Source organism: Puma concolor, chromosome C2, assembly GCF_028749965.1.
Source record: "Puma concolor isolate L17-30 chromosome C2, mPumCon1.1.hap2, whole genome shotgun sequence".
Lineage (NCBI taxonomy): Eukaryota > Metazoa > Chordata > Mammalia > Carnivora > Felidae > Puma > Puma concolor.
The window spans coordinates 16,316,566-16,388,654 of NC_141675.1; the positions used below are offsets into that span (position 1 = coordinate 16,316,566).

The 72,089-nt window shown below is 40.2% G+C and overlaps 1 long non-coding RNA gene across 1 annotated transcript; it reads right to left on the reverse strand.

Annotated features, from left to right (window-relative positions):
- Positions 1 to 8,915: 8,915 nt before the first annotated feature.
- Positions 8,916 to 48,322, reverse strand: LOC147577114 (uncharacterized). Its single transcript, XR_015255749.1, has 4 exons — positions 48,237 to 48,322; positions 45,455 to 45,653; positions 9,192 to 9,297; positions 8,916 to 9,099 (listed from the first exon to the last, which is right to left on the reverse strand). It is a non-coding gene; the product is annotated as an uncharacterized LOC147577114 (long non-coding RNA).
- Positions 48,323 to 72,089: the final 23,767 nt, after the last annotated feature.

The window sequence follows — 72,089 nt, forward strand, 5'->3', positions numbered from 1 at the left end:
TTAATGTTCTTGAAGCTATCTTAAAAATGTCTTCTTGTTTTTCCTTAAATTAATTCTTACCTCTGCCTCACCTTTCTTCCTATTCCCTAACCACAGTTCTACCCAATCCCTCTCAAATCAACTGGAAAAAAAAAATCAGAAATTTCCTCTTCAGGGAAATCTACTCCACAAGAAACGATAAAATTTTGTGCCATTTGGAGTTTACGATTAATTATTTTGTTCTCTGAAAACAGATTGGAGCTGTCTAAAGAGTCTATCTAGGAAAGAAAATTTCCTTTTCTTTGAACTTCTTTTTAGATGTGAACATGAGAAAGGTTACCTTTAATGCAATTTATAAGCAGTCATTTCACTGAAGGTGCGGGAGTACATTTCTAAATTGGTTTAGGATCATTGCATCTTATATCTGCTCTAATTCCCTGAGAGACACAATTTCCAATTAACATTGGAAAGCTTGACAAATAGAAAAGGAACATTCTTTCCCGTGGTGAGCAACACCTTTCCAATGCTATTCCTTGGCCTTAAGTGACCTCTCTGCCCTAGTCCGTCTTTCTGTGTGAGCTTTAGTTGATCTACCCTTCTAGAGTCAGGCTTCCTGGGGAACCTCCCCAGACCCATTCATGCAGGGTTAATGACCCTCTCTTTTGTGTTGTTGGTGGACTTGATGCACATCTGTGTGAGTTGCCCTTACCACTTGCAGTGTCATTATTACTTTGCATATTGAAACCCCCCACTATACCATGAGGACCCTGAGAACAGGGATTGTCTTTTACTTCTTTTCATAGTCTCATTGCACACAGCAGGTGTTTAACAAATATCTGATGAATGAATGATTCTCCCCTCTGTTAAAAACTATGTGATCCTGGATGAGTTATGCAGTCAGTCCCTCTGTGCCTCAGTTTCCTCATATGTGGCTAATGACATAAATCTTTTTGAATTGTGGACAGGATTAGAGACACTGCAAAATGCTTATCAGCATGCCAGGCCCTTTCGAGGAGCTTGTGGCAGAATGCGGATTACCTCCTCCCAAACCATGCCTCTTGCTAATAAATGCTAGATGTTACTTTGGTAGGGGGCAGCAGTATGCTTTGAGAAGGTGAACCCATCCCTCAAACTCAGATAGGGAACTGTTTTGACAATGACAGGTTTAGGGGAGGGCCTAACACTTGGTCCTACTTCATACAACTGAAAGGGATTCTCTCGGGGGGGTTTTGGATTTTCCTCTTTGATAAAAACAGAGTCAGAAGGAAAATGACTATCCCCTTTCCCTTCCATGGACCTTGTTCTATGAGGTGTGACCTCCATCTTATTACCATAAGGGGAAATTTAAGAGAATTACAGAGAAGCCAACTCAAGGAACTTGACATATTTGAGTTGCTATATTAACAACCCTGAAATCACCTCTCTGTAGACATTTTAGCATGTGAGAAAATAAATGTCCCACTGTCAAGCCACTTTAATTGACTATTCTGTCACTTGAAGGGAAAAAAAATCCTAAATAATAGGATGCTTAACAAATGCTAGCTATTCATTATTATTATTATTAATCACTTCAGCCAGTACTAATGCTCTCTGAACAATTTCTGTTACAACAAGGAAGTAGGTCCTTGATGGAAATTACACCATACTTTCCCTACTGTTATTCACAAAATAGGAATTCCATAAGCTAACACTTTCTTGTCTATTTGGAAAATAAGTTAAAGGTACCAGGTACTCACTGCCCCACTCACTTCCTTACTATCTCTCTAAAACCCCATGGAAACATAGTGCAAATAAAGATTGGTATGGCTTGCAAAATCTTTCAATATTTCATTGACTTTATAGGACCTGGTAGAAAACAGGTAGGTTATGCTTGTGTCAAGCCTCACTCAGAGAACTGAACTCTGACTGAATCAACTCAGTCAACAAATTCTACTTTATACTCCCAAGTAAGCTGTACCCTGTCTACCTACCCTATATCTCAGCAACTTACAGCCCACAGTAAACAGTAGATTAGCAATACAAACAGGGTGGGTTGATGTCTGCTTTGGGGGAGGCTGTCTTAAGTTCTCATATTCTTCTTTATTTTATTTTTTTTTTAATTTTTAATGTTTATTTATTTTTGACAGAGAAAGAGAGACAGAGCATGAGTGGGGGAGGGGCAGAGAGAGAGGGAGACCCAGAATTCGAAGCAGGCTCCAGGCTCTGAGCTGTCAGCACAGAGCCCGACGCGGGGCCTGAACTCACAGACTGCGAGATCATTACCTGAGCCGAAGTCGGACACTCAACCGACTGAGCCACCCAGGTGCCCCTCATATTCTTCTTTAAATATATTGGCATCTCTTGTTCTAGAACACTCTAAATAGGTTGTCAATGTTATCTACAATGTTACTTCACTTCCTTTTCACTACAACACCCACACCAGTACATCAAAGACCTCCAACAGAAATACACATACATATATAATTGGTATATATTATGTACATTATATATATAATTGCTGTACATGTTGGATGTCTTTATCTTGACAGATAAAAAAAATAAAGATTTTTGAGAGGGGAATGGTATTCTCTACCACACACATACCTTAGAGATTAGTCATCCCAACAGAAAATAAATGGCACACTCAGAACTAGACATAAGATGTGATACTTTGTGGGGGATTCATAAGAGGCTATGACAAAGGTGTAAGAGTAGGGTAATACCAAGGAATACTGCAGCAAGTGGAATCAGTAACAGCCAAATCGTTACCATCCAAAGACAGATGGAAATGGGGGAAGAGTTCAATACTCTTCAGTACAGTAGAGAAAGCCGCCCTTGGAGTGACCTTCAGTGGATGGACACAGCCAGTTCAAAGAAATTTTTTGTGGAAGGATTTGATACCTGAACTTCTCTTTCTCTTCACTAATCTTGGGCTAAGCCTCCCCACTGACTAGATCCAACTGGAATCCAGAGGACCTGGGGACCCGGTGATGAAATCTATACCTATCAGCCTGTGGGACAGAGAAAGAGGGAGAAGAGTGGATAACAGACCTGAAGAGGCATAGCCCAGGTCCAAAGCAGGGTTACCGTGAAAAGAAAAGGATTGGCTCAGAGCTGCTGAACCTTGGGAAATATATTTCATTGTGCAAATCCTGGCAAGGTCTAAGGGCAGTGAGCGAAAAGGAAAACAAAATCAAAACCCTCTCACCTTTCACTCATATTTGCTTGAATATCAGGTCTCCAGATTTTTAAACATTAAAAGAAATCTGGATTTGAGTGAAAGATGCTGAGCAAAACACAATCAGAGATAGAAAATTTGAAGGACAATTAGACGCCAATTTCTTTCGCTCTCTTTCTGCGGCAGCTGCAGTAACTTTGAAAAAGATATTCCTTGATCTAAGCTGTGGAGACATTTTAAACCACTCTATCTTAACTTATCCTCCACTAGATATTGACCTGGCTGTTCGCAGAGCAATGCCATCACGTTATAGAAAATCCACTTCTATGTATGTGAAGAGGGCATTATTCATTTCTGCCTCTGCTTATTTATCTACCTATCGAAGTTTTTTAGTAACTTCTCACAGAGAAAGTTGTTAATTTAGTTTTCCCCAGCATATGCCACTGAATATCAGTGAGCTTTAGCACTTAAATTGTTCAATTATATTTTGCATATTCTTAATTAATTTGTACTTAGTCAAGTAAAAACAAATTTTCTTTTCTAAAAAAATTGGGACATGACATATGTCATGAAAAAGCTACAATCCTTCTCCTGTCACCAAATATCCCAGTCTGTGGCATACCTCTTTCCAGACCATTTGCCCATGGTTTTGAATATACATCTATAAGTACGGAAATTATGTAGTATTACATAGAGTTGTACTATATATATAATTTTGCAACTTCTTTTTTTTCTTTCAATAATGTATACTGGCTACATATTGATGCTACTTTACATAGATTTAGTACATTCCTTTTAGTATTAACAAATTTACCACAGTTAATTTATGCATACAACCATTGATGAGTATTTAAATTAATTTGGGGGAGGGTATACAAACAAACTACAATGGCTATTTTTATACATGTCTTCTTGAGTATAAGTGCATTCATTTTTTTTTTTTTAACGTTTATTTATTTTTGAGATAGAGAGAGACAGAGCATGAACAGGGGAGGGGCAGAGAGAGGGAGACACAGAATCTGAAACGGGCTCCAGGCTCTGAGCTGTCAGCACAGAGCCCGACGCGGGGCTCGAACTCACGGACCACGAGATCGTGACCTGGCTGAAGTCGGACGCTTAACCGACTGCGCCACCCAGGCGCCCCAAGTGCATTCATTTTTATAAGGCAATTAGAAAGGCATAAGATTGCCCATCCACAGATAGGAGGGGTAAATATTCTCTGAAGAGGGCTACACCAATTCCTTGCACCTCCAAATAAACTTACGTAGCTCCTCACAAAGGGTGGAGTCTAATTTCCCATCTCCTTGAAAATGAGCAGATCTTACTTATTTACTTGAAAGTAGTAGAAAGAAGAAAGTTCAAGTAGAAGTTCTTGAACTTCTGAGGCCAGGTCATAAGAAGCCTTGCAGTTTCTTCCTGAGGGAAGCCAGTCACTATGTCAGAAAGTATGACTACCCTGAAACTACCATGCTGTGAGGAAGCTCAAGTTAATCATTTGGAAATGTCCTATGGAGAGAGAGAGAGAGAGAGAGAGAGAGAGAGAGAGGGAGAGGGATCAGTCAACTCACAACCATTCCAGATATTTAACCTGAGACACCATACATGCTATGAGTGAAAGAGCCAACTTGAATGTCCAGCCCAGGTGAGTTTTTGTGTAACTATAACCCTAGCTGTCATCTGACCATAACCACGTGAAAGACCTCAATGAAAATGACCCAGCTGAGCCCACTCCATCCATTGAGCCATAAGAAATAATGGCAATTTTGGGGGCACCTGGGTGGCTCAGTTGGTTATGTCTCCGACTTCAGCTCAGGTCATAATCTTGCAGTTCGTGGGTTCAAGCCCTGCATCGGGCTGTGTGCTGACAGCTCAGAGCCTGGAGCCTGCTTCAGATTCTATGTCTCCCTCTCTCTCTGCCCCTCCCCTGCTCATGTTCTGTCTCTCTCAAAAATAAATAAAAACATTAAAAAAAACTTAAAAAAAAGAAATAATGGCAATTTTTAACCACTAAATTCTGAGGTTTTTAAAATGTCGCCATAAATAACTGGAATAAAAGGTATGCTAATTTTCATTGTTAATCAGTGCTTCCCAATTGAGCTCCAAGATGGCTACACCTCTCCTACCACTAGTATCTGAAAATTCCTAAGTACCTACAAACCATTGTTTTACACTAAGAAAACTTAAAGGGCATGTTTTTCGGCTGACCTTTTTACTTTAACTCTGAAGCGAATAAAACCCTTTCATGTTTTCCATTTGTAATAAGGAGATTTTGCTGTCCTCATGCTCCACACTGACAGACAGGGTCAGACAGACTCTTCTTCCTTTTCTTAAATAAACTAGTTAGAGATGTTTTTTATACTCAAAACTGTGAAAATAGCTCAAATGGTAATTGCAATGTCTGGTTATCACATGTTTGCAGACCATGATATTTAAAAGCAATGTTTGAAAATGACTCTGGATTGTTTCCTAGTGGTCAGTCCGAGGCTAACCCCAGGTCCACATATTCCTGGAGGGAGCTCATCTCAATGCAGACATGGTTCTAACTATGTAACTCCACTCCTTTCATCTCTCCAATCCAATTAAATACTAGCAACCTGTCCACTGTCAGAAAATGACTGTGGAGAATTGGGTCAATGCACCTCTGTGAGAATTTCTTCTGGGCCAATCAGAGGGTCAGTCCAATTATTTTCAGTGATTTGGAGGGTGACAGAAAGTCTATCCTTCAATCCTATCATTTAACTACCGGCAGCTAGACGGTCTCAGGGCTAAGCCTATAGCATAGGGTGTTCCCAGCATGGGCAGAGTATGTATCTATGCCCGGAGAACCTGTCCTTTCTATGTCATCTTCCTTTATGCACCCAGAGAAATCCACCACTCAGCCTCTCCAATCTTTTCTATAAAATAATCCCCCAAATGGCAGTATTTTATTACAAACGTAATGCATGATTGTTTTATAAAGACATACAATGCCGAATTACGTATTTCTCAAATCCTTCCCTGTTGGTCCCCCTTCCTTAATTATAGCACTTTTTTTTCATTTAAATTTTAATTAGTTAACATACAGTACAATATTGGTTTCAGGCGTAGAATTCAGTGATTTATCATTCACATACAACACTCGGTGCTCAACAGCCAAACAATGGAGCCAGCCCAAAAGTCCATACACCAGATGAATGGATAAAGAAGACGGGGTATATACATACAATAGCACTTTTGACAGCAGGATGTTTTTCTCCCAGAAACACTCCTATGCCTTGTTGCATTACTATTCCTTTGTATTATTGTTGTACAAAATGGGATCATAATACTATTTTGCAACCATCATCGTTTACTTAAATCATGTATAATGGACTCTTGCTATAGGTACAACAGTTTCCACCCTCTTTGTCCTTTCTAAACAGCCACACGGGATTCCACTGTCTCCTTTCTTTCTGGTGGGAACTGTGAAGGTTTACTGGAGAAAAGTGGATTCCCACCTTTCTATACCAATATCTTATCTCAAAATAGAATCAGTAAGGGCTAGACAGCAGAGTAGAACAACAAATAATTTGGAAATGGAAAAAAAGAAGCAAAGGCAAAGCAACTGGGGGCATGGACTCTGTGTGCATCCTGCGGTTTTTGACTCAGGTTAGGAAGGAAAAAGAAAGAATGACACTGTCAATGCTGATAATTTCACGTTGGCACCAGCGTGTCTTAGCTGGAACTTGAGAATGCTGATAAAAAATTCTTTTCTTTTAGACCATGGCAGGCTGTTATTTATAGGAATATGATGGAATCCCATTAAAACACAGGAATTATTACATGTTCTCTTTCTGATACACACTCTACATTGAATTAAGTTCTCCAAAACTGAACTAAAAGAATACAAGCAAATCCTTGTTATTAGAAGACCTGCCAGTAAGACATCTATGAGGCTTCACCGACATCACGACTATTAAAAAATACTGACAGGTAAATTCACCATTCATCTTATTAAGTCATCAAAAAAGCCTTTATTCACTTTCTGAAAGACATTTACTTAATACAGCTGGTATTAATAACAGAACGACAAGATGCCATCATGGTTTTGGGCTTGAGAGTCTTTGGACCAGTGAGGAAAGATAGATTCCTAATGGTTGGAATTTTTTAGTTATCATGAGAGAAGCAATAAATTATAAACACAGATTATCTAAGAAGCATCCCATGAGTAAATTTGGCAGCTATTCGGGAATTAGCTTGACTACTTCAGTAAACCAAAAATAATTCAATGACTCTGAAAATATATCTGGCTCCGCAAGTCAAATTAATCCCAACCAAAGCAAAGCAGAAGGATAATAGGAGCTGCAATGTCCCTCAATGTGCATTTCCAACAAAAAGCAACACAGTGAAAGCTGACTCAGTCCCTCCAGCACCCATCTAGCAACCTCAACTGTCCAAAAGACAGACAAGAGCCAGAAAAAAAGAAACTGAAAAAAAAAAAAAAAAAAAAAACCCAACTCTGAGCATCCAAAAGAGCTGCCATAAAATCAAAACATTAAATTCTGTTCAATTTATTCAGGGGGCACCAAAGCCTTCAGGCAAAATTGTGCAATTTGGAGCCAATTTTTAAGAGCTTGCTTATCTGGCTTCTCAATTCCTACTAGATTAGAAATGGCAATTAAGAGGCAGTGGAAAAGACTGGCTGCTAATGATAGACAAGCTGACATTAACAAGAAGTATGAGAAAAACAACGACAACAACAAAAATCCATGAAGGAAGACACATTAATTCTAAATCCTATCAGCTTAGGGTTGTTTAGTGCAGGCACAAACAACCTCAGAGATCTCATAGCATGGAAAAAAGTGTGCTCATATTTCTCGTCACTAGAGTCTGTGTAAGAAGGCTGAAACTTGTAGAACTCATTTTCAAAAGACTTTCACTTAAATATCATACACACACACATATACATATACACACACGCTTGGTGCTAAAGTTTGATTAGGATACAACTTCATGTGAAATCTCATGGGGTGCTAACTTTCTATAGCTCATGTATTTGAAAACAGAATGAAGGAGATTTTCATATATTTATAAATTTATTTCACAAATAGACAAGGACCTGGAAATTTAATGAATGAGCACAGCTCAGTCCACTACGTATGAAATTTAATTCTGTCTTATGTGGCCTTTCCAGTGTAATAAGTGAAAGTACTCAAAGAACTGTAGGGCTGGGAGAGCTCTCAGCTTGTCTATTTGTGAAATAAGTTTACACAAAGCAGTTTGGAGATGGGGTAGAATGACAGCAGTCCATAATTGAGTCTATGGGGAAAATACAGGTATTCAGGGTATGCTTTAATGGGTAGTTCTGGAACGCATAAACAGTAAACTCTTGGATTGTCCATGTGGTGATGACACAGACCATAGCTAATTATCATTGTATTCCCAGAACTGAGAACAGTGACTAAAACATAGTAGATGCTCAAAAAATGTCCAAATCATTTATGAGTCATAAAACAGTACACGGCACTCTGTTCAGGAGAATGAGAGGTGAAAATGATTGCAATGATTGCCATGAAAATAATTGGCTCCACCAATTAATCTGGCAAAGACAGGACTAATTAGGTTTGAGCAGAAAAGATACCACTGGGATACACTGTACTTTTGGAGGAAGAGAACACTTGGAATGCCTTTCTGGCTCTTTGGAAGAGTGCTGGGTAGGAATGCAAAAATACAGAAACAGGAATAAGTATGTGGTGTCAGGAGGATAAGACATCAAGCTAAAATGATGCAGAAGGGTGATGCTGGAGCCTAGTGGAAGTCCTATTGAAAAAAAAAAATCTAGGGCTGTGCATGCATGCGCATGCATGTACACTCACCCAGGTGGAAGTGGGCAGGGCTTGACTGACAGTCGAGAGAGTTCAGCTTGGGCCATAAGGCCCAAGTATGTGTGAGAGGTTTCCAAGCAGGCAAATGACAGATGCAAACAAGGTTTAAGCAAAATTAACCTAGTAGAATGACAAATGGAATGGATTCAGAAGAGGCTGGAGAAAAAGGAGTACAGGGCTCGGGACATAATAAGAATGTCTTGGGTACTTACTCAATTGATGCACGAAGCCAAGGAGATCAATGTTGAGCAATGTTGATTGGCCAGGGAATATACACCGGTTCTTTGAATCAGGTGCTTTTATTTCAAGGGGTATATCCTATGGAAAAAAAAGTAAAGAGGTGAGCAAACATTGACCTACCTGCCTGTGAATTTCAGTATTCTTTGGACAATGATTAACGAAATTATGGCAAATTATACAGACTCATAAAATGATACATACCTACAATAACAAACTGGAGTTAAAATTATTTTTACAAAGAATAACCAGGCTATAAAATTCTAAAGTTGAGGACTAGGATAAGTAAAAAGCCAGGATGTCAGGCAGGTGCCCCATAATCTCTTCTGTGTTCACTTTTTTCCCCCATGGATGTGGGAGGTAATCATCAGGGGGAAAAAAAATGGTGCTGGACCTTGGGAGCTCAAGTCCAATTCTGAGAGATATGTGCACTGATGTCAGAGACTGTGCTATAAAAATTATTCTTCTTCAAGGGAAAGGTTTAAAAATCAAAAAGAAAACACATAGAGAACTAAAGACTGAGATCTTGGGAAGAGATCAAAGTTGGATAAAAGAAAAGAAAGCTGAATGTATGGAGAAAAAAATCTTTAAAAAAGGGATGGTGGAAGGGTGCTGAGAGCACAAGAATTTAAAGAAACAAGAGTAGACAATGGAACCAATACTGTAGAAAGAAGTATGCAAATTGAGGAAAAGCCTCTAGATTTGAAGTCATCAGTCTTTTATGAAGTCCAAGGATCTTAAAAAGTATAATTTTCATGAAGCTGGAAGACCAAAATTTCAAAATTTTCAGCAAAGGTCAATGGTTAAAAAAAAAAAAAATCTATATGCTGCCTACAAGAAACTCACTCCAGATCTTAAAACACACGGCAAGTGAAAGTAAAAAGATGGGAAAAGATACTCCATACAAAGGGAAATGAAAAGAAAGCTGGTATAGCAACACTCATACCAAACAAAATAGACTTTAAAACAAAGGCTGTGACAAAAGACAAAGAAAGACATTATACAATTATAAAGAAGTTAGTCCAAGAAGATTATACAACATTCCTAAATAATAATGCACCCAGCATGGGAGAACCTAAATACATAAAGCAAATGTTACAGACATAAAGGGAGAAGTTGACAATCCAATAAATTCAAGAAGACTGAAATTAAATTCAGCATCTTTTCTGACCACCCTGGCATGAAACTAGAAATCAATTACAAGAAGAAAACTGGAAAAAAGCCACAAACACATGAGGACTAAGTAATATGTTCCCAAACAATTAACAGTTTAACAAAGAAATCAAAGAGAAAATTTAATAAAATACCTTAAGAAAATGAAAATGGAAACACAAAATCTCTGGTACACAGCAAAAGCAGTTCTAACAGGGAAGTTCATAGCAATACAGGCCTATCTCAGGAAATAAGAAAAAACCCAAATAAACAATCTAACACTATACTTCAATAAAACTAGAAAAAGAACAAAGGCTAATGTCGGTAGAAGGAAGGAAAAAATATAGAGCAGAGCAGAAATAAATGAAATGGAGACTCAAAACACAATAGAAAAGATCAATGAAACGAAAAGCTCGTTCTGTGAAAAGATAAACAAAATTGATAAACTTCTAGAAAGACTAATCAAGAAAAAAAGAGAGAGGGCCCAAATCAAAAAATTTGAGAAAAGAAAAGGAAATGGTACAACTGACACTCCAGAAATGCAAGGATCATAAGAGATTACTACAGTTATACACTAACTGAAAAATCTAGACGAAATGGATAGATTCTAGAAACACACATTCTAAAACTGAATCACAAAAAAATAGAAAATCTAAATAGACTGATCACAAGTAATGAAATTGAATTAGTAATTTAAAAACTCCCAAAAATCAAAACTCAAGCTTTAAGAGATGAGCTCTACCGGGGCGCCTGGGTGGCGCAGTTGGTTAAGTGTCCGACTTCAGCCAGGTCATGATCTCGCGGTCTGTGAGTTCGAGCCCCGCGTCGGGCTCTGGGCTGATGGCTCGGAGCCTGGAGCCTGTTTCCGATTCTGTGTCTCCCTCTCTCTCTGCCCCTCCCCCGTTCATGCTCTGTCTCTCTCTGTCCCAAAAATAAATAAAAAACGTTGAAAATAAAAATTAAAAAAAAAAAAAGAGAGATGAGCTCTACCAAACATTACAAGAGTTAGTACCTATCCTTCTCCAACTAATTCAAAAAAACTGAATAGGAAGGAAAGCTTCCAAACTCGTTTTATGAAACAGGATTATACTGATACCAATACCAGACAAAGACACCACACACACACACACACACACACACACACACACACACACATATTATAGGCCAGTATCCTGGATGAGCATAGATGCAAAAGTCTTCAACCAAAGATTAGTAAGTCAAATTTACTGATTTGTGATTTATTCCAGGGATAAAAAGATGTTTCAGCATCCACAGATTAATCAGTGTGATACACATTAACAAAAAGGAGGATAAAAATCATATTATCATCTCAACAGATGCAGAAAAAGCATTTGACAAAATTCAACATTCATTTATGATAAAAACTCTCAACAAAGTGGGTATGGAAGGAACATACATCAACACAATAAAGGCTATAGATGATAATCCCACAGCTAACATAGTACTCAATGGTCAAAAGCTAAAAGCTTATCCCCTAAGATCAGGAACAAACACAAGGATGCCAATTCTCACCACTTTTATGCAACATAGTATTGGAAGTCCTAGCCACAGAAATTAGGCAAGAAAAAGAAACAGGCATCCATATTTGTAAGGAAGAAGTAAAACTGTCATTCTTTGAAGATGACATGATACTATATATATAGAAAGCCCTAAAGACTCCACAGAGAAACTATTAGAACTAATAAATGAACTCAGGAAAGTCACAATATATAAAATTAATAGACAGAAATCAGTTGTGTGTCTATATACAAACAATGAGCTATCAGGATGAGAAATTAAGGCAACAATCCCATTTACAACTGCATAAAAATGAATAAAATACCTAGGAATAAAGGATATGAAAGATCCAAGGATATGAAAGAATTGTACTCTGGAAACTATAAGAACATTATGAAAGAAATTGAAGGTGACACAAATACAAGCATACCTCGGAGATATTACAAATCTGTTTCCAGACACCACAATAAAGCAAACACCATAATTAAACTAGTCAAATGAATTTTTGGTTTCCCAATGTATATAAAAGTTATGTTTACACTTTAATGTACTCTATTAAGTGTGCAATAGTATTATGCCTAAAGAAAGCAATGTACATACTTTATAAAATACTTTATCACTAAAAAATGCTAACCATCATAAGAGCTTTCAGCAAGTGGTAATTACTGATCACAAACCACCATAACAAATATAAGAAGAAGAAAAGTCTGAAATGTTGCAGGAATTACAAAAATGTGACACAGAGACATGCTATTGGAAAAAGTGGTGCTGACAGACTCACTCGATGTAGGATTTGCCACAAGCCTTCAACTTAAAAAAAAAAAAAAAAACACAATTACATGTGAAGTGCAATATGGTGACATACAATAAAGTGAGGTATGCATATAAATGGAAAAAATATTCCATGTACGTGAATTAGAAAAATTAATATTGTTAAAATGTCCACACTACCCAAAGCAATCTACAGATTCAATGCAATCCCCATCAAAATACCAATGGCATTTTTTCACAGAACTAAAAAAAAGAATCCTAAAATTTGTATGGAACCACAAAAGGCCCCTAATAGCTAAAGCAATCTTGAGAAAGAACAGAGCTAGAGGTATCATGCTCCTGGGTTTCAAACTATTCTATAAACATATAATAATCAAAATGGTATGATATTGGCACAAAAACAGATACATAGATCACTGGAATAGAATAAAGAGCTCAGAAATAAACCTATACGTATACGGTCAATTAATCTATGACAAAGGAGGCAAGAGTATACAATGGGGAAAAGACAGTCTCTTCAGTAAATAGTGTAGGGAAATCTGAACAGCTACATGCCAAATAATGAAACTGGACCACTCTCTTACACCATATACAAAACACATTCAAAATGGATTAAAAATTTGAATGTAGGACCTGAAAGCATAAAAGTTCTCCAAGAAAACATAGGCAACAAGTACTTGGACATCAATCTTAGCAATATTTTTGGGATCAGTCTCCTCAGGCAAGTGCAACAAAAGCTAAAAAAAAAAAAAATGGCATTACATCAACCTACAGCTTTTACGCAGGGAAGAAAAAACGAAGAACATGGGGGATCAACAAAACAAAAAGGCAAACTAGTGAATGGGAGAAGATATTTGCACCTCATACATCCAATAAAGAGTCAGTATCCAAAATATATCACTTAACATCAAACAACCTGATTAAAAAACGGGCAGAGGACTTGAATTATTTTTCTAAAGAAGACATACAGATGGCCAACAGGCACATTAAAAGATGTTCAACATCACCAATCATCAGGGAATTGCAAATTAAAACTACAATGAGATATCACCTCACACCTTTCAGAAGGGCTAAAATCAAAAAGACAAGAAATCACAAGTGTTGGCAAGGACGTGGAGAAAAGGGAACCCTTGTACACTGCTGGTGGGAATGTAAATTGGTAAAGCCTCTATGGGAAACAGTATGCAGGTTCCTCATAAAGTTAAAAATAGAACTATAATACAATCCAGCAATTCCATTTCTGGGCATTTATACAAAGAAAACAAAAATACCAATTTGAAGAAATACATGCACCCCTATGTTTATTTCGCGATTATTTACAAAAGCCAGAATATGGAAGTAACCTACGTGTCCATCAATAGATGATTGGATAGTGTGTGTGTGTGTGTGTGTGTGTGTGTGTGTGTGTGTGTGTGTGTGTGTGATAAAGCTGAATATTACTCAGCTTTAAAAAAAAGTGAAATCTTGCCATTTGCAACACTTGGATGGACTAGAGGTTACTATGCTAAGTGAAATCGAGTGAAAGACAAACACTGTATGATTTCCCTTGTATGTGGAATCTAAAAAAATGGACAACAGAACAAAACAACCTCACAGATACAGAAAACTGTTGGTTAGCAGAGTGGGGAGGTGGTGGGGTCCAGGCAAAATAGGTGGAAGGGATTAAGAGCCACAAACTTCCATTTATAAAATAAACGAGTTAAGGAGCTATAATGTATAGCATGGGGAATATAGTCAATAATACTGTAATAAGTTTGTATGGTGACTACACTTACAAAGATCATTTGAAATGTATAAGAGATCCAGTCAGTATGGTGTATACCTTAAACTAGTCAACTGTACTTCAATTTAAAAAGAAAAGAAAAGAAATAGATGCAGAAGAAGAGAGAACCAGATTTGAGCTGCTGGAGGCAGGAGGATGTCAGGAGGTAATGATGATTGTAAAAGCTCACAGCCCTGCTGCTGAGGGACACCCTGCAGTTGTCCTGAAGGTACCGTCACGTCATCCTACCGGACCTTAACAGCAGAAAATATAAAGGCAGTCGTATTAGACCAGACGAACTGAGGATTACTTAGGTGTCTTACAAATGAGGAAACTGAAGCTCTGTTAAAATTAAGTCATTAGTTAAAAAACTCTGCCCGATGAGGGATCCTTGATCAGATAGGTAAAGGGTTTTAGCTATAAAAACCCTTAATTTTCTGTGTGACTTGCAAGAGAAGTCATAGAATATCTCACAGCAGTGGTTCTCAACCGGGGTATGAGTTTGTCTCTCAGGGGACATTTGGCACTCTGCAGATTTTTGGCTGTCACAACTGGCAGCTAGGGTGCTATTGACCTCTGGTGAATATAGCCTAGGATGCTGCTAGACTTCCTATGATGCACAGGATAGTTCCCCACAGGAAAAAAAATTACCCAACCTAAAATACCCATAGTAACAAGATTAAGAAACTGTTCTGGAATATTATGTGAGCATCCATAATAAAATCTGATTTCTAATTTTAATAAAACTTAATTGTGAGGCTAATCTGCAGCAAGTTTGACTTTGACATTAGTCCATCATTTTAGTATATTTACTTTTCTGAAATCTCATTTTGTCTATTTTTGGAATCTCAAATGTCTAGAGTGAAGTCCTATGGAGAAAGACAAACTCCCCGATAAAGTATGTATTAATTGAAGAAAGGCCCCCGGGAGTTGGGCTTATACTTACAAAATTGCACACCATTGAAAACTGAGATTTACCAAGGACAAAAGTCACTGCACAAATCAATAATCTCCTAGGGTAAAAAATGCTCAGCTCTGCATGGATGTTCTGTTTTCACCTTAAGATTCATAATTGTTTGCCATGTTGATCACCTCCGTAGGGAAGGAGGAGGGGGGAAAATCTATTGTGTCAAAAGGAGTCATAGAGTTTTCTAGCTGACTTGAACAACACTGACGTGGAAGCAGTAGTAAAAGTGTATTTCGCTGGTAGAGATGGAGGACAGAAGATTACAAAGGACGTGCCATCCTTAACCAAAGTCTGGGTTTGTTCGACTTCACGCAGCTTTCTTCATAATGTCTCCCTGTTCTTCTTAATACCCCGTTATTAATCTCAGCGTGCTAAGGAGAATTTTCTTTTTCCTCTTTTCATTTTGCTCTCATTTTTAGTTGCAGGAAAAGACATTGTTTATCGTATTAATTCTGACAGGAGTATACATTTAAATGCCACATTGGGGCTTATGTACATTTATATTCACACTGCATATACGCACAGGGGTGAATATCCTAAAACTATGTTAGTGGCAACATATCATTCTTCTCTATTAATAATTTCAGAAGAAATCTTAGATCTATTAAATACTCTGGTTTGGACTTCATAGACACTTAACAGAAAATTTAGTTATAATCATTGATAAATGCTTGTTTAAGATGCATACTTTGTTCTTATAGGTTCCCAGAGATTTTTCGAGTCTCCTCCCTTTATTAAACTAGACCATCGGCCATCCCTAAAATATTCTTACTGAGGTAACATTTAATGATGTCACCTATGTTTTCGTAAGATCACTAGAACAACCAGGTGTTTGAACAATTTATAAGTCGAGGCATCATTCCCTATGTCACCCAACATCCTTCCTTTATACTGATGTCTGATAAACCTATCTTTATGTTATAGGTGACTACTATGCAACATTGGCCCAGGTTATGAAATGCTAGTTTTTCAAATTCAATTTTAATAAACCTACATGTGATTGTAAAATACCTATGTAAATAGGTGAACAGAAAGAGGACAAGGAAAATAAACAGAACAGGCAGGGAAGGAAAGGGGCTTTTAAGGATGAATTAGGAGAGCATGGCTTGTTACCAAAAGATCTCTAACTGCTTGAAACTTAAGACAACTCTGAAAGCTCATTTGTTTTCTAAATAAGGACAATTGTGTAAAATAAAACAAAAATGGGAATTTAGACCTGTGAAGAAAGTCACAACAAAAGTTAGTTCGCTAAAGTTATGTCCACAGTACAAAGATGCAAAGAAAGCATGTCTAGCTCACGCTACCCATGAGAAAAACTTAATTGGTTTAAGGGAGAAATGAAACACTGGAAACTTCTCTAATCCTGACCCAAAAAAGGCGGGTAGGGTAGGCAGTAGAGCTCATTAACAGAACTGCAAGGAGCCTGAGTGAATGTTGAGACGATTTTAGAGAAAAATTTTAATATTAATGAAGTAGGAAACAATTTTAGTTTTTTTTAATGTTTTTCATTCCCTCATATTTTTATATCAGTTTATTATTTATTAATCATTATATAAAGATGCATTTTGGAATCATAAGTACACGATGCAATTTTGTACATAACTGGACAATATCTTAATCATTACCTTGAATTATTTCCAAGAACTGATTTCACCTTAATTATTCAAGCATCTATGTTGCAGTCACAGCTCAGAATCCTGTCACCATGGTCACTTGGTAGTGTTCCTCGTTGAATTTTCATAATCAGGCCATATCAAGTTTCTTAACATATAAATTATGATCGCTTGCAAGGTGTCTTACTCAAAGCTCTAAATCAGGGATTCACAACTGATGAAAACGTGACCATGTAATCCAAGATGACTTCTTTAATTTCTTTAGCCACTTTTTATTTACAGTCAAACTCTGCCTAATTGAGTGCAAATTCATGCACTGCTTAAATTATTTTGCAGAACAATGGATTTTTAAAATGTATTTGCAAGTTTCTACATGTTTACATGTACTAGAATTTCACAAACTCAACCACATTATCTCAATTATTAGATGTGCCTAATATCATCTACTCCTGCTTCCTTGAGCCTTCTTGGATCTAATTTTTTTTTTTATGTGTATTTATTTTTGAGAGAGAGAGAGCATACATGACTGGGTGAGGGGCAGAAAGAGAGCAGAACAGGAGACTGGAAGCGGGCTCTGCACTGACAAAAGAGAGCCTGATGTGGGGCTTGATTTGAGGAACAGTGAGATCATGACTTGAGCCGAAGTCGGAGTCTTAACCATCCATCCAGGCGGCGCCTTCTTGGATTTACTTTTAATTGTTATATCTAAGTGTATAAACCGCCTCCTGTAGGGGGAACTGGCGGAAGATGGCGGCGTAGGAGGACGCTGGGCTCACCGCGCGTCCTGCTGATCACTTAGATTCCACCTACACCTGCCTAAATAACCCAGAAAACCACCAGAGGATTAGCAGAACGGAGTCGCCGGAGCCAAGCGCAGACGAGAGGCCCACGGAAGAGGGTAGGAAGGGCGGCGAGGCGGTGCGCGCTCCACGGACTGGCGGGAGGGAGCCGGGGCAGAGGGGCGGCTCGCCGGCCAAGCAGAGCCCCCGAGTCTGGCTTGCAAAAAGCGGAGGGGCCTGACGGACTGTGTTCCGACAGCAAGCGCGACTTAGCGTCTGGGAAGTCATAAGTTAACAGCTCTGTTCAGAAAGCGGGAAGGCTGGAGGACAAAGGGAAGGAGAGCTGCTGAGCCCCCGGACGACAGAGCTCAGTTTGGTGGGGAACAAAGGCGCTCACCAGCGCCATCTTCCCCGCCCATCCCCCAGCCAAAATCCCAAAGAGAACCAGTTCCTGCCAGGGAACTTGCTGGCTCCGCGCGCAAACACCCAACTCTGCGCTTCTGCGGAGCCAAACCTCCGGCAGCAGATCTGACTCCCTCCTGCTGCCACAGGGCCCCTCCTGAAGTGGATCACCTAAGGAGAAGCAAGCTAAGCCTGCCCCTCCTGCCCCTGTGCACCTTGCCTACCCACCCCAGCTAAGACGCCAGATCCTCAGCATCACAAGCCTGGCAGTGTGCAAGTAGCCCAGACAGACCACCCCACCCCACAGTGAATCCCGCCCCTAGGAGAGGGGAAGAGAAGGCACGCACCAGTCTGACTGTGGCCCCAGCGGTGGGCTGGGGGCAGACATCAGGTCTGACTGCGGCTCCGCCCACCAACTCCAGTTATACACCACAGCACAGGGGAAGTGCCCTGCAGGTCCTCACCACGCCAGGGACTATCCAAAATGACCAAGCGGAAGAATTCCCCTCAGAAGAATCTCCAGGAAATAACAACAGCTAATGAGCTGATCAAAAAGGATTTAAATAATATAACAGAAAGTGAATTTAGAATAATAGTCATAAAATTAATCGCTGGGCTTGAAAACAGTATAGCTGACAGCAGAGAATCTCTTGCTACAGAGATCAAGGGACTAAGGAACAGTCACGAGGAGCTGAAAAACGCTTTAAACGAAATGCATAACAAAATGGAAACCACCACGGCTCGGATTGAAGAGGCAGAGGAGAGAATAGGTGAACTAGAAGATAAAGTTATGGAAAAAGAGGAAGCTGAGAAAAAGAGGGATAAAAAAATCCAGGAATATGAGGGGAAAATTAGAGAACTAAGTGATACACTAAAAAGAAATAATATACGCATCATTGGTATCCCAGAGGAGGAAGAGAGAGGGAAAGGTGCTGAAGGGGTACTTGAAGAAATAATAGCTGAGAACTTCCCTGAACTGGGGAAGGAAAAAGGCATTGAAATCCAAGAGGCACAGAGAACTCCCTTCAGACGGAACTTGAATCGATCTTCTGCACGACATATCATAGTGAAACTGGCAAAATACAAGGATAAGGAGAAAATTCTGAAAGCAGCAAGGGGTAAACGTGCCCTCACATATAAAGGGAGACCTATAAGACTCGTGACTGATCTCTCTTTTGAAACTTGGCAGGCCAGAAAGAATTGGCACGAGATTTTCAGTGTGCTAGACAGAAAAAATATGCAGCCGAGAATCCTTTATCCAGCAAGTCTGTCATTTAGAATAGAAGGAGAGATAAAGGTCTTCCCAAACAAACAAAAACTGAAGGAATTTGTCACCACTAAACCAGCCCTACAAGAGATCCTAAGGGGGACCCTGTGAGACAAAGTACCAGAGACATCACTACAAGCATAAAACATACAGACATCACAATGACTCTAAACCCATATCTTTCTATAATAACACTGAATGTAAATGGATTAAATGCGCCAACCAAAAGACATAGGGTATCAGAATGGATAAAAAAACAAGACCCATCTATTTGCTGTCTACAAGAGACTCATTTTAGACCTGAGGACACCTTTAGATTGAGAGTGAGGGGATGGAGAACTATTTATCATGCTACTGGAAGTCAAAAGAAAGCTGGAGTAGCCATACTTATATCAGACAAACTAGACTTTAAATTAAAGGCTGTAACAAGAGATGAAGAAGGACATTATATAATAGTGACAGGGTCTATCCATCAGGAAGAGCTAACAATTATAAATGTCTATGCGCCGAATACCGGAGCGCCCAAATATATAAAACAATTACTCATAAACACAAGCAACCTTATTGATAAGAATGTGGTAATTGCAGGGGACTTTAACACCCCACTTACAGAAATGGATAGATCATCTAGACACACGATCAATAAAGAAACAAGGGCCCTGAATGAGACATTGGATCAGATGGACTTGACAGATATATTTAGAACTCTGCATCCCAAAGCAACAGAATATACTTTCTTCTCGAGTGCACATGGAACATTCTCCAAGATAGATCATATACTGGGTCACAAAACAGCCCTTCATAAGTTTACAAGAATTGAAATCATACCATGCATACTTTCAGACCACAATGCTATGAAGCTTGAAATCAACCACAGAAAAAAGTCTGGAAAACCTCCAAAAGCATGGAGGTTAAAGAACACCCTACTAACGAATGAGTGGGTCAACCAGGCAATTAGAGAAGAAATTAAAAAATATATGGAAACAAACGAAAATGAAAATACAACAATCCAAACGCTTTGGGACGCAGCAAAGGCAGTCCTGAGAGGAAAATACATTGCAATCCAGGCCTATCTCAAGAAACAAGAAAAATCCCAAATACAAAATCTAACAGCACACCTAAAGGAAATAGAAGCAGAACAGCAAAGGCAGCCTAAACCCAGCAGAAGAAGAGAAATAATAAAGATCAGAGCAGAAATAAACAATATAGAATCTAAAAAAACTGTAGAGCAGATCAATGAAACCAAGAGTTGGTTTTTTGAAAAAATAAACAAAATTGACAAACCTCTAGCCAGGCTTCTCAAAAAGAAAAGGGAGATGACCCAAATAGATAAAATCATGAATGAAAATGGAATTATTACAACCAATCCCTCAGAGATACAAGCAATTATCAGGGAATACTATGAAAAATTATATGCCAACAAATTGGACAACCTGGAAGAAATGGACAAATTCCTGAACACCCACACTCTTCCAAAACTCAATCAGGAGGAAATAGAAAGCTTGAACAGACCCATCACCAGCGAAGAAATTGAATCGGTTATCAAAAATCTCCCAACAAATAAGAGTCCAGGACCAGATGGCTTCCCAGGAGAGTTCTACCAGACGTTTAAAGCAGAGATAATACCTATCCTTCTCAAGCTATTCCAAGAAATAGAAAGGGAAGGAAAACTTCCAGACTCATTCTATGAAGCCAGTATTACTTTGATTCCTAAACCAGACAGAGACCCAGTAAAAAAAGAGAACTACAGGCCAATATCCCTGATGAATATGGATGCCAAAATTCTCAATAAGATACTAGCAAATCGAATTCAACGGCATATAAAAAGAATTATTCACCATGATCAAGTGGGATTCATTCCTGGGATGCAGGGCTGGTTCAACATTCGCAAATCAATGAACGTGATACATCACATTAACAAAAAAAAAGAGAAGAACCATATGATCCTGTCAATCGATGCAGAAAAGGCCTTTGACAAAATCCAGCACCCTTTCTTAATAAAAACTCTTGAGAAAGTCGGGATAGAAGGAACATACTTAAAGATCATAAAAGCCATTTATGAAAAGCCCACAGCTAACATCATCCTCAACGGGGAAAAACTGAGAGCTTTTTCCCTGAGATCAAGAACACGACAGGGATGCCCACTCTCACCGCTGTTGTTTAACATAGTGCTGGAAGTTCTAGCATCAGCAATCAGACAACAAAAGGAAATCAAAGGCATCAAAATTGGCAAAGATGAAGTCAAGCTTTCGCTCTTTGCAGATGACATGATATTATACATGGAAAATCCGATAGACTCCACCAAAAGTCTGCTAGAACTGATACATGAATTCAGCAAAGTTGCAGGATACAAAATCAATGTACAGAAATCAGTTGCATTCTTATACACTAACAATGAAGCAACAGAAAGACAAATAAAGAAACTGATCCCATTCACAATTGCACCAAGAAGCATAAAATACCTAGGAATAAATCTAACCAAAGATGTAAAGGATCTGTATGCTGAAAACTATAGAAAGCTTATGAAGGTAATTGAAGAAGATTTAAAGAAATGGAAAGACATTCCCTGCTCATGGATTGGAAGAATAAATATTATCAAAATGTCAATACTACCCAAAGCTATCTACACATTCAATGCAATCCCAATCAAAATTGCACCAGCATTCTTCTCGAAACTAGAACAAGCAATCCTAAAATTCATATGGAACCACAAAAGGCCCCGAATAGCCAAAGTAATTTTGAAGAAGAAGACCAAAGCAGGAGGCATCACAATCCCAGACTTTAGCCTCTACTACAAAGCTGTCATCATCAAGACAGCATGGTATTGGCACAAAAACAGACACATAGACCAATGGAATAGAATAGAAACCCCAGAACTAGACCCACAAACGTATGGCCAACTCATCTTTGACAAAGCAGGAAAGAACATCCAATGGAAAAAAGACAGTCTCTTTAACAAATGGTGCTGGGAGAACTGGACAGCAACATGCAGAAGGTTGAAACTAGACCACTTTCTCACACCATTCACCAAAATAAACTCAAAATGGATAAAGGACCTGAATGTGAGACAGGAAACCATCAAAACCTTAGAGGAGAAAGCAGGAAAAGACCTCTCTGACCTCAGCCGTAGCAATCTCTTACTCGACACATCCCCAAAGGCAAGGGAATTAAAAGCAAAAGTGAATTACTGGGACCTTATGAAGATCAAAAGCTTCTGCACAGCAAAGGAAACAACCAACAAAACTAAAAGGCAACCAACGGAATGGGAAAAGATATTTGCAAATGACATATCGGACAAAGGGCTAGTATCCAAAATCTATAAAGAGCTCACCAAACTCCACACCCGAAAAGCAAATAACCCAGTGAAGAAATGGGCAGAAAACATGAATAGACACTTCTCTAAAGAAGACATCCGGATGGCCAACAGGCACATGAAAAGATGTTCAGCGTCGCTCCTTATCAGGGAAATACAAATCAAAACCACACTCAGATATCACCTCACGCCAGCCAGAGTGGCCAAAATGAACAAATCAGGAGACTATAGATGCTGGAGAGGATGTGGAGAAACGGGAACCCTCTTGCACTGTTGGTGGGAATGCAAATTGGTGCAGCCGCTCTGGAAAGCAGTGTGGAGGTTCCTCAGAAAATTAAAAATAGACCTACCCTATGACCCAGCAATAGCACTGCTAGGAATTTATCCAAGGGACACAGGAGAACTGATGCATAGGGGCACTTGTACCCCAATGTTCACAGCAGCACTCTCAACAATAGCCAAATTATGGAAAGAGCCTAAATGTCCATCAACTGATGAATGGATAAAGAAATTGTGGTTTATATACACAATGGAGTACTACGTGGCAATGAGAAAAAATGAAATATGGCCTTTTGTAGCAACGTGGATGGAACTGGAGAGTGTGATGCTAAGTGAAATAAGCCATACAGAGAAAGACAGATACCATATGGTTTCACTCTTATGTGGATCCTGAGAAACTTAAGAGAAACCCATGGGGGAGGGGAACAACAACAACAAAAAAAACAGGTTAGAGTGGGAGAGAGCCAAAGCATAAGAGACTGTTGAGAACTGAGAACAAACTAAGGGTTGATGGGGGGTGGGAGGGAGGAGAGGGTGGGTGATGGGTACTGAGGAGGGCACCTTTTGGGATGAGCACTGGGTGTTGTATGGAAACCAATTTGACAATAAATTTCATATATGAATTAAAAAAAAAAATAAAGTTGCAAAAAAAAAACAAAAAAAAAAAAATAAAATAAACCGCCTCATGTAGAAAATAAACAAAATAAATACTGCGTTTGATGTTTTCAAGGAAGCAACTATACTCAGATTAACATCTATAAGTGATGAATAATTCAGACATAATCAATATTTCCATTCATATTAATGCAAATTAGCCATGCAGCTTAATAAACCCGGCAGGATGAGGATTCAAAAGAAATTGGTTACACTTAAAAATATTATACCCTGAAAGTAGAGGATCATCAGTAATAATTGAAATTGTGACCCAAATCAGTAATATTACAATTATCTGGGCTCTTAATATTTCCTTCCACAGGATACATTAAAATGTGGATAAACTAGGTAAACGTGGGAAGTCTGAAAAATTCATGCACTGCTTAAATTATTTTGCAGAACAATGGATTTTTAAAATGTATTTGCAAGTTTCTACATGTTTACATGTACTAGAATTTCACAAACTCAACCACGTTAATGTGGAAGATGTACCTCAATTAGCAAAAGCATATATACTGTAAAGATGCTTAAATGAGTGCACCAGAGTATATATGGTAACTACAACCAGAATAAAAATGAGCTGTCTTTTAGAAGTCCCAAGGGAGACCTATTTTTAATGACTAGGGGAGAGAGAGATTCGCAATTAGCATATTCATTATGTGTATGTAAATGCCTGATTCCAACAGCTGCTTAAGGGTGTTAAAAAACAATTTGTTCTATTAAGCAGTTTAAATATTCCTCTTAAAATCTTGTTTACCTGTTTCATTTGCTGAACAATGTCCTCCTTCAGAGGACTGGGGGGTGGGGGGGGTGGGGCGGGAGGAAGATGCAGATTGCCTCTACTGCTGTCATTTCTTCTCTGGTGAGATTCTTAAGCAAAAAGTGAGAGGTAGAGGCCACAGCTCAATGGTAATATTTTGGTGATTTGCTATGTTCTTTCATTAAATGCAGCGGCATTTTTTCTCTCTGGCAGGGATATATTTTGCAGTGGTAAAGATCAGTGTTCTATACTGCGCCACCTCTCTTCTAGTCATGGATGTCTGGTAAAGCTCAGAGGAAAAAAGGTGGAGAATTTAAGACAAAGTACCTCTTTTTTTCCTCCAGGATGCTTGCTAAACAATCACCGGTGACCTTCCTCCTGGCACCCGATCAGCTCAAGTCTCAAAATGGATGCTGTGAGAGTACTGAAGGCTTTGAGGTCAGTCCCCTACTCTAGGATTCCAATTACATTTTATTCTTAAGCAAACAGAAGTGCGAGTCTTGAACAGAAAGCCCAGCTGTAGGCCCCAGTATCTGCTCTAAGCTCCCTCATCTCCCTGTTCCTCTCCCTGGGGGAAAACCAGGGCAAGCCACCCCTTCTGCCAGTTCCTGTCAACCTGTGAAAGCAAACCAGTGTTAAGTCTCATTCTCAGGATAAGGACTGAAATCCTTTAACTTCCACCCAACACCCATTCCCTTCCCTCTACCTGTAGTCCTTTGATGTAGCCCAGGGCTTTTCAGACTTCACTGTGGCCTTGTTACAATGCAGATTTTGAATCAGGAGGAGGCGTGGGGCCTGACATTCCGCATTTCTAACAAGCTCCCAGGAAGGAGGTCTGGTGGATGGACCAAACCTGAATGAGTAGCAAAGGGGCTAGCGCTGAATCCCAAGTCCCCTGGTTTTATAATGGTAAATATAACAGTAGCCATTAACACATATATTGAATACATATACAGCACTTAGTTTGCTATTTTCTCCATGAATGTGGTAACTGAGGCAAAGACTGATCAATAATATGAGTAAAACCACATGACGAAGGACAGAGTCAGGTTTCAAACCGAAGCAGTCCAGCCCCAGATCTGCTACACGGTGGGTCCAGATCTGCCAAACTGTAAGGCTTTCTGGTTTTCCTTTCAGCCTCTGGGCTTCAGCTTTCCTACAGGTTTGCTGTTTCCCTTGTGCCTCTGGCCCCAGCATCAGCTAGTTCTATGGCAAAATATACCTAATCAACCTCTGGAACCATTGGACAACTACTCCAAGGAGATGGGGAAATAACAAAAAAGAAAAGGTGCAGACTCCCTTCAGTTTAGACTGAAACATTTGATAAACTTTTGGGATCTCTGAACATGTACTTCTCACTAGTACTAATCAGACATAAATGATATAGAGGCAATCAACAACTCTGTTCTTTCTACCCCAAAGCTACATTAGACCTCTCTGCACACCAAGTCTGGGATTTATTGGATAATATACTGTGGGATCCCAACATGTCCAATTGCTGGCAGAGTCCTTTAATGGCATTGACAGTTGTGATGGCCCAAGAAGACTTTAACAGAATGACTGCCACCTAATCTGTGCTATTAAAGAAGGAGCCATCAGTGATACTTCGGTGGACACTATAACCTATGGCAGATGGATAAATATGGTGACACAAAAGTAAATAGCACCAGTCAACAGTCACCAAGTCATGGAAAATGTACATCCCACCATATCCAGTTGTGTTCAGGCTGGGGAAGCCAATAACCATGATCTGTATGCTGATTCTAGGATGTAGATTGAAGCTCTAATGCAGGGTCACCTTGAGAACTGTATTCTTTTTTCAGAAATCATAATTAAGGAGTTGTAGCACTTCTCTCATAAGATACTCTTTGACCTTGAGTATGTCTGTGACAGTGGAGGAACATACTACTCAAAATCTCCAGGGGAAGATGCCTCAGGTACTGGCATATTTGCAACAGGGTTCATAAGAATACCTCCTGTGCAAGACAGAAGGGGTCTCTCGTTTTTGGTATAAAAATAGCCAGCAAAAATGCTTCATGTACTATTCTTTCTACAGGGTCCTTTGCCCATTGTCCTAATTCTAATGGACTATGTTTATTGTCCCCCATCTGTTTCTAGCATTCCCAGTGTATAGCCACACCATTATTTATGCCCAGAGAAATATGTTTGCAAACCTCAACTTTGACAATGCTTCTCCCTTGCTATTTGAAAAATGCTGCTCCATCACATACCCAAAGACTCAACTTTTCAGTTTGAAATGTATATTGCCCCTGAAATATTCCAATGGTTCGTGTTCTTTTTCAAAAGAATCCCAAGACTGATACCGTGTTTTGATGATGTCCTGAATGTGAACGCAACAGAAAGGGAACTGAAGGAAAAATTTTAAACAGCCCACATTGCTTCCAGCCGTCTCAGAAAGAAGAAAAAGAAAAAGATGAAGGGAGAGAGGGACGGAGGGGAGGGAAAATGAATAGGATCTTCTAGAGCTGTCTTCCTAAACAGCACTGCTGATATCGGGACAAACTGTCTAACATATTTGCAGTGCGTTTCTTCACTCAGTAAATATTTACTGAAAACGTTCTACTTGCTGGACCGTTTCGGGTGCTAAGGATACTGCAGTGAACAGGGCAGACGTGATCCTTGCCCGCAGGAAGCGTATAGAATAGCAATTCATGCAATCCATCTTCAATGTATGATGAAACCACTTCAAACATGTTTTTAAACTAGTTTAGTTCTTGTAGGGTTTTTATTTCCTGCCACCATTTTCTTTTCGGAGACAGTTGTTCTGTAGATCCTTTCAAAAGTCTAGTGAATACTGAATACCACATTTGCACAAAAGCATTCTTATTAAACCTATCCTATTTGGGGGCACTTAGCAAAGAAACAAGCTGGGAGCCCTTGAAGTTGGTGAGGCAGAGTTAGAATGGCAAAGCTGAAAACAGAAAATGGGCCGACATTATATACTTAAAACAAGAACGACAATAAAGGCTGATTATAGCATATTACATACAATATTTTTTCACTCCTGTTAGAACCCCTATGCAAGCACCTTCATTAAAACCACTTTTGAGCAATACAAGAGGATTCTCAGAGAGGGTGAATAATTTCACGATATTTTACGATAGTAAAACAAAAGCCAAGGCTTAGATCAAGCCCAAGTGCTCTAGTCCAAAGACAAAAATCTCAAATGACATGATATGCTGGCCTCTCAGAACCTGGTGTATGGTGAGAGAAAAGTAGAACAGGGACCAAAGTCATCTCTTAGTCAATTAAAAGAAGATGCCAAGTTCAAGAATAATCGAGATTAATAAATCAGATGCTAAAAGCTAATCTAAAATTGTAGATGGTAGGGGTTGGAAATGAAGTTAAGGTGAACAGCAAGCCACAAAACCCAGACAAACTTTCTTGGGTTAACATTCTCTGACAGGGTCCCTTCAGAAATCTATGGTGTTACCCCTGAGCGTGTACTCCAATCTCCAAAGCTGTGCCTTCCCACCCCAGTATCTGGTAAATCCACAATTTCTTACCACTAATGCTTCCCTAGAAGATATGGCCACTGAGTTTAGTCACAAAGTAGTGTTAGTGAAGTGGCCACCACTTTTCCAAGGTCACTTACCAAATACAATGGGACACAAAAGGACTTTTCTATTGTGGTAAAAGCTAAAGGAGTCCCTCACAAACTCTACAACTCCTTTTAAGCCTCTACCAATGCTAAGTCTATAATAATTGGAAAAGGGGGAGGTGGCAATTCCTTACCCTTAAGTATGTCACAGCATTTGCAGGCCTGAGGACTTTCCCAGGTGCTTTGGATAATGCAATTCTCTGTTACGTGGGAGATAAATATAACCCAGAATCATCTAGGGCACTTCCTCTAGCAACTTTAATATATAGACACACACCCCCTTCCCCAATACCTTTTTCTCATTGAGCAAATGATATAAATAACTATTTGGGATCTTAGATAGGCCTTGAATTATTTGTGGAAAGGGTGACCAATAGTGGAATTTACTGAGAAATTCAAGAAAATGTACAAAGCATCAATATGAGTTATCTGTCTATAAGGATACCTGCCAAAGAAAAATCACATTATTCCAGACAACTTTATCTTGGTCATATTAGATGCTGCATATCCAGAAATAGACCACACAAAAACACTGACACACAACAAGGTTTTCTGATTAGAAATTAATGAACACAAAGTCTTTCTGATTCCAAACCCCTTACTTTTAGCCTTTATACTGGACTGAATAGACTGATCTGACAAAATGAGAAATACAGGCTGTATTTTATTGAGGTAGATAGAGTGAGCAGTGTTTTAAGGTAAAGGGTAAAATAATGGAGGTGATTTTAGGTAAATGTGTATGTAATTCTAGAGGTAGAGAAGATTACTCTAGGGGAGAAGGGAATGGAGACAAGATTTGGAGCTATTGCAAAGATATAATATCTTAATCTATAGTTTCCTTTTAGTTTAGATTTTCCTACCAGCTTATTTTCAGCCCAAGTCCTTCACTACCTAGCCTCCTGAAAACTCTTTTTATCCCTTCCAACCAGTTTCTAATTAGCCTCAGATTTGTCTGTCAAAGTCTCCCCATCACTCAGTTGCAAGTATTTTCTCTGTTGGTCTTGCCTTAAGGCAAAGGACAACCATATGGTTATAAGGTGCTCCAGGTAACAAAGTACCCCAAATTTGTTTTCCTTCATGATTCTGTGGGTCAGGAGTGTGGGCAGGGCTTGGATAGCTCTTCTGTTCCTTGGGATATTAACTGGGGCCACTCAGCAGTACTCAGGGGGTGGCTATGATGGTCTGGAGAATCCAAAATGGCTTCACATACTGAATGTGTGCCTTGGCAGGGATGGTTACAAGGTGGACTCAGCTAGGACGATTGACAGGAGCCTCTAGTATGGGTTTGCCAACATGGAAGTTTCAGGGTAGTCAGACTTCTACCATGGCAACTGGCTTTCCCCAGAGCATGTGTCCCAAGAGAATCAGGCAGAAGCTGCATGGCCTTTAGGTCTTTCCTGATCTAGCCTTGGAAATCATGCATTGTCACTTCTGCCACATTCTATTGGCTACAAGAGAGTCATAGGCCAGCCTCGATTCAAGGGGAGGAGAAACAGACACCACCTCTTGATGGCTGATTGGCCAGGTCCCATTGTAGGAGAGCTAGTAAGATAGGAGATGATGTCGTGACCATCTTTGGAAAATACCCTCTGCCGCAAAAACAAAGAATTGAAGTCAGGCAGACCTGAGTTCAAATCCTACCTCTTTCCCTTAATTGTGCAACTCTTGGAGAGTCACATAATCTCACAGTTTACATCTTGTCCTATAGAATGGGATTTAGAAAATGCTACCTCTCATGGTCAGATGATTAAATTAAATGAGAAGATATACACAAAGCAGCCTGACTGTAATAAATGCTCAACTGTGTACGTTTTTTTTTCCTCCCTGCCCTAGAGCCTATAACACTGCACAAGACAACCCCAAATAATCCTTCTAGGACAGAGGTCTTCATTGCTTTCTTACATCCAGTGATTTCTACCAGCTGACTCATTTCTACTTCTACTTCTCTCTTTTGATTTCCCCTTCTTTTCTATACATTTGTTCAGAACCTCATCACCCAGGATGCTGACAAATGGATTGTTCGCTACAAATCAGCCCACACAAACACATCCATTTCCTCAGGAAATTGTGAGGAATCGTGAGCCGATGGAAAAAGTAATATTCAAAAACTTATATATAGAATAAGGAATCTGTTTATCCCTTGACAGGGAGCAAAGTTTCAGACAAGCCCCTGTCTAACTCATCACAAATTCTAAACGTATAGGTGCATATTCCAAAAGTATACATTATGGTGCTAGTTCTCCAGTATGTGGTAAAAGGACAAATTCCAGTTTTAATACTGAATGTAATTATTGAATCATAGTATAAGATTCTGCGCAGAATTTCAAATCCAGCCCTTCAAAAGCACTGACAGTAAACTTGTTAGGGTCGGTTTATGAATCTTTTACAATAAGAGCACCATGCTCATTTCTTTCTATTGTATATTGACAAAGTACTTTGATTCTTCTTTCCTTCCAATCTTCCTTCTTTCTCTCACTTTTCTTGCTTGTGACAAGATGCCTCATTGTCAGCGGTGTATTTATATTCACTCATTCTCTGGAGCACATAAAATTGTGATGAAACACAAAATCTGGGCCAGCCCAACATGGGGCAACCCTAGACTCATTTTTCTTTTATTTGAATAATACAGCAAGGACCGCTGATGGAAGTCAGTCTCCTGTAGCTTGGCTCCCTGAACGTTCTGCGACATGGTGGGAAACCTGAGTGAAACGATGCAGATCAATACAACTGTCCTAGGAAAGTGTTGTGATGTTTTCTTGCTGTCACCCATGAAACAAGCTTAAAATCATTGATGATTCTTTTTGCTGGAGACATGAAGCCACATTTGGTTACTTTGAAGAAACCAGAGAAAACTCACTAGGACAGTGGCCGAGATATCTTGAGCCTTATTCTTCATAAAACAGTATGAGCTCTGAATACGAATCAGATCAAAAGATGACTTCGCCAGCGGGGGTCTCGAGCCCAGAAATGCTCAATGCGATCAAGAACAACACCGAACAGTGCTCTCCGGGCCACATGCCATGAACAGTCACATAAACATATATAGTCTCCACCATCTTTGTGTTTTTCTTCGAAGAAAGCAAAGATAACCATATTCCTTTCAATGGCTTGTCTGCATTCTGTCCCATCAAAGTGTGCTGGCAGTCCTGTTGGAGCAGAAATGTTGTGGCCTCAGACCAGGAATAATTGGAAACTAATTTACCATGGAAATCTTAATGATATTTGCAATCACAGATGAGTGCTTTAGGGAGATAACAGAAGGAATATTCAGAGCAGACAGCAGAGACACCAGTGACTATCAGAGTTTTTTTCCCTTATGAGCTACAAATGGCCCCCGTCACTCTCTCCTGTGCCCAAACTTCTTCCAAAATGACTGATGTAATTTTTTTAAACTAAGTTTCTTTTCATTGTACATGCTTATGGAAAGGGAATTAGGTAGTGCTGAACAACAGGAATACTTCTGTTCTCTTTACCTTTTGTTCACCAGGTCTGGCCTGTAGCCATTTGTTGACGGAGAAATGGGTACAAAAGGCTGTCCTGTTACATTTCATAGACTGATAGGCTTAGAAGGGCCTCACAAGCTGGGCTGGTACAGAGAGGACCATCTTGCGGCTTAGTTGTTGTTGTTGTTTTTCCTCACCTAACAGCGTGCCACAGAGGCAGGTCTCGAACTTCTCGGGGCCATCTTGCAAAAGAGCAAAATGGAGACCAGATCCAAGTCTTCCTGTTTCCCCCCCCAGCCCACATAGATTCGTCATCATAATGACTCCACATTGAATCCATTCACTCTGAAGCCCAGAACCATCTTTTTCTTCTCAGTTTGCTTAAGTTCCGTACCTCAGCATTGGAGGAAGGACAAATAACCCTGACATTTGATGTTAAATCTCAAATGTAGCCTTCTACAACACTTCTCTCCTTCTCTGCACTTTTCTTACTCCACAAAAATACAAATTAGGAACAGGGGCTGCACTTTATCATCGAGGCCCTTCTTTCTCCTTGGGTCTAGTGGAAGAGGTCCAGATGTGAGTTTCTGAGAAATGTTATGCTGTATGTTTCTATGTTTCTGTTAAGTAGATGCTAAGATGCTTGAAAAGTACTCATTAGTGATATAGAAGAGACAGTCTACTTGATACAGCAGCACTGTCAATGGTTAACAGCCTCGGCCTTGAATCCGGCCTGCCTGAACTCATATCTGGGTTCTCCTACTTCCGCTGACCAGCTATTTCAACTGACTTGTCTCCATTTCCTTATTTCTAAAATCAGGATACTAATATTGCCTTGAGGGGTTATTGACAGCATTGACTGAAAATGTGTATAAAATCTTGTCAGAGTGAATAGCACATGATATGTGCTCAATAAATTTTCTTTTTACCCGAAGTGAGTACACAGTACATTTTATTGGGTGTGACAAATGCATGAGCACAGTACATAACATTGCACAGAAAATGAGGTTCCTCAGTTACTAAATACTAAGAAAAGGTGTGTGTTGAAATTGGAAGGATGAAGTGAGGGGTCGGGGGGTGGTGAATGCAAGAATGAGGGCTGACCTCCAGGGAGTTCAGCCAGATACATCATAGCCTGTTGTCACACGTCACCATTGGACCAGTGCCCCAAGTCTCTCCTGGAGAGGATACATGACACACGAAAGGGACACATGAAAATACTACCCCAGAAATACACCAAAGCCTTAAAATGGTCAGAACGCGGGGCGCCTGGGTGGCGCAGTCGGTTAAGCGTCCGACTTCAGCCAGGTCACGATCTCGCGGTCCGGGAGTTCGAGCCCCGCGTCGGGCTCTGGGCTGATGGCTCAGAGCCTGGAGCCTGTTTCCGATTCTGTGTCTCCCTCTCTCTCTGCCCCTCCCCCGTTCATGCTCTGTCTCTCTCTGTCTCAAAAATAAATAAACGTTGAAAAAAAAAAAATGGTCAGAACGCAATCCAGCAGGACATAATCCACCACAAGGGAAATTCTGCCCAGTCACAGACTTTCAAAGAGAAATGTTCATGCAACAAATACTTGGTTAATTCTCCCACCTAGATTCAACACATGGTCTCACAACCAGCAAGGGCTTCCTGAAAGGGACAGGAGATTTCACATTTCATCTACTCTCATCTATTGCTGTCAATAACCCCTCAAGGCAAATAAGGAAACGGAGACAAGTACATCCTCATCCTGTACTTTCTGGAATGTATGCATTCAGGGGTGCCTGGGTGGCTCAGTCGGTTAAGCATCCAACTTCGGCTCAGGTCATGATTTCATGGTTTGTGAGTTTGAACACCTCATCCAGCTCTGTGCTGACAGCTCAGAGCCTAGAGTCTGCTAAGGATTCTGTGTCTCCCTCTGTCTCTGTCCCACCCCTCTCATGCTCTGTCTCTCTCTCTCAAAAATAAACAAACATTTTAAACAGCTAAAAAAAATTAAAGAAAAGAATATGTGCATTCGGACGTTTCTAATATAATGCTAGCTAACAACTACAGCAGGAAAGAACAAAAGACAATTCTTTATCCGCTCTGTTCATATTTCTACTTTTAAAGCTTATGCTAAACCTACCAAACTACCCTTATTACAGTAGTTTTGAATACAAAAAATTGTATTCTCCAATGTTACACCAGTGCCCTGCAAACCAAGGTGATCGATTATTTCCAAGTGGTAATAATATTACTGGTAAAAATAGGCTTTAATTTGACAAATAATTAGCTTTGCATTCAGAAATGGATAATAAAGCACCACACTAAAAGGCAAACTGTTCTTTTTTCTTTCCCTGCTGTGGATATTAGGAATATTTCTTTAGTCGTATGAAACAATACACAAATCACTTATTTTATTACTTTCCCAAGACAGGGGGTCTCAATGATTGAAATACTCTTAAGCTAAGAATTTGCCTACCTAATTGGTGATTCAGAACTGACTCTGTTTTTCTGAATGTTAATGTTGGGAGTCCTTCTAAAGACCAACCTGCTTTTTACCTTTTAATATCCTTCCTGATCTGGCTTCTGACTACCTTTTTAGTCTCATATCTTACCTTTCGGCTTCTTGTGTTTCCTGCTTTGCCATCTTAGCCTTCTTTTGGGTTCCTGGGACAAGAAATGCTCACTTCTGCCATGAGGCCTGTGCACATACTTCCTCCCTCTTTCTGAATCAGTTGCCTTCACCACAGACCCCTCATTGGTGATGGTGAAATCTTCCCTTAGCCTCCAGGCCAGTAGTCTTTGTTTAGCATTTTATTTTAGATGTGGCATCTAACGTGGTGCTCAATACGCATACGAGAAACTCAATAAATACCTGCTGAATGAATAAATGTCTTTCATTTGGGGGGAAACTCATCAATCGTCTGGCATTTTTTCCAGATAGGGATCCAATCAATGCCATTCTAGCTATACCAGCCTTAGCAAACACCGAACAGATTACAAATTAATATCTATTAAGTCCTATGAGGCAATATATCACATCCACCCAATTTCATCTCCCCTGCTAAATGTATCTTTTGTTTAATGATGCAAATCTGATGGGGACATGGGATCAGGGTTCGTCAGCAGCCTATTGCAAGCAATGCACTAATGGAATTAGCTCTTCTGTAGGTTGGTAACTTCTGTAATAATGTTACCACAAGACAGAATGTGATGCAGAAATGGGCAGAGATGAATCACTTTATATGTCCACTGATTCTCCGGGCACTCTATCGACTCTGGGGAACTCTAAGTGCAATATCCAACAGAGTCCTAGGAAAAGAGAAGGTATTCTACCACCTAAAACCCTCTCTCCGACCCTGTGGTTCCTAAAGAAACTTCCACAAGTAGCAAAAATTGTCAACTCATGATCCACCATTTTTGGAAGACCTGCCTCCTCACACAAAAGCAGAATGTATGAAAAACCTTCATTAAGTTCACCCCACATACACACAAAATTTTCCCATGGTCTTAAAATAGCTGTCAAACTCCTCTGTACTCTTTTCTCCTACCACAAAATGAGACTAACATCCACTAACCTTAAAGGAATATTTCTAAAGTATGAATCAACAGAAGTGAGAAGTTATATATACGTGTTATTATAGAAATGTCTAAAATGATTAAGAAGGAATTTGTTTCAGCTTCACAACATCATGGAAAAGTTAGCAGAAATAAAATACTTCATGACATTTCTCAGAAAATAAAAGAGAAGAACATAAATTTCAGAGAAATAAGAAAGTGTCACCAAGAAAAATGCAGAGCAAAGATTGAAAATAGAACTTCTGAAACTTAAAAACAAACCTTTTGTATGCCTCGGTAACAGTAATGATAATATTCAAAATGATTAATAATAGAGCCAGTACTCAAATAATGTGAGTACAAGCAAGGCATTCATGGTTAATGTCACAATAATAGTAGAGTCACAACTTAATCTGGGATAGAAGGCTTTTTTTTTTTTTTTTTTTAAGAGTAAAGCCTATTAGGAAAACCGATCTTGCATCTTGTCAGGGCAATTGTGCTCTCTTTCTTCTCAGCTTCATTTATTGTAAACAATGGAAAAATGAAGCAGCATATTATTAGATTGTTTTCATTTTTCTTTGTTGAATTTTGTCTCCCCATGGCTAGTACATAATTTAATTCAAACCTTCACATAGACATAATTTTTAAGGCCTTCTTTTCCAAGTATATAGTTTCGGTTCCTTGGATGTCTGAACCAAATATTTGGACAACATTCTTAGGAAATTTAGTCATAGGTTTGAAATTGTGACCTACAGTCCACATCAGGCATGTAAACCATGACCTGTCTGCTCATATTTATCTAAGACGGCAGAATCGTCATCAATCACAGAGGATTATCTATTTTCTTCAAACAAGTTATGCAAGGTAGAATATACCCATTTTGCATGTGTAAAGATTCACATTGAATTTAGCATTCCCAAACCGAGAATATAGATTGTTGATCAGGTTCCTACTTTACACTTCAAGTAAATTTTCTCATCTCATCATAATCAAACTCCTCCCAAATGCAGGGATAGGCCTTGATTTCCAGGTTAAGAGCCGTCTTCTCTTCTTGGCAAAGTATGACTCTCTCTCTTTTTTTTAATTTTATTTCAGAGAGAGAGAGTGCAAGTGGGGAAGACAGTGGCGGGGGTGGGGGGAGGGAAAAGGGGGGGGGAGAGAGAGAGAGAGAGAGAGAGAGAGAGAGAGAGAGAGAGAATCCCAAGCAGGCTCCACACTCATCATGGAGACCGATGCAGGGCTCAATCCCACAACACTGGGATCATGACCTGAGCCAAAGTGAAGAGTTGAATACTCAACTGACTCAGCCACCCAGGTGCCCCTTGGCAAAATCTCTTTATCCTTGGTGAGAGGTTCTTAATGAGCTAACTTACATGTTTAGAGCTCTTGGGAAAAGAGGAAAAGAACATTTAAAGGTTAGAAGGCAATTCTTTGGCCTGGAATGACACAGATGGTAACTCCAATACACAAGAAGAAACGAAGAACCGGAAACGTAGGTAAATATGGAATGTTTTAAATGCATATTTTTTCACATTTCTTCCCTTAACTTCTCTAAAAGACATAAGGTTATATGAAGCAATAAATGTAACACTGTATTGTTAGATTGATAACAATAGATGTAATAAATGTAACAATAATAGCAGAAAGAAGGGGAAAGAATAGAGCCACATTGCAGTGAAGTTTCTGTATTTTACCAAAATTAAGTTAAAAAATAAAACTAAAAGTTAGTTCTTTGAAAAGTTCAATAAAATTGACAGATCCTAACTAGACTAAACAATAAAAAGTGGGTGGATAGAGGACATCAGCTACCACCTTCAGGTCAGAGAAGAAATCATAAGGTAAATTCAAAACATTTTCTATTGAATGAAAATAAAAACAGTACACCAAAATTTCTGGCACAAGGCTAAAGCAGTACTTACAGAGAGATTTACAGCTTTAAAGGCATATATCAGAAAAGAAAATTCTCCAATCAATAATCTATGCTTCTACTTTTTTTTTTTAATTTTTTTTAACATTTATTTATTTTTGAGACAGAGAGAGACAGAGCATGAGCAGGGGAGGGTCAGAGAGAGAGGGAGACACAGAATCCAAAACAGGCTCCAGGCTCTGAGCTGTCAGCCCAGAGCCCAACACGGGGCTCGAACTCACGGACCACGAGATCATGACCTGAGCTGAAGTCGGACACCCAACCAACTGAGCCACCCAGGCACCCCAGGTGCCCCTCTATGCTTCTACTTTAAGAGCCTAGTAAAAGAAGAGCAAACTAAACCTGACGTAAACAGAAGAAACAAAATAATAAAGGTTAGAACAGAAGTCAATAAAATAGAAAACAAAACGAAGAGGAAAAAGGCAATCTTGATCTTTCAAAAGATCAACAAGATTGACAAATCTTTAATTGAACTGAGGGAAAAAAGAGTGAAAATACAAGTTACCCAATTTAGGAATGAAGGAAGAAACATCACTACCAATGCTACAGAAACTGAAAAGATTTATGAAGAAAATTATAAACAGCTATGCCAAAAAATAAAACAAATGAGATGAAACAGACAGCTTCCTAGAAAATAATGAGCAACATGTTTAAATAGATATTACACAAAAAATAAACAAGTGGCCAATGCACATATGAAGGAAGATATGTTTAGTTTCATTGGTCATTTGGGAAATACAAATTAGTTAAAATACAAATTATTACAAACACAATTAAAGTCACAATGACATAGAACACCTACTAGAATGGCTCTAATCAGAAAGACAGTCCAAAGTGTAGGCAAAGATGTGGAGAAATTGGAACCCTTATTTATTGCTAGTGGGAAGGTAAAATGATACAGCCACTTTACAAAACATTTTGGCAGTTTCTTATGAAGTTAAATATAAACTTACCATATGATCCAGCAATTTCACTTTTTGGAACCCATCCAAGAGTAATGAAAACATATGTCCACACAAATATTTGTAAGTGAATGTTTTGTTTATAGCAGTATTACTCAAAATAGCCAAAACTGGAAACTATTCAAATGTTCACCAAGTGATGAGTAAATAAAAGTGGCACATCCATACAATGGAATACTGTTCAGCAATAAAAAAGGCACAAAGTAGTGATACATGCTACAGCTTAGATGAATCCCTAAATATTCTAATAACTAAAAGAAGCCTGATCCAAAAGAATGCATATTCTTTGATTTCATTTATATGAAATATCCAGAAAAGGTAAATTTGAAGAGAAATCATTAACATGCTTTCTTAGGTCAGGTGCGGAATAGAGGATTTTCTGAAAATGGTCAGAAGACATCGTGAGTACTGAAAATGTTCCAGAACTAGACTGTGTTCATATCATAGCAAATTTACACACACACACACACACACACACACACACACACACACACAACATACTGAATTGCACATTTACAATGGGGAAAATGGTACAGCATGTAAATTATCTCTCAATAAAGCTATATTTGTTTTAATGGCTAATAAATAATATGTAAAAGAAACACAAATGGCTCTGTTTGGATGAAAATGCCTGATTTCTTTATAAAGAATTATATATCAAAAGCATAATGAGATACAGTTTTTACAACTCAGGTTACTAAGATTAAAAAGCTTAGGGGCGCCTGGGTGGCGCAGTCAGTTAAGCGTCCGACTTCAGGCAGGTCACGATCTCGCGGTCCCTGAGTTCGAGCCCCGCGTCGGGCTCTGGGCTGATGGCTCGGAGCCTGGAGCCTGTTTCCGATTCTGTGTCTCCCTCTCTCTCTGCCCCTCCCCCGTTCATGCTCTGTCTCTCTCTGTCCCAAAAATAATAAATAAACGTTAAAAAAAAAAAAAAAAAGTTTATAACACACCCAACTGATAATGATATGGAGAATAGGCAGTCTTATTTATGGCTGGGAGGAATATTAATTTGGTATATCCTCTATGGAGAGCAATTTTGCTTTATCTATCAAAATTGAAAATTACATGTTCCTTGACTCAGTAATTACATTCCTACTCCCACTGATGCCAAGTGATGATGTACATTATATTTGGTACAAGCAAGAGATTGCAAACAATCCAAAAGTCCATCAATAGAAGACTGAGATAAATTGTAATAGAACCAATGAGTGGAATCTAATGCAGCTGTAGAAATAAACAGCTCTATTTGACCTATTAGGAAATGATCTGTACTCTTAGTGCTAAAAAGTAAAAGCAGAACGACGTGTAAACTGTATGTTACCATTGTGAGTATGAACAAATATAGTAATACATAGTAAAAACATTAAAGATATGTTCTGTGCTTGCTTGCTTTCTGGGAATAGAGGTGAGCTCCTTAAAAAATAGGGAAATGACAGAGGTTTATTTTCTCTGTCTACTTTTTTATACTTTTTCAGTTTTGATCATGTGCAAAATTCAAAAACAATACCATGTAAAGTATCTTTAAAAGAGGGCTCTGAAGCTGTAATCATCAAAACAGTATGGTATTTGCACAAAAACAGATACATAGACCAATGGAATAAAACTGAGAACCCAGAACTGGACCCACAAGTGTATGGCCTATTAATCTTTGACAAAGCAGGAGAGAGTATCCAATGGAAAAAAGACAGTCTCTTTAGCAAATGGGAGAACTGGACAGCAACATGCAGAAGAATGAAATTGGACTACTTTCTTATACCATACACAAAAATAAGCTCAAGATGGATAAAAGACCTAAATGTGAGACAGGTGACCATCAGAACCCTAGAGGAGAAAACAGGCAACAACCTCTCTGACCTCAGCTGTGGCAGCTTCTTACTCGGCATGTCTCTGAAGGCAAGGGAAATGAAAGCAAAAATGAACTACCGGGACCTCATCAAGATAAAAAGCTTCGGCACTGCAAAGGAAACAATCAGCAAAACTAAATGCCTTTAGTTTCAAACCAATGGAATGGGAGAAGATATTTGCAAATGACATATCAGACAAAGGGTTAGTATCCAAAATCTATAAAGAACTTCTCAAACTCAACACCCAAAAAACAGACAATCCAGTGAAGAAATGGGCAGAAGACGTGAACAGATACTTTTCCAAAGAAGACATCCAGATGGCCAACAGACACATGAAAAGGTGCTCAACATCACTCATCATCAGGGAAATAGAAATCAAAACCACACTGAGATACTACCTCATACTGGTCACAGTGGCTAAAGTTAACAACTCGGGAAACAACAGATGTTGGCAAGGATGTGGAGAAACGGGAACCCTCTTGCACTGCTGTTGGGAATGCAAACTAATGCAGCCAGTCTGGAAAACCGTGTGGAGGTTCCTCAAAAAAATTAAAAATAGAACTATCCGGGGGCGCCTGGGTGGCGCAGTCGGTTAAGCGTCCGACTTCAGCCAGGTCACGATCTTGCGGTCCGTGAGTTCGAGCCCCGCGTCGGGCTCTGGGCTGATGGCTCAGAGCCTGGAGCCTGTTTCCGATTCTGTGTCTCCCTCTCTCTCTGCCCCTCCCCCGTTCATGCTCTGTCTCTCTCTGTCCCAAAAATAAATAAACGTTGAAAAAAAAAAAATTTAAAAAAAAAAAAAAAATAGAACTATCCTAGGACCCAGCAATAGCACTACTAGGAATTTATCCAAAGGATACAGGAGTGCTGATTCATAGGGGCACATGTACCCCAATGTTTATAGCAATACTATCAACAATAGCCAAATTATGGAAAGAGCCCAAATGTCCATCAACTGATGAATGGATAAAGAAAATGTGGTTTATATATACAATGGAATACTACTAGGCAATGAGAAAGAATGAAATGCTGCCATTTGCAACAATGTGGATGGAACTGGAGGGTATTATGCTAAGTAAAAGTCAGAGAAAGACAGATATCATGTTTTCACTCATATGTGGAATTTGAGAAACTTAATAGAAGACCACGGGGGAAGGGAAGGGGAAAAAGTAGTTTCAAACAGAGAAAGGAAAACCATAAGAGACTTTTAAATACAGAGAACAAACTGAGGGTTGATGGGCAGGGGAGGAGGGGAAAATGGGTGATGGGCATTGAGGAGGGCACTTGTTGGAATGACGCTGGGTGTTGTATGTAAGCAATGAAATCATGGGAATCTACTTCCGAAGCCAAGAACACACTGTATACACTGTATGTTAGCTAATTTGACAATAAATTATAATAAAAAAAAGGGGGGGGGCTTTGAATAAGTGTAAGAGGGATATGGAGAGAGAGTACAGGGCTCATATTAAATGAAATGATCTTTCCATCTGATTATAGATATGAAACATTGAGACATTCATTAATACAATGGTTACAAATTCTTATTTGTCCCTAAAGCAATAACTACAAATTTGACTTTAAAATACTTATATTTGGGAGAAATTTCTATTTAATTGGAGGAATGTTAGTTAATTTGAAGTTGATTTTTTGCATAGTATAAACTGCTTTTAAAAAATTAAGCATGGCATTTTATTTTATTTTTTTTTTAATTTTTTTTTCAACGTTTATTTATTTTTGGGACAGAGAGAGACAGAGCATGAATGGGGGAGGGGCAGAGAGAGAGGGAGACACAGAATCGGAAACAGGCTCCAGACTCTGAGCCATCAGCCCAGAGCCCGACGCGGGGCTCGAACTCACGGACCGCGAGATCGTGACCTGGCTGAAGTCGGACGCTTAACCGACTGCGCCACCCAGGCGCCCCAAGCATGGCATTTTAAAGTAAATTTCCTTTTAAATTAAGGATTTATTCCTATGATTTTTAAAAAAAATCAGCCACTCAGAGTATTATTTGAAAATGCTGGAAGTTTAGACAATAATTATACTAAAGACTAAAAATGAGTCTTTGACACAAGCTTTGAGAGCAGAAATAAACGATTAATGGTAATTCAGCATACTTGAAGCAAGGATTTCCCCCTGGATAATCTCATATAGACATATGTTCCTTTTTGAACTTTATTACACAAATATTTCAAGGTCTCAAGCTTTTTTTGGTTGTCCTTTCTTTCTTGCCCAAAATGTTTTACTTTGCTATCCATGCTGCCCCTTCAATCAACTTTATCTCCTTGTAACTTGAACCTTTCTGATTAGCTTAACAAAACCTCCAACACGGCAATACTAACAAGCTGAAGAATGGCAGAGAAAATAAAATGCCAAAACTCACACAGAGTAGATGGGAAGAAAAGCTGGTATCATCATCTCTCGAAAGGGCCTTTTCTACCGCAGAACGTCCCCACTGTCTCCTAAAGATCGAAGACTAACCATTGACTCTGAGCCTCAAATGTTTTTCTCTTGTAAATACAGCCGAATTCACTTAGAATTTTCTCCCATGCCATTTAGCAAACATTAGTCAAGGGTCTGTATGTCAGAGATAGTCTACTTAGCATTAAAGATGGGAAAACAAATAAGATCCAGTCCCAAAGTGCCAGGAACTGAGAGTCCAATAGGGAAGTCAAACATGTACACACATGATTATAATAAACTGCTATTTGGGCAGTAACAGAAATGTGCACACAGTAGAGGGCATGCAAATAAGGTGATTAATTCTGGATGCAGAGGGAAGGTGCATGCATAGGGCTGATGATGTGCGAATAGGTTTTAAAAGATGAGTAGAAATAGGTTAGGTGCTCAGTGCAGAAAAGCACTCGCTGGCGGCAAGCAGGAAGCTGTGAAGCAGTATGATGTGTCAAGGGAAATGCCAAATAGTGATGCACTGACGAAAAATAAACATGCAGGGTGGTTACAATGGCAGCCATGGGAATGGGGGCCTAACCCCTCCTAGGTCCACTGTGCTAGCTTCTCTTCACTTACCTATGAAGCTGTGTGTTTCAGAGCCAGGAGAACTTTACAGAACTTAGGGAAATCCAGATGTTATATTGATATTTATAGGTAGCTTATAGGCTATAAATTAATATACCAACATCCCTTGCAGTATCGCCTGCCATGGCAAAGGGTGAAAACAACCTAGATGTTCATAATTTGGGGTCTGATTAAATAAATCATGACAGCTTCATAAAATCCAGTAGCATGCGGTTATTTTTTAAATTTTTTTAATGTTTATTTTTGAGAGAGGGAGAGAGACAGAGCGTGAGTGGGGGAGGGGCAGAGAGAGAGGGAAACATAGAATCTGAAGCAGGCTCCAGGCTCTGAGCTGTCAGCACAGAGCCCGATTCAGGGCCTGAACTCATGGACCGTGAGGTCATGACCTGAGCCGAAGTGGGATACCCAACCACCTGAGCCACCTAGGCACCCCATGCATGAAGTTATTTTTTAGAATAAGACTGTGTTACATGTATTCAAATGAATCTCACTCCAGTATATAATACCCAGTGGAAAAACAAAAAACAAGGGGCTGATCAGGCATCAAGCAAGGCACTTACTGTCTTTAAGTGGCTTCTGAAAATACATACACATTACTAGACTGTGATCTATTAAAAAAACAGCCCAGGAATTGATTCTCTCCCCCTACTCCCTTTCTTTCATCTGTGGAAATGAACAAGATTCTAAGTGGGACAGTGGGAGGAGAAGAGATAATGCAATCAAGAATTCATACTCAATTACAGATTGTCCCACAGAATTAACTATGGTCAACAAAAATACTCCATGTAACACTTCGGTCAGAGTTTGTACCAGCACACTGTTCTTTTGATCAACAAATAAAACCTTACTTTTACTTCTTCTGGGTATACGCACAACTGTGGTGGTGGTGGAGCCATGGGCAGGGGTCAAGGGGAATGTCAGGCTGGAAGACTGTATGTCTCCTGGAACACGGAGGCTCGGCCCTCCAAATACAAGAGTCTGACATCAGGGAATCAAGTGGTTCCATTTAACAAAAGCCTGATGCTAAAGGAGGGCAAAATGAATAGTGTGGACGTTTTTATAGATGCTGTAAGATTCTGCCGTACTGTGGATGTAGACTGCGTTACAATTATTCCTGTCTTGGCTAGTGTCGTTTTGAATTTTGTGCTAGCAAAACATCCTAAAATTTGGTATCTGTCATGTACCAAAAAGCTTGAGTCCACTGGGTAAAATCATCATCCTAGCTTTCAACACTAACGCTTTTAGACATTTGACCTATTCTAAATTAATCCTGAATCTAACTGTACATATCCATGGAAATAAGCTGAATTTAGGGAGGAAAAAAAATGTCTTACGGGTACAAGGGCAGGACCTGACCACATAATACCCAGAAGTAATTTGCAAGTGCACCAAGTTAATGTCCAGAGCTCTGTAGTCTGCTGTGAAGGAACCAAGAAAAGAAATATACTGTGCCCATCTCACTATACGCCATTTCATAAAACACAGCTGTAAATGCTATAAAGAGTTATGGGCCAAAACGGCATGGTCAGTTCCACCTATGCACTTTGAAGTTGGAGAGCTGGGCTCTGTAGATGTGTCGAGGAGAGGCAGTAACCGAGGACACGGCCTCCGCCTTGGCCTGACAAGGCTCTTCCCAGGCCCGTTGGGATGCCAGCTGCATCTGCCTACTCTTCAGCAGCAAGCCGCAGGTGAAGTTCCTCATTCTATAGACATCCTAGGTGCTAATGACCTCACTCTTTCTGATTAGTGACTTTCATTTCCAAGTTTCAGGGGACATATGGAATTTTTCCTGCTTTAACTCCTTTAAATAACAGTTCCTGCCTGAGGCTCCTGGGTGGCTCAGTCAGTTGAGCATCCAACTTCGGCTCAGGTCATGATCTCGCAGTTCGTGAGTTCGAAGGTCATGATCTTGCGGTTCGCGAGTTCGAGCCCCACGTCGGGCTCTGTGCTGACAGCTGGAACCTGGAGCTGCTTCAGATTCTGTGTCTCCCTCTCTCTCTGCCCCTCCCCTGCATGCACTCTGTCTTCCAAAAGTAAATAAACATCAAAAAAGAAAAAACAGTTCCTGCCCTAGTGGACTCCAGCATCCAGAAGGAGCCTAACACCACTCATTTGTCTGTTTGTACCTCCCTCCTTCTAACAGATTCCTCATTCTCATTATATAGTCCTCAGTTCACTCTCTGAACCAATTTCTGTTCAAGTCCTTAGCTGGAAGATTCAACTGGCCGCCTCGCAGAAGTCCAGTTCTTATCTCTTCTGAGGTTAGGTGTGATCTAAACTAGGAAATGTCAGGGCCTTTGTCTGGGTGACTTTAAGGTCATACACACTTGAGTCTTCCTGTGTAGATGATCTTTTTTTTTTAATTTTTTTTTTTTACATTTATTTATTTTTGAGAGACAGAGAGAGAGCACAAGTGGCGGGGGGGGGGCGGGGGGGCAGAAAGAGAAGGAGGCACAGAATCCGAAGCAGGCTCCAGGATCTAAGCTGTCAGCGCAGAGCCTGACACGGAGCTCAAAGCCACAAACTGCGAGATCATGACCTGAGCCAAAGTCAGACACTCAACCGACCGAGCCACCCAGGCGCCCCTAGATGATCTTTTTATATTTGTTCAACACTGTAGGCCATACAAGGACATGAAATACCATCATACCTTGAGCTTCTCCTTTGCTGTTTAAGCTTTAAACTTGTGATCATCCTCATATCTCAGCCCAAACGGTTTATGAAGACAAACTTCAAACACAAAAGGGGACTTTAGATGACTCCTTCTGATGAAGTTCCCTGGAAAGCAGTCTCTGAGACAAAGACTAGCTTGTGGGGTGTTTATTACAGAATGCTTTTGGAATCAGCACCTGTGGAAGGGGAAGGAAGGAACAAGATTGGACAATGGGAGAGGCTGGGCTGTGATGCAGTCCCAGCAAAGGGCTCAGTCAATTCAACCTGGTGGGAACTCAGGAACTGGAAGAGCCCTGAGAGTTGTTCTGACTTGGGGCAAGTGGACAGAGCCTTCACACTCCTGCCCCTGTTAGTCACCGAAGAGGACAGACCACTGAGGGACTGGGGGAAGAAGTCCTTGATTACCAAAGGGAAGGCTGGGCAGCAGTATGGCGTCTAAAATGGGACCATTTGGGACCCTTCCCTTTTCCTCATCTATTTCATCTGTTTCCTACCTCTGTTGCTTTGTCTCTTCTGGTTATAGACTTTCACACGTGCCTCTGCACCCTTCATGTCTGGCAAGTCTCCGCCAACCCCTCTCCCACATACATCCTGCCTATGGCTTCTTGGACCTTGGCACCCTGGCACAGTGGCTTTGCTCACAATCTCAGCTTTGCCATCCTCGGATTCTTTTCCTTTCTTGGGACCTCAGAATAGCCCCCTGTTAAAAGGGAAATTAGGTTGTGGGTTTTGTGGATCATCTAATTCAGAGTGTGCAAGGTAAAATACCTCCTCCACTGAGAAAACAATTCTTTCAGTCATTGAAAATAGGTTACTTCTTTCACTAAATTCAGGGGTTAGACAGAGTAAGGAAGGCAGGAAAAGATCCCTTATAGATTTTTAAGGTTCTTGGTACATAGCTCACACCAAGAGACTTACAATTTGGGGGTTCTGAATATCAAATATTCCAAGAGTGAAGCATAATTTTGGGACAATCCTGAAAATCTGAAAGATAAATTAGAGAGGATGATTAACCAAGGAGAGAGAATTTACTCTAAGCCCAGGCAAAGAAAACCTCCAGAAACGTATCTTTTCTTTTGAAAGGTCACCTGCTACTCTCTGTTACTATTTATCCTCAAATTTACTAAGATAGGTTCAATGTTTCAGCAAATATAATCATCTAGGAAAATGATATGGCCAACAGCTAGTTATGCAGCACCCCATGCACTAGTTAGAAAGGGGTATAAACTTGGCTCTGTTGGATTCAACACGGCATCAGTCTAGAAGTCAGAGATGAACTACTATTATTAAGACTTAATTGTAAATCCAGGAGACAAAGCTACTCATATTAAAATGCAATAAACTGGAGGCATTTTGTGTAATAGCAAACACTTTACAGGCAGCAGTAGCATTGAACTATCAGGGCAAGTCCAAGAACTCATGATCATGGTGATAATCTTAAATCATCAAAAAAAAAAAAATCATGATTTTTATTCATGCTGTTTAACAGAGAAAAAAAAAACAGAATGTTTTGTTTTCAATCCCTATTTGGATGGGTTAAAAGAAAAGAAAATTTAAAACAAGACACAGAGACAACTCTTCAAGGACAACTGGAAAACTGAATTGTGGGTACAGGCTAGGTGAAATATCCTGGGGTATGAGCCAAAATGTGTGCCAGTTACTAGATGGACAAAGGTCTACTGCTCCCAAAGGAGATTCACTCTGAAGCCAGAAAGGCTGTGGCATCCAGTCCTGCTGCAGGTAAAATGAAAGAGAGCTCACATGTGACTGCCTGGTCCTTGAGCTCTATTCAGAAACGCCCTCTTGCAGTAACACAGGAGTGTCCAGACAGCCCCCAAGTTGACCAGGCACTGACAAAGAAGACGAGAACCACGGACGGTCGTGCACTTGCTGGACAGGAATCAGTAGCCACATCTAGATCATGAAGCAGGCTTCTCAAACTACCTGAAATTTTGGGGGGAAATGGTGTGACCAGGGATGAGAAGGATCCCCCTATTTACAAACCCCATTCCTCATTCTCAAATTTACTCTCCGCTCAGATGCTTTTCCAAGGTCTCCTGGGCCATTGTGCTACCTCAGGGAAGCTCCCCTTCCCACCTCCAGCAAGGAGAATGGCCCTGGGAAATTAGGGTTACTGTGATTCTGCAAAGGTACTATTTGAATTGCTTTAATCTGCACTGATTTTCCAGCACTAACAAATGCCTCTCCAGAGTACACATCTACACTGACAAGGACAGGCTCCCAAGCCAAAAAAGGTATTGTTCCTCTTATTCACAGGACGACTTTCTATTACCCTTTTGAATCGACACTCTGATTGCAATCCCCACTGCCACAATCACAGTTCAGGCCGCTACCGGCTTTTGTTGGAATCAATGCTCAGCCTCCATCCCTGGTGAAAATTCTTTATGGGTTTCCCAATGCCTTCTAAATAAAACCCAAACTCACTTATAGGACATGAGAGGCTTTCCCTTGAGTCTGTGTTATAACTGTGCACTTACTTACATGTTGGTTTCACCATTTACTTGTGAATATCTTTGGAAAAATGGCCATGCCTTTATTCCTTTTAGTCTTAATGCCCTAGCTCCTGAAACACTGAGCAGCAGCCTGAATTCATGCCCACAGAACAACTGGCAATCAGTCCAAGGTTCTCTGAATCCGTGGGCAAGGTGCTGAGCCTTAGGGTATAACATGGTACATTTTAGCCTCCAGAGAGACAGCAAGTGACAACCTCACTGTAAAATGCCATGGCATTTACCTACCTTACAGGCTTCTTGCAAGGACGTAATGGGATCATGCGTGTAAAGGTCCTAGGTCACTGCTGGCACATGGTATTTATTCAGTCACTTCTCTTCTCTTGGCCTCAGTTTATAATCTGTAAAATTAAAAAATTAAACTAGGTGATTGCTAATGTCCCTTCTATCTCATAATGAGAGATTTTAGCACACGATTATCAGTCATTGATAGGGAAAAGAATGAAAATCAGTCAAGATAGAGAAAAGCTGGACAACGCAACAAAGTTTATATAAATACTGTGAGGAGGTACGTAACCTGAGTGCCATATGCAGAATCCCACACCCAACGCCTGCAGAGAATACATTCAAGTGCGTGTGAAAAACATACCAAAACCAACCCTATGTTGGGTTAAAAATAGTATTATACACAGCAACAGAAACTGAAAGAAATATGGCCACATGCAGCAAGATAGATGAGTCCTTTAGACATTAACCTAATGAAAAAAAAAAAAAAAAAAAGCCAGAGGGATGCCTGAGTGGCTCAGTCGGTTAAGCATCCTGAGCATCCGACTGGCTCAGGTCATGATCTCACGGTTTGTGAGTTGGAGCCCCGCATCGGGCTCTGTGCTTACAGCTCAAAGCCAGGAGCCTGCTTCGGATTCTGTGTCTCCCTCTCTCTCGGCCCCTCCCCCACTTGCACTCTGTTTCTCCCTCTTTCAAAAATAAACATTAAAAAAAAATTTTTAAGCTAGATATTTACATAAAGCTAAAAACAAACAAACAAACAAAACAGGCAAAATAGGTCCAATGGCATCAGAGGTCAGGATCGTGGTTACTGGGAAAAGTGGGCAATAAGGAAGGTTTCTGGGGTTCTATTTCTTGATCTGGATAGTGGTTAAATGGATATGTTCACTTTGCGTTAATTCAAGGGGTACACTGATGATGATGCCATCAGTAGAAGTTTATCAATGACACCAAAAAGAAAAAAAAAAAAGTGTGACTAACATGCCCAGCTAGAAAGTGGTGAACCTGAGATTTGAATCAGGTGCACAGGGCCTCACCCTCCTCCAGGTGTCTACAAGGGCCTTTGCGTGAACAGCAAGCTCCGCTGTTTGTACCTCAGCCCTGTACATTTTCTGAAAGCTCTTCTCAGCTTCTCAGGCTCTCCTCCACTACTATAGAAGGCCCCTGTCTCAAGGAGAAAGAAGGCATCAGTTTGGGATTCATGTCCCTATGCCCTCTTTCCATTCAGGATTTTGTCTCTTTATGACTTCTCTGAAAAATAACGGACTTGGCGATTGCCTGTTCTTTACGGCCAACAAATTATTTTGTCAATATATCATCTAGTCCGAAGGTTCCTGCAACAAGGAATTCTACCATCACAAGAAGTGACACGAAAACTTACTCCATCTTTTCGCCAAGAGTTATTTCATTTATTTTTTACATTATTCAACAAATACTCATTGGACACCCTGTGCAACAGAGGCACAATTCTAGGATAGATGCAGTGTTGAATAACTTATGGTATTTGCATCAACAAAATTAAACTAATAATGCGTCTTCCTCGCTAAGATTAGATAATGTACCACACAGCTTAATGTTTGGTAGACAGGAAATGTGAAATATATTTTAGTCATTACTTGTGTGTCTTTTATAACTTAGACATCTTCATCAGTGTCCCCAGTTCAAGAGGAGAAAACTGGACTCCATTTTAATCATCTGCTGTACCTTAGCACAATATAAAAGGAAAGAGAGGAAAGAGGAAGGTATTTTTAATTTGGACCATTTGGAGTACATAAATGGTCAAAGCAATAAGACATCCTAATTCTACTCATAACAAACGATCCGGCCAAAAGCCTGTGAAGACCCTTGTCCCTACCTCCCTGCCACTCTGCAGAAATCACGGAAGGCTGAGCTATGTCTCTGGCTTCATCAGGTACTGTAGGGCCACTTAAAGATGACAAATTGGGAAACCCAGAGGGGTTGTCCCTCCAGAACCTCCGGTTGTGAATTACATAAACATGTTGCTCTACAGGGGCGATTCCCTGACTCGCCTTTATTAGATCACGTCTTTCACTCCTGGGTTACCTCAACCTCTACTGCTTGCACTTTCTTAGCAGCTAGCCTGACCCCAGGGCACCTTTGTTTTATGTTAAAAAATAACTTTGCAAAGCTGGAGTGTGTGGCCATGTAAACTCCAGGATTATCACTGCTAGAATTCAAAAGGGCTTTCCTGGCCTGCCTGCGCGGCCTGCTGTTACATGACGAGAACACAGTGCTGGGCTGGGGCTTCCCTTCTAGAAGCCGCCGCGTGTCCCCGTGAGGAAACGTGTCAGAACAGAGGTTTTGCAGGCTAAAAATACACGACCAGATTTCAAAATAGCAGTCAGAAAGCATTCCACAGCAACCTATTTTGTCCACTTGGTTCCCCTAGGAAAAGAACATTCATGCCTGTGATTCGTCCCTCATTGAATTTGGATCAAATTTCTGAGCTCTGAAATATACTACTAGCATAATAAGGTTAAAGAGACACCTTGAGGATTATCTACCAGACATTAGCGAGCAGCTTTCCAAAATTATATACTGCAAGTGCTCTAGACAGAACCGCAAATTTGCATTCATTTCCTCTATATTTGTAAATGGTCTCTGTTCAACCAACATCCATTACTCAACACATCACGGAGCCAAAAAGACATAATTATGGTCTGCTGCTTCTCCAGAGAAAGATTTCCCTTGAAAGCCAAAACAACAACAAGAAAACACTAAAAAAGGAAGACCAAAAGAGTTCAAATTCTTTTAGATCACATAAAATCTGAGAATATTCTCTGCTGTCATTACAAGTGATACATTGCTGTGCTAAAAATATGTTTGGGATGATGAATGTTACTCGTCATGATCTGATTCAAGAGGATCACGTTCAGGGTGTCCAACACCGCAAGACTATACAGAGTCCCAGGGTGGATCTGAGATTCTGGGAGGTTAACTGAGGCAAACAGCCAGAGGACAAGGCCAGTGGGGTCCCCTACTTCTGTAAGCCCTCTGACCCCAAAGACTGGGCCCTGAGCGTGCTGCGTCCCTGACATCTGTACGATGCTCAGCTCAGGGCCCGTAATGCATGGGTTTTGAACAAAGAATTAATGAATGGCAGATATTATAATAGATTATAATATCTAAAGCAGAATTTATCAGGGGAGGGAACACATCACTGTTTTCACTTACATTATACACAAGAGTGTCTGAATACAATAACACTACCTCTGAGACTGCTGATGCCGGACGTGGGTTTTTATCCCCTACCCCAAGCAGTTCTGTGATACCAGCTGGATGTCCTACAAATGAACTCAATTCTGACACTGTCCTAGAGACAGCATCAAATCCCACAGGTTAAAGTCTTGGTCCTACAGGATTGCCCCTCCCCACCTGAGACGCTAATTTCAAGTTCAGGCTATCACCTGTGCTTCTGAGCAAAGGACCACAGATCAGAGGTTACCATGACCCTCTCCTCAGGTTTGATTGCTTTGCTAGAGTGGCTCACAGAACTTAGGAAAATAGTTTACTTACAAGATTTGTTATAAAAGGGAAAAACAAAGAAGAGGCAAATGAAGAAATTCATGGGACAAGGTATGTAGGACGGGACATGGGGCTTCATGCTTTCTGAAGCGAAACTCTCCCTACATCTCCACATTTGCCAAGGAAGTTCCCCAAACCCAATCTTTGGGGTTTTTATGGAGCCCTCCTTAAGTAGGCAGGCATTGATCAAATCATTGGCCATTGGTGAGTGAACTCAGTCTCCAGCCTCTCTCCTCTCCCTTGAGGTCAGAGATGGGGCTGAAAGTTCCAACCTTCCAAACACATGGATGGTTTCACTAGTAACCAGCCCCCATTCTTAAGTTACCTAAGTAGGGGCTTTCCAAAAGTCGCCTCATTAACATAACAAAGACACCTTGCCTGCTCTTAGCACTTAGGGAATTCTAAGAGCTCTGTGCTGGGAAGTGGGAGGAAGACCAAGTATATATTTCTTATTATAAATCACCGTATCATAGTCGCTCTTAACATTTGGCTGGATAACTCTTTGTTGTAGGGGGCTCTCCTGTGTGTTGTAGGATGTTTCGTAGAACCCCTGGACTGTGCCCACCTACACCAATCAGAAATGAAAATCAAAAATGTCTCCAGATATTGTCAAATGCCCCTTGGGGGCAAACTCACCCTCAGTTGAGAACCTCTGGATATAAAGGAACAGGGTAGAATATCTAGGGAGATCCTCAGACAGGTTTGACAGCATGAACTTTCCCAAGGTGGTTAAGGTTTGGGGACAAACTCTTGTCTCCAAAAAAGACTTGAGAAGTATATTAGTACCCTACCTATTAATTGAAAGTGGTCTAACCCAAAGTGGCTTAAGCAATAAAAGATAACCTATTAGAATAGTACCTAAAAGTGCAGAGATAGTTAACTTCAGGTAGAGTGGGATCTAGGAGCTCAAACACTATGATCAGAACTCTGTTCCTCTCCCTTCTGTCTCTGCCCCTCCGCCTCTCATGCTCTGTCTCTCTCTCTCTGTCTCTGTCTCCCTGTCAAAAATAAATAAACACTAAAAAAATTAAAAAATTTTAAAAAAGGGGGGCGCCTGGGTGGCTCAATCGGTTAAGCGTCCGACTTCAGTTCAGGTCATGATCTCGCAGTCCATGAGTTCGAGCCCCGCATCAGGCTCTGTGCTGACAGCTCAGAGCCTGGAGCCTGCTTTGGATTCTGTGACTCCTTCTCTTTCTGCCCCTCCACCTCTCATGCTCTCTCAAAAATAAATAAACATTTAAAAAAAAAAAAAAAGAACTCCGTTCCTCTCCATTGCTGGACTCCTCTTTCCTGATGGCAAAGTGCTCACCCCTCCAGTCTACATCTTACCAGCTTAGAAACCAACCCTGATAGGAAGAGAGCTTCTCTTTCTCAATAGTTCTAGAAAGGAAAAAAAAAAAAAAAAAAGATGCTCCCAGTTGATGCTTTTTGGACCAATTAGGTCACGTGTCCATCTGTAACTAATCAGAGTTAGGAAATTTAGGAGTTGTGGAACATGCCAAGTGGTTGGGTCTGAGTCGTGCCACTCCTAGATCAGGGAGCAAGGAATAGGCCAGTCCCACCCCAAGTACCTGGATTTACCTTGGGAGGCATATGGTTACCTAAAGAAACTCAACATGATGATACCCTAAGGGGTTATAGTAGGTACTGGGCAGGTAAAACAGTGTAAGTTAGTGGCCTAAATCTGGAAACACTAAGATACCAAATCAGAAACCAAAGCAAGGGCTCCTGTGCCAGTGTAAATACAGAGCCCCAGTGATGGCCTCAGGGTATGAGCTGCTCAGTTAGGGTACTACTTATAACTATATTTTCTCTGAAACTTTCCTAGATCTGTGAGTACTTATTAAACATGAAGAGATTTATGCATTCAAATAGCAATATTTAATCTTTCCCCCTGCCTGGCCCTGTTTGTGTACCTTTGCTTTCCTTCTTGCCCTTTCTAAAGATCCCCTCCAGTAAATTCAGACTTGGAACAGCTCCCTCCAGCTGGATGACAGACACTTTCTATTTTGTGCTGCTCACAGATACTGAATTATGGGTCATGGAGTGGGATCGCCTAACTGCCAACACCAGGTTGAGGACAGAGAAGGGAGACTTGTAATATCTTGCCCTGGTAGCATCTGGAGGAGATTTCCTCTTGCCCTAGCTGGTGAGCATTTCACATCCAGAAACAGAATGATGACCTCTGATAACTTATAGAAATTGTGGTCTCCCTGACATGACCACAGGTGCTGTTTTTGTTTGCTTCAATGCTAATCCCTTTCATAAATCTTACTGAGCATTTCTCTACAGACTATAAAGTCACATCAATCTCAGACGACATGTTATGTGGAATATGAGAAATCCAGCAACTGTCCTTTATAAACTTTTAGCTTTTTATTTTTTTTTTAATGTTTATTTTTGAGAGAGAGAGAGAGACGGAGCATGAGCAGGGGAGGGGCAGAGAGAGAGGGGAACACAAAATCCAAAGCAGGCTCCAGGCTCTGAGCTGTCAGCATAGAGCCTGATGCTGGGCTCGAATTCACGAACCATGAGATCATGACCTGAGCCAAAGTCAGACACTTAACCGACTGAGCCACCCAGGTGCCCCAAATTTCCCCAAATTTTATTCTCATTATGTGACAACAAGCTGCAGGAATTCACCTGGAAATGTGAGGAGTCTGGGCTGTTCTCATAAATTTAAGGCAGTTATTCATTAAATGGAAGTTCTTTGAGGACAGCAAATTTGTTTGCTGAGGGCATCTGAAGTCTGTGGAGGGACAGGGCTTGTGCTGACAGCAGTCTGGATCAATGGCTGCCCATCGAAGGGTTTGGCCCACTCTGAAGACTAGAATCTTGGATCCCCAGTGTTTACCAAGATCAATATCTGTGATAAGACTTGGAAGAGATTCTTTAAATGCATGCATTCCTAAGAGGATAAAAGTAGACTTTTTAATTTATAAGCATAAGGACGGACATTCAGTGGATTCTAAGACGAGCCCAGGTTTCTCCTTTATTAGGGACCTGTTAACAACTCTGAACTTCTGTGATAATTGCCTCGTTTGGATTCTTCTATTTTGCAAGTTTGCTAATGCTCTTTGACATATCAAGTAAAGCCTTGTCCTGCTCTCTTCTCTATGAAGGCATTACATGGCAGTGAACTGCAAAGACTTCAGACTTGTAGAGTCACACAAACCTAGTTTGGAATCTTTGTTTTTGCCTCTTGCAATTTTGTGACCTGGAGCTCATTTCACATCTATTTTCTTATCTCTGATCTGTGGGCACACCTATTTGATAGCATTGTGCTGAGATTTACTTAAGAGGCACATGTAACGTTTGGCACAGAGTAGGAGTTCATGGTGGCTATTGTATTATTTTAGGGTCTTTGCTTACTATTTGAAAATAATCCTTGGCCTCTGTGTCTGCAAGCACATAACATTCTTTTTCAGGTAATCTTTACAGAGGATTTGTCTCTCTACCACTCATGGTAAGCTCCTGGCCACCTTCTTTATTTATTAACTAAGGAAAAAACTGGGGTCTCCCTCCTTGGTATGTGGCCACGTCCAACAGTGCAGTATCCCCCATGCCCAGGATCGCTGCTAACTTTGGCCAATATAGTGTTGCTGTCTGAGTAACACCTCCACGCATCCCACAAGAAGAGCATGCCAGGGATGTGGCAATCATGCCGTACCTGATATGGTATTGGTTGTGTAATTGTTTAATGTGATGCTAACAATCGTTATATACACACATATCTCAGGGGGTCAAATGCCATTTGCCTACCAAGTGAACAGAATCCACTAGTTAAAGGGATTCTAGTTAAACAATCCCTAGTTAAAGAGACCCAGACAAAGCTATGATTCTTTAGGGGTCCTGTGCATATCTTCATTACGCATGCTTGGAATTTTTAGCATCTGATTACGTGGCTTGGTTTCATGGGTGATCACCCTCATCTTTCATGTGTATATTCAACTCTAAGCTTAGTCCTCAGGGTTTTCTGTTCTGTTACAGACCTCATCTTAGGAAATTTCTAAGCAATCAACTTCTTTAACAAACATATATTGAGCACTCCCTATGGGTAAGACTCTATGCTACGTGCCGAGGATACTTATATAAGTGAACCACTGCTGGAATGCAACACAGAATACACTAGTTTATATAATAAATGCGTTGCCTCTCATGTCTGATGCTAACACTGCCATACCTAGATAAAGGCAGGGGGCATGTCCAGACAGGCATGACCTTACGTGCACAAGATTCCCCTCATGGCCAGAGAGCTAGCTGAGCAAATGGGGGAGAATGTGCTAAGGGATTCAGTTGCTAAAGGAGTCAGGAAGGACGATAGCACAGGGGTCAAAGGGTTGATTACATATTTCTTGGTTCATCTAGATCTTAGTTTCAAGGTTGTCACAAATGATTCTTCATACGTGAAAGAGATTTATGACCACTGCATTCATGATCACTACTGGATAATTCTCTGACAGGCACAGGAGACAGAGACTGAGTTCGGAAAATAACCTGACTTTGCCCTTTACCAGCCATTCCTTTCCTACCCTTTGATTTCACACCAGCATTGTCTTTGATATTGTGATGGTTATTCTTGTTGTTGCTTTTCTTTTTGTTAAGGAGTAAGAATTTGTCTTCTGCTTTCTTGCTTTGAAATGACAACTCCTTGTAGTGTATTTAATAAGGGCTAAGTTAAATTAATGCAGGAATTGGGACAAGGAGAATTTTTTTGGAAAGTACATGTTTGGGAATCCTTAGGTAAGCTAAGGATGTAAGAAACCCTGAGGCTACCCCAGAGAAAGACATGCTCCTTATATTGACCACAGTTGAAACTCTACCAGGACTGTTTTTATAAACAGCATAAATCTCAGATAACACAATTATGGGTTCAAAGCTGTTTGTCATTGTATTTGATGGAGACATACAACCTTCTGCTTCTAATCAGAATTTAAGAAGCAGGTACCAACAGGATTTACAGAAAGCAAGACATTATCCTGGACACCAACACAGTCTGTCTCTTTTATATCCAGTCCAGAACGGAAACAGATGTGGCATCACTCTGCTTCTGTTCAACTCCAGTGCCCTCTATGTGTTACTCTTGACCCCAAATTTTGTTACACTGTCAACTAAAGTCCAAAAGGTGAGCTTTGAACTGGTCATCATCAAAAATCTTCATTATTTTGGGGGGCACCTGGGTGGCTCAGTTGCTTAAGTGTCTGAGTCTTGATTTTGACCCAGGTCATGATCTCACAGTTTGTGAGAACGAGCCCCACGTCAGGCAATGTGCTGACAGTGCAGAACCTGCTTGGGATTCTCTTTCTCTCCCTCTCTCTCTGCCCCTCCCCTGCTCACACATTCTCATTCTCATTCTCTCTCTCTCTCTCTCTCTCTCTCTCAAAATAAATAAATAAGCATTTAAAAATCTTTATTATTTTTATTATTTTTGTCTGGGCTTTCCCAGAAACAGATTTTGTTTGGGTTCCCTAAGATAAGAACTTGAGTGTGGAAAGCTTATTTAGGAAATGAGGGGAATATAAATAGGAAGTAGGGAAGTGATGGAGGGAGAGAAGGCAACCAATAAAAGTGTTACAGAGCCAGCTACCACAGTGGGCAACCTAAGCTTAATCCTCTGGAGACACTATGGGAAATATTGTAAAATTCACACCAAAGAATTTTCTCACATTAAGTGTTATGGGTTGAATTATGTACCCCAAACAGATATGTTGAAGTTCTAACCCCCAGTACCTCAGAATGTAAACTTATTTAGAAATAGGGTCATTGTAGATGTGATTAATTCAGTAAAGATGTGTTCACCCTGAATAAAGTAGGCCCTGAATCCAACATGATTGATGTCATTATAAGAAGATGATATGAATTGGGGCACCTAGGTAGCTAAGTCAGCTGAGCACCTGTCTCTGGATTTCAGCTCAGGTCATGATCCCAGGGTCGTGGGATAGAGCCCCAGTGTCAGACTCCATGAGGAGCATGGAGCTTGCTTAACATTCTCTCTCTCTCTCTCTGCCCCACTTGCTGTCTCTTTCTCTCAGAAGAAGAAGGAGGAGGAGGAGGAGGAGGAGGAGGAGGAGGAGAAGGAGAAGGAGAGGAGAAGGAGAAGGACAAAGAGAAGGAGAAGAAGAAGGAGGAGGAGGAGGAGGGGATGGAGAAGGACAAAGAGAAGGAGAAGGAGAAGGAGAAGGAAAAGAAGGAGGAGGAGGAGGAGGAGGAGGAGGAGGAGGAGGAGGAGGAGGAGGAGGAGAAGGAGAAGGAGAAGAAGAAGAAGAAGAAGAAGGAGGAGGAGGAGGAGGAGGAGATGTGAAGCTAAGAGGGAAGAATGTCATGTAAAGATGAAGACAGAGATGGACTCATACAGCTACAAGCCAAGGAACACCAAGGATTAATGGTGACAGCAGAAGCTAGGATAAGGCAAGGAAAGGTTCTACCCAGAGTCTCAGAGAGAGCATGGTCATGGTAACACCCTGATTTTGGACTTCTAGCCTCCAGAAATGTGAAAGAATAAATTTCTGTTGTTTTAGGGCCAGTTTTCATACTTTGATAGGGAAGTCCTAAGAAACGAATACACTGAAGGACGTGGGATATTTATACACTACCATCAGTCACTGGTTGAGGACTGGTTGAGGACTGCTCAACCAGTGACTGATGAGAGTTCAGCCCACAGCACTTCTTGATCTTCACACACAGGCTGAGCAGCTTTTTGAGGTTCCAGAACAATCCTCAGGCATAGAGATCCAGTTACTGGCAGCTGGAAGTCCACCAAGTCCCCAGGCAAGTGGCAGAAAAAGATAGAGAGATTTGAAGCCTGAGAAGGACTCAATGCATTCTCACTGGTTTGAAGACAGAGGGGGCACTTGCCCCTAGAAATAATGAATGGCCCCCACTGACAGCCAACAAGAAACCAGGCTCTACCAACAACCTGCATGGACTTGGAAGTGGATTCCTACCCCCAAGCTTCCAGATTAATGCCAGTTAGCCTGGACTTTGGCCTTTTGAGACCTATTATGGCCGTCAAGTTCTGATGTGGTTTGTAATACACCATAGATATCTGAAACAAGGACTTTTATGCCTTTTGGTTACAGTTGAAATACTTCTCCAGATTGGTTATGTTGTATACATTATCTCTAACCTCACAAAAACATTGAAAAGTGGCTCCTGTATAATTAGCCCCATTTTGCCAATAAAAAAATTGAGTTTCACATAGGTCAAGCAACTCATATATATTTACCACCACTGTCCCCATTATTTTTACTCCTGCCTTTTAATGATAAAACAATACTCAAACCTCTACTTTTAGCAAATCATTTCCCAATTTGTGCCAAGTAAAAGAACTCTGGTGTGGTCGCTGACATGGGCTGGGCTTCTTGCCCCAGGGGAAGGGAAGTGTCACTGTTGTATGGCTTAGATGGGCACATGACCAAAAGCATGTTGACCTCTCCAGGAAATCAGTGGGAAGCAGATGCCCTACAGGGAAGCAAGGGTCCACCTACCGCTCACCATATGTCAAGCGGTGACAGGTCAGCATTTGTCTAAGAGGTAGGCATTCTGAGAGTTGTCACCTGGGAGCATATGGCAATTGGGATAGAAAAAAAAAAAAACAAACCCCCTAACATGTCAGGTGTTAAACACCAGTTGCCAAAAATATATATTGTTTATGACAGCTTTTAATTTCTGGAGAATCATGGAGAGGCATATTCCCCCAGGCAACTTTGTGGAACTACAATTATACTCAATAAGCTGCAACAACTAAATGCAGCAAAATGGCCGGCCCTACAGTCGTAGGATTGTTCCATGCTCCTAAAAATACGGCCCCAAATAATTACCTAGGCCATCATATATTATCATCCAGACAAACAGAAAAGCAGACAAATGATTAGAACAGACACTTCAAAAAAGTAGGTATCCAAGTGGCAAACAGATATATGAAAAGGTGCTCAATTTCATTAGGCATCAGGGAAATACAAACTGAAACTCCATAGAGACACCATTGACAATCCAACCAAATGGCTAAAATGAGAAAGACCAACAATATCAATTGTTGACCTGGGATGGGGACCGACTGGAAATTTCAAATATTGCTGCTGGAAGGAGTATAAATTAGTACTTTAGGAAAATGTTTTAGCACTATTTACTAAAGTTGAATGTCCCCTGACTATATGACCTAACAATTCCACTGTCAAGTATACCCAACAGACATGTGTGTACATGTTCCCAAATGACATATAAACGAGCGTTCAGACATTATGATGTGGTGCTTGAAAATCAACACTCCACATATGAGACCCAGTAGACAGCTTCTTGGTTCCTATCAGGTTGTAACACATGCTCTCTATTTGTAGCGTACTGAGTTATCCAGCCATGAGTTAGGCAGGTAGGGATTAGAATAATGGCTGTACCATTTTATTAGCTATGTGGCTTTGGATACTTATGCATCAGTTTACCTGTCTTTATTTTTTTTTTTTTAATTTTTTTTTTCAACGTTTATTTATTTTGGGGACAGAGAGAGACAGAGCATGAACGGGGGAGGGGCAGAGAGAGAGGGAGACACAGAATCGGAAACAGGTCCAGGCTCTGAGCCATCAGCCCAGAGCCTGACGCGGGGCTCGAACTCCCGGACCGCGAGATCGTGACCTGGCTGAAGTCAGACGCCTAACCGACTGCGCCACCCAGGCGCCCCAGTTTACCTGTCTTTAAAATGTAGGCCAGAGCAATACCTATTTCATTAGATTGTAGTAAGAACTCATGATGCTAATGTAAATATAGCAGTTAGAACAGTGCTTAGCACATAGTAAATGCTCCATAAATTCGATGCCATGTATCAAGCCATCTCTCTTTCCCTATTTATACAGCTGTATGTTCAGGTATGTTTCAGACATACTCAAGCAGGTTCAGCTAAAGGTGAACTTCAGATGAGCACTTCAGTCAACGGACAGGTAAGCATCCAGTGATATCGTAAAAATCAAATCTGTTAATTGATAAATGTTGACATTAATAGGTGACAGAGGAATAACTTTATAAGGATGAATTTATTTATGAGCATATATCTTGCTAATATTTTTTATAAGATTGGAATGTTGATAACATGCTTCATTAAGCATATGTGATTTTGAACTCAATAGCGTACCTAAAATACTTACATTAATTGTATGCACATATAAACATTTGTTTCATCAAGATTTTCTTTTATTTTCAGCACTACTAATTTAACCGAAGGTTTACAAGTTTGAAGGAGTACAGAAGTTGTAGGATAACCTTGAGGTCTTAAGTTCAGATGTCAGATCACAGAAATGATATAAAAGTTTGTGGCAAGGAAAATGGATACATAGCACTAAAGAAATAGGAGAAAAATTGGAAGCAAAAATGAAGGAGTAATATACTTGGATAAACCCAACAGAAACACTAAATATCAATGATCAAGCTACAATAATGTGGAAAACATAACTTTTTTTTTTTTTGCTTGCTTCAACTATAAACCCGGCATGTCTCATTCTCTCTGATAAAACATGCCTCTAATATTCATTTTCTAGCTCTTGAGTCCTTCCAGTGACTACCAACAGTGGCAGGGACAGACTTTTGATAGAATCCATTTGTACCTTCCAAGATAATGTTAATATTTTGCTCTTTCAGGAATGCCAGCATTGAAAAAAGAAAGTCCCTGAATGACAGCTATGCAGCAGCCTCAGGAACAAGTCCTAGAGGGAGAAAGAGGACACAGGGCTCAGCACAGACTTCTCCAGAGAAAATGGAGTCAATAGGTTAGCTGAGATGCTAGGGTATGTGGAGAAGAGCTTTACATCAAGGGCGGAGACTGGGGTGGGGAGAGAGGGAAGCACAGGACTAATGACAGCCAAAGATTAAGCAACAGAAAAGATGGAGAAATTATTAAAACACCAAGGGAAAAATAACTAAAAGAAAAAAGCAATCATATTACACAAGTTGAGTTGGCTCAGCTGGGAGTAATATTTGCATAGATATAATAATGAAAGCACAGTACTGATTTAATACATTATGACAAGACTATGTCGTACTAGGAGAGTCAAGGAGGAAGGAAGAGTGTGACAGGGACAAAGAGAGGACATGAATGTGTCAGTCTGGTTTAGGATATGTGGGTAAGAAAACAAAACTTTCTCTTAGCAGAAAATCAAAAGGTAGCAGTATAATTATATTACATATGGAGGTACTATCCAAAGAAAATCCAAGAGTTTATAGCGGCTATATTCAGAGGTAAGAATGGCAGGATTTGAGGGAATCTTTTTCATTATTAGATTTGCAGTATTATTTCATTTCGAATCTATGTATCTATACTATTCTGACATTAAAAAAAAACACTAAATGAACAAGGGGTTAATCTTTGGACTCAGTCTTGATTCTGAAAAGAACAACATGGCTAGTAGTGTTTATAATAAAATAATGCATAAATTAAATGTATTAATATATTGTAAATAACTATTTGGTTCCACTCAGTGGCTTACATGATACTCATAAAAGCATGGTCACCAGCCTGGTCCCCAATTAGTCAAAGTATGCCAGAATTAAGATACAAGAAAAAGGTACACCATGATTAGACTGCTATCATTTTTATTTAGGGACCAATGCTAAATTCAGTATTTAAGAATATAATAGCACTTAGTAATATAATTTGACAGGATTGTTGCATTATGTTTGTTTTTCCAGAGTAGCCTCTTAGCTCTTCACCATTCTTAACAATTTTGACTTCATTTGAATATCCTATGAGATAGTCAATCCCCCTGGCTCTCTCCCCCAGTCACCCTAAGGATAGATAGAATCTATTTTATCTATTTCACTTGCAGCCTGTTGGCACACCTGCTGACACTCCCTTGACCAAATGCGGCCAAATAAGGTCCTTCAGGAACACACCTCCTTCTGCTCACCGCTGTGTCCAGGGAGTATGAGCAAGAACATGAATGAGAAAGTAATGAAAACTTGCTTTTGTTTGTCTCATTGCTTGTGTGCTCACATGGTGAAAGAAACAGAACCTAGGGGCACCTGGGTGGCTCAGTTAAGGTCCGATTTTGGCTCAGGTCATGATCTCACAGTTCACGACTTCGAGCCCCTCGACAGGCTCTGTGCTGACAGCTCAGAGCCTGGATCCTGCTTCAGATTCTGTGTCTCCCTCTCTCTCTCTCTCTCTCCCCTTCCCCTCTGCTTGTGCTCTCTTTCTCTCTCAAAAATAAACATTAAGGAAGGAAGGAAGGAAGGAAGGAAGGAAGGAAGGAAGGAAGGAAGGAAGGAAGGAAGGAAGGGAAAGAAAGAGAGAAAGAGAGAAAGAGAGAAAGAGAGAAAGAGAGAAAGAGAGAAAGAAAGAAAGAAAGAAAGAAAGAAAGAAAGAAAGAAAGAAAGAAAGAAAGAAAGAAACCTATGTTCAGTTAAAACCAGGCATTTAGCTGATACCCAGACTAAAATGGCAGTATTCAGGATCAGCAAGGAAAAAAATCAGAAAAAAAAAAAAACTGCAGAGTGTGAGAAAAAACATACAAAGAGGAAAGTAAGATAATCATGAGCCTAGGGCATGTATTGTTTTTAGCTCCCTAGTACATATCTATTCTTCACGAAACCCAGCTCCAGGGCAGGATCTGATGGGTTCAACCAATCATAGAAATCCCAACTCCTTTGTCAAAGGTCATTTTCTAGATTAAACCAACTAAATTTTTTTCTCTTTTTTTCCCTTTTTTTTGTTTAATTTCAGATTTACTGAGGTATAACGGACAAATAAAACGGTAAGATATTTAACACGTACCTTGTGGTGATTTGATATACATATACATTAGGGAAGAATTTCTCCCACCTAGTTAATTAACACAACCATCACCTCATATATTTCCCTTCTTTTTTCCCTCTTGGTAAGAATATTTAAGTTCTGCTCTCTTAACAAATTTCAATTATACAATATAGTGTTATTAAGTACAGTCACAAGGTTTTACATTAGATTCTCAGGCCTTATTCATCTTATAGCTGCAAGTCTGTACTCTTTTACTAATCTCTCCCTATTTCCCAAGCCCTGGCAACCACTTCCCTTCTCCCTGTTTCTGAGCTTGACTGTTTGGTTTTGTTTTGTTTTTTCTTTTTTAGATTTCACATATAAGTGATACCACGTGGTATTTGTCTTTGTCTGTCTGGCTTATTTCACTCAGCATAGTGTCCTTAAGGTCCATCCATGTTGTTACAAACAGCAGGATTTCCTTCTTTCTCACGGCTGAATATTCCATTGTGTATATATACCACGTTTTCTTTACCATCCATCCTTTGATGGACTCCCAGGGTGTTTTCCTATACTGGCTATAGCCAACTAGGTATGTATTTACCTTAAACAAAAGATTTGCTCTAGGCCAGTCCAGTGTGCATAGTACTCAGAAAATTTGCTCAGTAATTATGGAAAACTACAGTCTCCTGGCTTCCATCTTGTGACCATGAGGCATCAGAAAGCTAACCTAAGAAAGCAAAGTGTAGAGAAGCACAAAATAAGAAAGTAGAACCCTCCACAAACCATGTCTGAGAGTTGCCTCACCTCTAAACTTTTTGGTCGTGTGACCCAATAAATCCCTTCTACTGTTGAAGACAGTTTGACTCCCATATTCTTTTACTTTCAACAGAAGCTTCTGACTGACACAGTACCTAATGCACAAGATGCATGGAGAAGCCAAAGAGGGATAGAGTATCAGGCACCAAGACAGAGAATTGAATGCATCTGAAAATAATTCCATTCAAACTGAGTCCAGAAGACAAAGAAAAAACTCAGTGCTGGAAACTAGAAGATAATTGCTTAATTACAGTTTGGGGACAGCACTTGTAAAAGGGGAACGTTTCACCCCAGTGGGACTGCACAGAAGGAAATTACTCATTGTTCTCATACTGGTAAAAGCTAAAATCCCTTGTCTAAGGATTATTGTTCTCTGCGATGGCTCCATAATATTGTTAACTTGCTTATAGATTTTTTTTAAAAGGCATGTTTTCTCTGTGAGCTTTAGAGGAAATGAATAAGGACATGGAGAAGAAGAAGAGTTGGCAGTTTAATGAAAGAAACTTAGAGCGTATATTTTCATATACATGATGGATCTGGCAGAATCTTATATTTGCCACAGTTACTTTGTTATTTTATTTTTAAATGTTTTATTTATTTTTGAGAGAGAAAAAGCATGAGCAGGGGAGGGGTAGGAAGAGGGGGGACAGAGGATCCTAAGCAGGCACCACAGTGATAGCAGAGAGCATAATGCAGGGCTTGAAGCCATAAACACTGAGATCATGACCTGAGCTGAAGTCAGATGCTTAAATGACTGAGCCAGGCAGGTGCCCCTGTAACAGTTATTTTAAATGTTGAAGCTTGAACTTTTAGACAAAATAATATAACAGAAATTTCTGCTGTATGGTACTGAGCAATCTCCCTCCTCCAGCCTTCTTTCTGTCCAGGGAGACATTGGGTCAAATCGTGGATTGGGCCTTTGAAACCTTCCTTCCCTCAGCCCTAGTCTCCCTCGCTTAGCTCTGTAAGGATTCCACTTGCTGGCAAATGAAATTATTCTGTGGTAAGAGGACTCTTGATTTGTGTATTAAAGTTACACCTCCACAGGTTGCTTTTAACGCTCAAGTCACTACTAAATTACCCATCTCCTCTTAGATTTCTGAGTCAATGACCACAGAAAGAATATAGCTCTTCAATTCACCCAAACATGTTCAGAACTCATGCAATATTACGTGGTTGTTTACAAAAGACAAAAACCAGATTCTAGAGAGACTAGACCCGAGGGGTACACGAAAGGTCAAAGAACTTAAGGAACGACTGCATTTCACTAAGTCTAAGATGCACTCTTTTTCTCATTTTTGATCTCAGGAATTGAGCTGTATCTGACCACTGGCTACTGTTATGATGTAGTTCTAACTGTCTGCATGCATGTGACTCTCGTCATAGATGTTCACATCGTTGGCACTTCAGCTAATATGTGAATTGTTGGCCCTTCATGTGCTGAGTTTAAGTGCCCTTTAAAATGTCCTCCTGGTTGTGTTAGTTTGCTAAGGCTACCATAACAAAGCACCATCCCAGGGTTTTTCTTCTGTGTGTCCTAATCTCGTCTTATAAAGACACCAGTCAGATTGGAGTAAGACCCATCCTAAGGGCCTCATTTTATCTTAATCACCTCTTTTTTTTCTATTTATTTTTTTAAACTTACATCTAAGTTAGTTAGCATATAGTGCAACGATTTCAGGAGTAGATTCCTTAATGCCCCTTACCCGTTGAGCCCATCCCCGCCTCCCACAACCCCTCCAGCAACCCTCTGTTTGTTCTCCATATTTACGAGTCTCTTCTGTTTTGTCCCCCTCCCTGTTTTTATATTATTTTTGCTTCCCTTCCCTTATGTTCATCTGGTGTGTGTCTTAAAGTCCTCATATGAGTAAGGTCATATATTTGTCTTTCTCTGACTAATTTCGCTTAGCATAATACCCTCCAGTTCCATCCACCTAGTTGCAAACGGCAAGATTTCATTCTTTTTGCCTTAACCGCCTCTTTTAAGGCTCGATCTCCAAATGTAGTCACCTTCTGAGGTACCGAGGGTGAGGGCTTCAACACGTGAGTTTTGAGGGGCCCATAATTCCCACAACACTGGGATGAAAAATTCTAAGATGTTAAAGCTCTATGCATGATTTGTGAGTTTTTCTTCCCTAGGGATAGATAAAATCATGAGATATGTTCGGATGAGTGGCATCTGTGCAGATTATTTACTTATTCCTTCCAGCATCCAACCCACCCTCATGTACTCTCTGATGCTTGTGGTAGGGTAGGAACCACAGACACCACATCTCCCTGCCCCGTGGCTTCCTGGTGAGCTCTGCCACTGGGAGACCCAACAGGGAAACTGGAAGGTGGGAAAGGTGGATAAAGGACTTATTTTCTGTGTCAGTATTAATCCAGTATCAGAGGACAGCTGTAGGTAGCCTCAGCCTCAAGATTCTTTAGGCAGTTCCAGAACCAGCCATAGAGCAGGTGCCTAGAGAAAAGACCACCCACGCTCACATCAGCCATACGGTAGTGCCCAGAGGTTCAAGCACCAGCCACAAAGGGCCAAGCCCCCAGGTTTGGTGAACCCATCTCTTTTTATTCTCTACCATGGCAGCTGCTTACTGCAGTTTCCATATCGTGGGAATCTCAGCAGCCCCTTTTTATACTTTCGCCCTTCCAGCAGTTCCTGTATTAAATTGCTTCAATCAGAAATACCTGGTATGGTTCATCTTTCCCTATATAGACCCTGATTAACATAATGCCTTAGATTCAATGAGATAAAGTAACTCGAAAATATTTAAGTACACCTAGGGGCGACTGCGCAGCTCAGTTAGTTAAGCATCTGACTTTTGATTTTGGCTCAGGTCACGATCTCACAGTTCATGAGTTCAAGCCCTGCATGGGGCCGGGTGGTGGCAGTGGGGATCCTGCTTGGGATTCTCTTCCTCTCTCTCTCTCTGTTCCTCTCCCACTTGTGTGCTCTCTCTCTCTCTCTCTCAATCAAAACTAAATAAATAAACTTTTAAAAAAGTTTAAAAAGAAAATACTTAAGTACATCTAAATGTTCTGTTTATTTGTATGGTTTCTATAAACCACTTTACGTAGCTATTTTACCTCAATTATCCACTTCTTCAATTTGGAGTTTTAAAGTGTATTTTTCTGGGGGCGCCTGGGTGGCTCAGTCAGTTGAGCGTCTGACTTAGGCTCAAGTCATGATCTCACCGCCTGTGAGTTCAAGCCCCTTGTTGGGCTCTATGCTGACAGCTCAGAGCCTGGAGCCTGCTTCAGACTCTGTGTCACCCTCTCTCTCTGCCCCACCCCCACCCTTTGTGCTCTGTCTCTCTCTCTCAAAAATAAACATTAAAAATAAAAATAATAACAAAGTGTATTTTCTGTATACTTTTCAGTCTTTACAGATTCACGCTAACAGATTAATTGGCTTTATATTGTATTTGTAGCTTCTGACTCCCACACATACTCAAAACTTTATCTATAAAAGGTAACCATACACAAAAGAATATATACACAGGTTTGCTAAGGGCAAAATGCACCTATATTTTGTAACTGTTGAAGGTACATTTTGATAGGAATGGGCGAGATAATTTTGAAAATGTGACAAAATATTTTAATGCATGTAAATTGTCCTGGATAAATTCATATGTCACTGAGGATAAGAGAAGTTCCTAGATTTGGTATTTCTCTCTCAGAAACTTCTTAACATGTGAGTTCTGGCTTTTTCTTTTTTCACTAGAAATGTCTAAATTTTATGTCTAGTACAAACAAGGCCACTATACATCTCTATGACCTAAAATAAGCCACTCTACAACTCTGACCTCAGTCATCCCATGAGATAAACAAGGGGTTGGACAAGATCAGTGATCCTGATCTTTAAATACCAAAGACACATTTCTCACCTGTCTCTCATAAACCCAATATTTAAACAATGTTTCTGCACCAACAAGACTGCATTTAAGTTTGGACTTCCCAATATCTATCATTTTTATTAATTTTTTAAAAAATTTCATTTATTTTGAGAGAGAGAAAGAAAGAAAGAGAGCAAGCAGGTAAGGGGCAGAGAGAGAGAGGGAGAGAGACAGCCCCAAGCAGGCTCCACACTGACATCGTAGAGCCTGACACAGGGCTCAAACTCATAAACCAAGAGATCATGACCTGAGCTGATATCAAGAGTCAGACACTCAACTGACTGAGCCACCCAGGCTCCCCCCAATATCTATTAATCACAGACATATATAACTTTCAATTGGATATTTTGATTTTCAAATTTCTTTTTCTAAATTTACTTCAACTTTTTAAAAATGTGGAACATCATTTGGTAGCCCCCATTATTATGCTCATGAACCTCTATAGGTGTTTCAGATTCAGGGCCACTGGTCTCAGTAGTCTTTTTGCGTTTATAGCCTAACCTCGGCACTCTGAGGTGAATTCCAAATGTGTGCCAAACATTCCCTTAACCAGAATCTTCATCCAAATGTACGTAATGAGAACTGAAATAGAGTGGAACGAAATGGAATACGTTTGGTTCCTACAGGCTTACTTTATCAATCACTCTGTTAGAAAATAAAGCTGTTTTTAATCCCATAAGATTCAATCATGCTTATAAAGACCAAGTTTTGAGACTATATATTCAAAAATCACAGAGTTGAAAGGAGTCTCAGCTAATCAGTCCAACTGGATCCTTTGTTTCCAGTGGTCCTGCCCAATATTTGTCCAAATTATGTTTGAATAAATTAAACTGACAGGGAGGCTCACGGTGCTGTGTAATTAAAACCATTCAGACTTCCGTACCCTACATAGTTTTCCATTGCCTGAAACCAAAGACCCATCCACATCCTTTTCATATTCCATTACCAACACAGAGAAGGTAGTCATTAAACAATCTCCAATGCTGAAGGAAAACTCAGATCTACTCAGTGGCATTTACTGGATAGTTTTGCTTTTGTTCACCTGCATGAAAGGGAAACCATCACACCCTGTGTTTATCTGCACAGGCAAAGTTAAGGAGACAGTTAATGCAATCATCTGGATAATTCAGGTCAATGGGAAAATGCAGTCACTTCAGTGAAAGGGAGTTCAGGGTTATCTAAATGATGCAGATTGGCATTTGTTTTGGTTACATCGAAATAAATTGAAATACTTAATCTGTATATGCAATCTTCCTCCCATATGCCATGTCCATTAGAAAGAACATTTATGCTTCTTTTAGCTGGCTTTTTCTGGTTTGCAACTTATATTTTTAGAATGGATTTGTATCACCCATTATTCAAGTAATTATCAGTTTCTAGCAGATCTGTTGATTTTCTTAATTAAACTTAGCTAACAAATCATTAAAAAAGAGAGAAAAATGCAACAGTGTTTCCCAGTCCAATTAAATAACTATTCCTTATTTTATTCTGTTGCCCCTAGACTGGAAAGTAAATTGTGCATAAAACAACACTTCTAATTTTACTACTGTCATCTTAGGCTCATGGTTCCAAGTTGCAAAGAAAAAAAATATCTTAGAACACTGTTATTTATTGAGAATAACATAACCAGCTTGTGTCTCGAGGCAGATGATAAAAGGAAACTATAAAAGAGAAGCAACTTTGGAAGTTTCACAAAAGGAAAATGCAGACTTTCAGAGACATCTCAAATTATTTTCTGGAGGTGAAATTTGTTAGAATCAATATGGGAATTTTTTTGCTCTCATCTTGCTGCCTCACTTATTTTTTGACTTGAAATTGAATACTGTGATACATAAAATAAATTGTCTCTCTCTTTTCAAACGTTTGTATATGACCAAATGCTATTTCCTGTCACAGTTTCCTAAACAATTAATTTTTTCCTTTGTAATATTTCTCAAGGAAATTTATTTTATTTGCTTTTACAGATAGCAATCTGATCTAGGCCTTTAATTCCTGAGCCAAGGACAATCTTAACAATCTCCACACTGGGGTCCCTGCCTCTACTCTCCTCCCGAATCTAGCACAGGACCAATGTGGGCAGTGATCTAGAGCAAAGACTCGAGCCAGACGGACTGAGTTCCAATCTCAGCTCCAGCAGAGTGACCTCAGGCATGTTACTTTACCCTTCCACTCCTGTTTCTTATCTCGAAAATACCTAATTGATCCTGGAACTGTTTATACCCTGTTCTGCTCTGTAGTTCCTTCAGGCTCCCATATCAACTGACTTCTAGTGGGGTCAGCCAGCAGGTGGCGTTAATGAGTGGAGGGTGAGAGAAAAGAAAAAGCCAGAATACTTCATGTCCTCCCTACCCCTTCTCAGACAGAGGGCCTTCCTTCTGCAATGGCCTTGCTTCCTCCACAGCTCCAGCTCTCTCATGATAAGCCTACTAAGATTACAACCTTGACCTTGACCCAGTGACCACCCCCCCCCACACACACACACAACCTCTGGCCTCCTCCATCACTGCCTCCTTTTGTCATCCTTCCGGCCCAGATGTGATAGCAGCTTCCTGATGCAGTGAATCTAAGGTGTTTTAACCTCCCTTGTTGGCCTCCTATCAATTCCATCACCTGTATATTAGGTGCTCTCTGTTTGAAATATTCGAGATAAGATTTTCCTGGTCAGAACCAGTTAAACGCTGAGTGATCCAGTACCTTACAGTGTTATTGAAAGATTTAAATGAGCTGATATACAAAACAAAACAAAACAAAAAACACCACTGAGAATAGTACTTGGAACTTGATAAATATTAGTGATTATTAAATGTTTTTACATACTAGCGCTCCACTAAGAAATGGGAAATCCCCTGAGCTTTATTCTTACGAGTGACACAACTGAGTTCACATTATATTAATACTCCGATTCCATAAACTTAGTTCACCTGTGGGAACTAAGAATCCAGAAATCCAGGATCCAGATCCTACTCCTCAATATTTCTCAAGTCCCCAAAGGTGACTCACATATACTCATAAACAAATTGATTCCTTCTTTTCGAAATGCATAATTTAGCACAAGACCTAGTATCCACAGTGTATTGGCTTCCTAAGGCTACCATGACAAAGTACAACAAACTGACTTGTGTAACAGAACAGAAATTGATTCACTCAGAGTCCTGGGAGCTGGGAGTCTAAAATCAAGGAAATCAGCAGGCCCATGCTTCCTCTGAAGGCTCTAAGGAAGACTCTTTTGTTGCCTCTTCCTAGCTTCTGGTAGTTGCCAATAGCCCCCCGTGGCAATCCTTAGAATCCGTTGGCCTACAGACACCTCACTCCAGTTTCCTTGTGTATGTCTCCAAACCCCTCTCTACTTACAAAGATACCAGTCATTGGATGAGGGCCTCCCTACTCTTAACTTGATTATACCTACATTAACCCTATTTCCAAAGAAGGTCAACATTCAAAGGTACCTGGGGTTAGAACTTCAACATCTTTTTTTTTTTTAATTTTTTAAATGTTTTTATTTATGTTTGAGAGAGAGAGAGAGAGAGCAGGGGAAGGACAGAGAGAGGGAGACACAGAAACATAAACAAGCTCCAGGCTGTCAGCACAGAGCTTGACGCGGGGCTCAAACCCACGAACTGTGAGATTATGACCTGAGCTGAAGTCAGATGCTTAACTGACTGAGCCACCCAGGTGCCCCAGGACTTCAACATATCTTTCTGGGGAATATGATTCAACCCACAACACATATGTGTTGCTCTAGACATACATCTTTCCTGTGTAATGCTAGTTAATTATCACAAAATGCCTGAAGTGTTATTATCCCCATTTTAGAAAGGGAGAAGCTGCCATTAGAGAAGTCAAGGGATCTAACCAAAGTACAACATACGTAATGTATTG